Consider the following 72,089-nt stretch of genomic DNA (forward strand, 5'->3'; position numbering starts at 1 on the left):
ATGCAAAAGCCTTTCAAACTGTGTTTTCAAAAACAGAACATACATTTTTGCCTACAGTAGAACATGTAAATATAAGAATGAATTATCAGTGAAGTTAATTTATATTTTCTTATTGGCGAATATACCATATAAATTTGGGGCTGAATTCCCTTCAGGTACAATACCATAATTTATAAAGGAAATAATTGTAATTATATTAAATTAGGCCCAGCAGTGCTTCTGCTTACTGTCTGGTATTTTCCATAGTGGCAGAGAAAAGACCAGTCAATGGAGTCAAATACTTTATTGATACTTACACATACAAGAACCTGGCTCCCTACTAACAAGATGATACATCTGCATCAGATTTATGTTAGTCTTTCAGGTGCTTTGCTATTGAAGAAGTACTGATTAATACCGGATAATCTACCTAGATGTATCTTTGTGAATAAAAGCAGACTGATTATTGTAGTAATGATTTATCTAAACTCAAGCTTATTCAAGTCTAAGATGAAAGATATGTCATCAATATTTTCATACCCAGATTAAGAGATTTTAGGAAAATGTTCTCTATGACACTTCAGTAAAACTAGTTCATACTGGTTTTAAGAATATCTAAGTAAGTGTTGCTTGTATTGAACACGGGCCTAGAGCCTTTGATTGTTACATGACCTGAAGTGATTGTATAACTTGATACAGAATGGTAGGAATATTCATGATTATAAATTACCATTTAGCTTCATTATCATTGTAAGTAGAATATCACCTTCTTTTACAGTATCAAAATGTGTCTTACTTTTTGTGGATCCATATTTGGTTGAACCATCAGAAACTATTTGCACTTCTTGGGTTTTTTTTAAAAGTAATGGGAAAATGTCCTGGTTTTGTCTATCTATAAAGCCAGGGCCTTGGCTTTATACCATATTCTTCTATAATCAAGAGTCACCTCTTCTGCAGTCAAAATTAGGCCATTCTAATGGGTTACTGAAGCTAATTTTTACACATATATTTATTCACCTGAGTGTCCTGATTTAAAATTTTCTGAACATTAAGTAGACTATCTTTCTAAAGATACAACCTTAATTTTTCTGTTGTTTTGTAAAGACAGGTTTTTCTAACTTGCCATTAAAAGGTAGTTTAAAAGTTTTGAATAAGTTTCCATTCCTTGTTTGATAGTCCCATTTTTCTGAGATTAAATTATAGGGGATGTTCCTTTAGCAGCCTTCCATTTAATATCATGATGGTTTTGCTGAAAATCTCATTTGATTTGGTTCAGCAATACATTATTGAAGTGGAGCTTTTTAAAGAGTAAAGAGTACAGCACCGAAATCCTTCCTGTAGAATAAGAACATTTAGTTGACTTTTCATTATAATCCAAGAGAGCACAACCTCACCCTCCGCTTTCAGTACATATGGTTTTCTTTGAAAGTCTGTGAAAATGAAAAAGAACTCTACGCTGGAAAGCACAGGACCATTAAAGTAGAATAAGTGTAGTCTAGTTAAAGGGTTCATAAGGGAACTTCAAGATTCAACGCATGTACTGCATAAGTGTTTCATAGTCTTCTGAGTGGATGAAAGTAACGGAAGAACAATCTAGATCATGGTATACAAGAAAGTTCTCAAAATTAAAATACATTTAGCAATAATAAAAAATAATCCTTTGTAAGTGTTTAAAATTACTACTAAAAAAAATAATAACAAAAGGCATTATATGTTCTTAGCATTTAATTTGGTTCAAATATGGTTCCTGGGTTTATGTGAATTACTGTTAGTCCTAACATAGTCTGTAGTCAGTATTTAAGGAGCTAATAGCATGTCTTCTTTCAAAATTACAGTGAAATGTACATCTTAAAGCATAATTAAATATACAGCACACATCAGTATTCTGAAGATGAATTTGTATCATCTCGTTTTCCACAAAAGACGAACTGTCTTTGGGGGTCCTCTTGTGGTAAGACTTAATTATTGCACTTAAAATCTTCGTGGTGTTCAGACAATCTTTAAACTGATCTGTCTTCAAACATTATTTTCTGCAGTTTGTGAAGCTACAAAAAATGCAAGTTAATATTAAGTGATTTTTGAAACTCACAGGAAAAAAAGGAAAGGTAAAAGTATAGCTATGCCAAATATGTCCAGGATATAAACCTATGAATGGTATGTCAAAGGCTTTTTTTCAAACTAGTAAAGGATGAAATATTAGCTCTTGAGACAAAAATGTCGGCTATGTTAGCTGAAAAAAAAAATCAGAAAGCAGGACTAAAAGACTATTATTAGAGGCTGATTGCTTCCTTTGCTTTTTTTTCCCTCCACACTGTTCACCTATAAGATTACAGCGTTGTTTTCTATAAAAATTTAGTGGAAAAATACAAATCTTTTAAGTTATATATGCTTGTAATAGGAATTTAAATATCACAGTCTGTCAGGATTATGACATTTTATATAGTACTTCCATAGCACTCCCCATCAGGGTCAATACAAATAATGTTAAGGCCATATAAATGTACTGGCATATATAGCTTTTGAAATATAGACCTATTGCTACCTGACATCAGTGGAAATTCTGCTATGGACTGGGAAGAGTCATGTGATCTTTTCAGATTAATCTCAGCAAAAACTGCAGTATGTTCAAAAGAGGCAGTCATCAACCTTCATAAATCTCCAGTAGTGAAGCATCCTGCTCATACACACAACAAAATGAATGCGCTGCTAAAATCACTACCTTATGATTGTTCAATTGATCTACCATGGGTGCTAGAAAAACACGCTTGCATTCTGTGTTATAGAATTAGATGTGAAATAGTCTAGAAATGTGTATCTATTGTACAAATAACTTTATGTTCTAGATTGACTAGAAATGTAGACCCTATAAGCTCACGAGTTCCATCTTTGACATTGATGCTGATGAATGCTGCCCTTTAACAAATATATAGGAGCTGGCTGAAAACTCAACAAAGGCTCATAATGTAGAATTCATCTAACTAAGTGTAGATGTCTACAGTGTAGCTGTCTTCATCTGAATTGTTATCTAAGGTTCTGCTTATGGCCACTGAAATGTAGGGCTGTACTTGCCTCAGTCTCAAGATGGTCAAGTGAATCACAGCCATTTTGATGCCAGTAACTTTTGGATATGATTCTTAATTCTACGAACCAAAGCCATCCCTGCTGATTTTACTCCTAATGCACCAATTTTTTCTTTTCTAAATGGCAACATTAATGCCTATACTCATGAAGATCATAGAATATTAAGCTTTATAGCTTCCAGAGATACAAACTATTATTTAAGTGCTATAGTTCATACTAAAACTCACTTAACTGAAATGAGGACTACTATATGGATTATCATACAGTATTCATACATAGCCATCCAGCATGCATATTGTAGGGGAGCATCTGTATGTTTACGGTTATGAATGCTGTTCAACCACATGAAAAGAATAGAACATTTCTCTCGCATTGCATTCGAACCAGTTGTATTCCAAATTTTCTGTAATTTTTTTCTGGTTTAGTTCATTCATTTTCAAGACCCACCTAATTCAGGGAATCTTTTCACTTTCATCTCAGATGTAATTTGATCAATGATTAATTAAAAAAAATTAGCTGAATAAACTAACGTGCAGTTTTACACATGAATGAAAGCATCATCTATTAGCATGGACTGTTTACAATACCAATATACTTCTGCAGATGAAATAACATGCAGGCTTAATATACTAATAAATACATTTGTGGAGTTACAAGAGAAATGGATAGAAACTCATGAGTGGGAGATGAAACTCAATAATTAAGCAGCAAAATGCTACATGGTATGTCTTCAAATTCACTACTGATATTCAAAAAGAAAAAAGGAAATGTGTTACTGAGAGTTGTGGACCAACAACAGGATATACAGATACTGTTCTGGAAGAATGCAGAAATTACTGTTAATTTTAAATTACACCCATTATTCCAACAAATAACATAACATGGAGCAAATAAAAAAGACATTACGCACTGAGGCAATTATTTCACAGGTGAGTTGAATGACAATGACAGTTGTTTTTTGGATGACCAAACTGAGCTAGAGAGTTAGTACGTAGTATTATAAAAATATGTATTTTTAGAAGATTATATTTTTGTAAGTTATGAAGTTTAATAACCTTCTGAAGTTTAGATTCCAGTGTTTACTTCTTTAACTCTTCTCTGTGAAACTGGGAAGCTTCTGTACTGCAGGCGCAAAGTAGACTTAAATCCCTCAGGCTTCCTTCCATATTCAGGTCAGGAAGATACAGTATACTGTAGAAACTGAAAACCACTAGTGGAAACATTTATCTACACTAAAGTAGAATCTGTGACAAAATGAACCTTGTATGCCTATCTATTCCGATCTTACTATACAGAAAACTATACATTTGGAGGAGGAGAAGGTGGACTTATAAAAGAAACAAAGAAACAGTCAAGTTTAATTGAAGGTCAGCTTAAGTAATTATGATAGAAAATCAAAAGAGATTAGCTGGCTCTTCTCACTAATATATTTTTACAAGATCAAAGAAGATTACCCACCAGTCTAACACATGCAATGAAGGATTTTTGGTTTTAATCATTTTACAATATTCAGTTTTGTCTTTTTGTAATGGTTATACTTTCATTGCCCTTCCTTTGAGAGTATTTTATTGAGACTCCCAGAGAAAGTTCACATTAACTATTTAAAGAACCAAATGAACAGACATAGCATAATCTGATTTCTTGTACACACACAGTACCACTTGCAAACCTTCCCTAGTATAGTTCAGCTTCTCTTTACAAGTTCTGGGAATACTTGATGTTCTACACCCTGATTTGGATATATGTCATTTCTGGGTATCACTTTAGTCAAGGACAAGCTAATAAAACTGCAACACTTTGGTTATATTTAACCTTCAGCTATTATTGATTAATCATAAAGCAACTTTGTCTAAGAAGTTTTTCATCTTTGTATCTCTATTGATTGTAACTGCTTCTTCCAATTGCTGACCTGGTTATTACAACATCACCATTTCAGTTAGATTACTGAAAGGTACTTTACTGAGACTACACTGTAAACAAGAAAAGAGCATCTGACCACCTTTAAACTAGTGGGATAGTCTCCTGCCCTCCAAAAATTTTGGCTACAGCTATAATCAGATAAGACAACAGCCTGAACTGTTTGGTCTAATTGAAATAACTCAAAATCCTATGTATCTCAGACGAATGAAGTGTCTTCTTTTCTCAGTATGAAATACAGTGTCAGAAATAAGATACATATATTGCGAATACCAGGCTTAGATGGAAATACATAAGTCTAAATATCACCTGTATGACATGCTGAAAACCATGATGCAAGGGAAAAGAAGTCATTCACAAGAGGCTCCTGTCTGAAGTGATGCACAAGGAAAACCAGCAGATAAAAATTTGAAAGGTTGAATTAAAATCTCTATGAACCTCAGCAAGACTGAGCTGAAGCCCAAAATGGGTGTGTAAATAAGGAAAATTGTATAAAATTCCATTAAGAGACTTTGATAGTTAATCGGATTACCATCTTTTAAAACGAATGTTTCATGAGTAACTCTTATTTGTAGTTCCTGACCAAGCCTTAAGGTAAATAGCACAAGGTGGGAAAAATACTCCATTGTTCCTGCTACTCTTAACCCAGTGTCTTTCACAAATCAATTCATGAGCAATTCATGATGCTGGGAAAGGCTCTAATTGTTACTATTGTTCTGAAAGGCTGGTGTTGATGACTATGTCTTAAATGCTTAACTCCTTCAATGTACTGAATCAAAGCTAGCATTTCCTGGTGAAGATCAATAGAAAAAGAACTGGAATGCCTAAGATACAAATGCTAGGGAAATAGTATTAGCTAAACTGGTACCGATGATCAAGGATACAGGACTCTGATATGCCCTGAGGAGTGCCATTTACCTCAGCTCTCTGTCCTTCAACTTTCCTAAGAAGGACAAGGTGGGAGGAGACCTTTTGCTTATATTCTCTACAAATATTTAAGAAAGCATTTGAGTTAATCCAATAGTGAATAAAGGTCAAAGTTGTTTTTTGGTTTTTAAATTATTTTGATGATGAAAAGAGATAATCCAAATGCCAAGTGCCTGCAATACCTTCCAGTTAGCAGATCAGCCTCCAAACACTAAACAGTGTAGATCTGAGTAAGAAATAGAAGCACTGACCATCTGTAGGACCAAACCCAAGACTTGGAACAGGTGAGTTGAGATTGTTGGGGACTATGAAAAAATTCAGGGGTGTAGAGGGGTGGGGAATTTTGGTTGAATTATAATCCCACAGCCACTGCATAGTGTAATTGAACACTGGGATTATATATAAGAAGTCTAACATTTTAATGAAATAACATTTTACCTTTAATATTAAAAGACTTTAATGGAATTACTGAGATGTATTTTTATAGTGTCACTGCGTTTGAAATATAAACACATTTAAAAGGATCTAGTTTACGTCTACATAAGAACTAGTTACTTAATTTGTGAATATATTTCAGAAGGGATGGACAGTTCAGTCTGAAGATAGTTCAAAGTAAAATAGCAAAACCAGTAAGTCATTTGGAAAATAAGAGGAAAGGTTAAGAGTCGATCAGCAGAAAAACTAGATAGTGTACTCTGGAAATATGTAAATTCTCTCATTAAGTAGACAAGGATTAGAACATTCACCAGTCAGGACAAAAATAAAAAATGTTGAATTTAAGCAATGGCAAGGAAAATTTAAGTTAAGCATTAGGGAAGATTATACAGTACAGCAGCTTTTAGCTTAGGGAAAGTGGTGAAATCATCACTGGAAGTCAGAGCTAAATTAGACACCTTTATATTCTGTCTGCTCAGAGATAATCTGCCTGTGTCACAGCAACCTAACGAGAATAATTATGACAAATAATTAATGCAAAATAAACTTCAGCTAACTTGGTTTTAGAGCTGGGTATCATCTATCCCAGTAAATTGTTGAAAATTTGAGTTGAACCATTTATAAGGTTTCTAATTTTTTAAAAAGTATTTCTAACATAAGTAAGTCACAAGAGAGGTCTATTTTACCTGATTTTTCTTTATGGCAACTCTGTAAGATCTAATCTCTGATGTGTTTCTATTCATACACAAATCTCGTGCTCCTCGTCTTTAAATTTTTCCTCCTTCAGTCCTCTTGGACTCCTTGCCACCTCCAAGCAAGTCAGTCCTGTGACTGCCTGTTTAATGAGCACAGCAGGCTGTCAAACTAGATCATTAGATTGAACTGACCCTTCATCATACTCAAAAATTTGCTGAAAAGAGTATCCAAATCTGATGAAAACAGAATCAAACACCTTCCCTTCAAGGTACATTGCATAGCAATCATACTGTTAACTTTACTTCAGTACTGTGTATGCATACAATAAATGTCACAATAAGCAGGTGAACACATAGTATACAGACATTGCTACAGGCAACTCTCAGTCTCTTGCGCATTAAAAAACTAAACAGAAAGGAAAAGTTTTGGTGGTTAACAAGAAACACCATGCACCCTTTCATAGCCTAAATGTAAAATGCAGCATGCTGAGAAACACTAATTTGCAAGGTTTGAAACACAATAATGTAAAAAACAAGAGGAAAGATTAAATCATAGGCTTACTGATTTCAAGAGTTTTGAAAATTCATCAGTAGGTGCAGAAGTTCACCCCATGACTTATATAAGGAGAGAATCGCACACTTACTCCGAAAAATCACAGGCATGGTAATACATTGTGATTTTTGAGAGTAATGGTAGAACTATTTTTTTTCTTCTCTTATTCTTCGTAGTTACTAGGAAAAAAACCACACAGGAAGATCATGGTAATGTTTGTGCAGGTCTAACGAAAGCCTGAACAAGCAGTTTTTGTGCCAGTATACTTTCAGTTGTAAATGCTCATCATGGTACAGCTGCTCTTTGGGATATTCACCACCAGGTTCCACGGTGAACCGTATGCACAGTTATACTTTGCTGTCAGAAAAATTTAGGAGTTGGAAAGTCCATGAGTGTTTAAATGCAGCTAAAATAATAGTATGTGTTACATGGCAAACTTGTTAGTTTGTTGACGAAGCTTAATTCTCACATAGAGATGTAGAAGGACTAGTACATCAGCCTTCCAGGCCAACTGCTCTGTTCATCTTGCATTACACCCCTTAGAAGGTGTTCAGGTCTTCAGTGTAACCACAATAGCCAGACCATTCATTAGTGCAGAACCCGTTAAAAACTTACACAACAATTTACATTTTCTTGCTCGCTCTAGGCCATAACCAGGGAGGCAGAGACCACTGCATGGTTGAGCTTACTTCCCCCTGCCATGGCAGCATGTCTCCCAGCGTCCCTGAGGGACTTGAGCGAGGTCCCCACAGGCCCAGGCCTACTCCCTCCCCTACCCATCCCGGCAGCTCCCACACTCTCTTGGCCCCATCATTCCCATCGCCTCGCCCTGGGCTCCTGCAATATCGCTCCCAAGAGCCGTTACCCTGTCCCCTTTGTTCACCCAGGGGGACCCAGCGCTGCCCCCCCGGGCCCCCCTCAGCCCAGGTCTCCCCCCCACCGCGGGCAGGCCGGTGTAAAGACACGGACACCCCCAGCCCCGCCTTCGCCACAAGGGCCTGGCGGAGCAGGCCGCCCGCCCCGCCCCTCTGTGGTCAAAACACACGGTGCAGCGCGCAATCTGATTGGCCAGCGGGGCAGTCACTCAGGCGCGCGCCGGGAGGGGAGGCGGGCTCTCAGTCACAACTGCCGGGTTCGATTGCCTCTTGCCGGTGCGGCTGCGCGCGCGCGCGCGTGCGCGCGGGAGGGGCGCAGAGCGGCGCAGAGCGGCGCGCGGCCCGGCCGTTAGGCGGTGGGCGAGCGGCGCGCGCTGGCTGGGGCCCGCTCCCTGCCCCGCCCCCCCGCGACCCGTCACGTGACGCGGATTTAGCGTTTACATTCGAAACGGGCGCCCCCGCGGCCCCCCCCCCCTCCCGCGCGCGCCGCCCGGCGGTGACCGTTTCGCTTTCATTTCCGGGCGGCCGAGGGCGAGGAGCGGAGGCGCGGAGCGTCCCCGCAGTGCCCCCCCCACGTCCCGCGGCCCTCCCCTCCGCCCCTCGCGCGGCCCCACCCCCTCGGGCTCGGAGTGAACCGAGATTCCCCTTCCCCTCCCCCGCCCCGGCACACACACCCCTCCTCCTCTTCCCCCTCCTGCGCCGAGAGAGAGAAAGGGAAGGGAGGAGGCGCCGGGCCTGGGTCTCCCGCACCGAGCCGCCGCGGCACAACATGGAGGAGCTGGTGGTGGAGGTGCGGGGCTCCAACGGGGCCTTCTACAAGGTACCGGGTGCTCGCGGCTGGGTCGGGCTGGGCCTCAGGGGAGGGAGTGGGGCCTGGGACGGGAGGAGGAGGAGGCGGCGGCGGTGGCGGCTCCTCCTCCCCGCTCTGAGGGAAAGCGGGGGCCCCGGGGCAGGTAGGAGAGGAGGAGGAAGAGTGAGGCAGGGGTGGAGGCCTCGGCGGGTCCCTCTCGGTGTCTGGGGAGAGGGAGCCGGGCCTCTGGGGTAAGAGGAGCCGGGGGCCGCCGCCGCCCCAGGGCTGAGGGGACTCGAGGCCCGATGGGGAGAGAGAGGGGGAAGATGAGAGAGAGGGCCCCGGCGTCCGAGGAGGCCTTGGGCCTTCCCCCTATTGTGGGAAGGGGAGGCCCTCGCGCTGCCGGTGTGTGAGAGGAGGCGAGGAGAGCCCTGGGCCGCCGCCTCCTTGGCGCTGAAGCGAGGATCAGGGATGGGGATGGGGCATTAATTGCTAAATCCTCAGCTTTTGTCGCTACTTAAGGAAAGTCTTTCTCGCTCTCCAGGTTTCCAGGAGAGCTGCGCTGCTAGTGCACGGCGTTTAAGGCGCGGGAGGGGGGGGGCGCCTTGTTAAATACACGTTCATGATAAAATGCTGTAGTGGATTCCTGCTCTTAATGCTATGGCAGGGGACACTACCTACTGTTATTAAACAGAGCATTGCTTGACCAAATGTGTATGTGCTGAGTTGCTAAATACATTTAATTATCGAATGTGTTTCTTACTGAAGCTACTTAATGGCATTCCATGTTTGTTTCCAAGCCCTTGTGCTGGTGCTGAATAAAGCCATCACTGAGCCTTGAACATACATGCTGAGTACTCTAATTTTTTTACTACTGTGTAGTAATGCTGTGGCTTTGCATGAGTCGGGTTGTATTAATCAGCATATTAATAGGGTATAATTTGTGGCTTTACCCTATTCACAGAAAAATAAAATTTGGACAAGGTGGATTTGGGCCTACTATCATTGACATGTTATCAGCATACCAGAAACAGTCATGGATTGGTTTCTGCAAGTTTACCATCATTTAAATGTTCCTAGTACTTTAAAAATTGGGCCTAGTTATTGTGCAACATCCAATATTTATGTTAGCAATGAAGGAACAGGTAGAATTTCACACTCTGATGTTAGTGTGGTAGGGCAGGTTGGTATCCAAATGATACAGCTCCAACAGCTCTGAGTATTTCTAAGAAAAAAAGACTTCTTAAAAGCCCATTTTTAAAATATGTGTGATAATCTCTTATTCTGGAAATATTTTTTTTTAAAAAGTATGTATGTAGTTTTTAAATATGGCAAATAAGCATCCTGTGGGTTTGCAGTGTTGTAGCCAAAGTCCTAGATCTGTATGTTGCTCTCTGGAATTAAATTATTTAACACTTCCAAAAATCAGTTTTACATTTTTAAAGATACAGCATTCGCTCAGAAAGAAACAGACGTAAATATTTTGCGTAAGAGAACTTTTAATGAGGCTTTCATCAAATTATATGAGAGTATTTATACAATCATGCAAAATAAATGTTGATAAAAATGACATTATGCATTCTTCAGTGACAAATATTATGAAAGAAACCTGGGAGAATTGAAAGCTTTGTAACTTTTTTTGTTACATTCAATTTTGACATCATGGGGTCCTGTACCCCTTTCATCCATAACATACAGACATTTCTGGTTGTAGGTAGTTTAGGCTAAAATTTCATTTGAGCATATATTCATGGGGGCTTATTCGTTAAACATGACTTAGTGCATCCAAGTTATAACACAGACATTGCTTCCTCCAAGTTGCATATTATGTTTGCCTTTTAACTTTTAGAAATTTAAACATAGGAATTTTTTTGCCTCTTCTTAATCTCTGACCAAGAGGACTTGGTTAATTTATCTAAGGGGATAAACAGGGCACACAGATTTATTCGTCTTCACCTGTATTACCTGTCTAGATGGAGCATCACACTTAAAATAAATGCAGCAACTATTTTTTTTTAAACTAAAAGAAGGTTTTTAAAAAAAAAAAAACAAAACAAACATTTGTGCAATAATGTTCAATGTAAATCAGCAGTTTTTCTCTAGCCAGATTTACTTGAATTTTAGGTACAATTTTTTCTTTCATCATAATGTCCGAGTATCACTCTGTTATTAAGTAATTTATCTAAATGTTTTCTTGTGAGTTTTATGCCCATCTTGCAGATGGGGAATTTGATTATAAAATGAATTGGTTGACCCAGCATAACAAGAAGTATGATGATGTCAAGTGCGGACTTAATTGCAAGACAATTTTATTTTTTTCATTTAAAAAGTTTCTTTAAGCACCCTCTTGAGAAATGTTTTACAACAGTAATGCTGCAAACAAATCAAAAGCAAAACAATTCTTTTATTCAATCTCATGGTTTACTGATAACTTGTGATAATTTCTTTGGCTTTGAATCATTCTGAAGATCTTCATCAGAATATGTAAATGTTTTGGAAAAATACACCTCTATCTTGATATTAAGACATGGAGGGGAGGAATATGAGGCTTTTAGAGTCAGGAAGGGACTAAGTGGCCCAAGTAGGCACCTAATTGCCACTTCAGGTTTTCATATCCTCCTTGTAGCAATCTTTGAGGACTTTATAAATTCAAGCACTTAGTTTCATTTTTGAGTGTACCCAGCAGCATCTTGATCTCGACAGTACAAAATTGGTGCCTAATTGTCACCTAAGCCCGACTGAGAGTAATAAACCAGTCTTTGCTTGTATTACCTGTGGGACTTGATCCAGAACACATTCTGAGATACATTTAGAGGGATGGTGTTCCACACAAAACATAGGAGAAGGTTTGAGAATGCATTCATACTCAACTGGAAGATTTTAATTAAAATTTCATACTGGTCAGATGCACTACGTTTCACAGAGTATTGGAGTGTGTTGGTGTGATTGCTGTAGTAGAGACTAGTTCTTTCTGAATGGAATTAAAATACTGTTTGGTGAATGCTTTGTACTTTCATGAATTTTTTCTCCTTGGCTAAGAGGAATTACTCCATGGAAAGTGCAGTGCAATGAATGAGCATGATTCAGGGATAATTGACAATCTAGTACCTAGAGATGCTTAGTCATGATTTGGTGTGTTGCTGGCCCCAGAATCCTTGGAAAGAAAATAGTAGATTCCCTTATTTATTTTAAGAAGATTGGTCCAACAAGCCACCAGGACTGTGAATCCTAAGGGCAGGGAACTGCCTTTTTGCAGCTCACAGCCAAGTAACTAAATCTTGAACATGTGTGCTATTAGGGCATAGCTTTTAATGTCTTTTCTTATGTAGGTGTAGTAAATTGGGTTCTGAAGTTCTTATTTCATTCTCAGAGGACTAATAGGCAGTCCTTTGTCTCATCTTTCCAGGACTAACTTTAGATATTCTTTCCCTCTAAGAGGGGACATGCTGGATGCCTTTCCAGCATGGGATTGATTTTTGTTTTCCAGTTTGGGAGTGATTCTCTGTTGTATCCTCTGATAAAGGTGGAAAGCATCCTATTTATGAGACAGATAGTTTTGGAATGATGTTTGCTGTTAACATCTATCTATATGCTGTCTGTAACCAATTTTTACCACTTCTTGCTCTATAACCTTGTTAAAAATCTTCTTTTATCCCAGTAGCTTCAGCACATTGCCATTGTTTCCTGGGTTTTATAGATACTTCACATTTTTTGGTTGAAGCTACAATTGACAAAGTAATTCATCTTTCTTAGTACTTTATTACTTCAGGTCTCACTATTAACAACTGTTCCCTTGGCCTCCTGTTGCATTCCGTTTCAATTTTTTCTTTTCTTTCACTGTTCCACACAGAGATACCTTCAGCAAATACCTTCAGTCTCTTCGTACGTTCACAAGCCTGTCTAATCAGTCCTTCTGAGGATGATAGCCTGTACCCTTTTTCCTCTTTTGGTTACCATTTCTGTGACTATTCTTCTTTGCTTATTCTGTATTTTTGTGTGCCCAGTCTTTCTCAGATTTGATTAGCCATGGGAGTCCCCTCTTGAGTTTCTCCTTCCAACAGGTATGAAGTGTTACAGAACTGTTATGCAAACAGTAGATACACATTTGTATCAACATACCATTTTTTTAATCTTAAAAAGCATATTTTCCCTACTTTCACTCCTTACCGTTAATTATTCTCATTTATTAAAGTGGTTGACAATGCTCACATCTGATGATGTGAGCAGACTTTGGAAAAAAGCAACAAAACTTCACGGCAGCTGGAGCCTTTATTTGTTCCTTTGAAGTATCTGTCATTCCATTTAGCACAAAAATAACAAATATAGAGGTGTTTCCAATAATTCTTATTTAGTATCAAATAATCTGTAAAATTTAGACCATATCTTCAGCATATAACCCTTCCTAGAATGTGAATGCTCATGTGTTTGAGAAATGCCATGACATGTCAGTGTTGGATTGTAAACTTAATTATCTCTAAGGCATGGAGAGAAACATTAATGGTTTATGTGACTGAAAGTCAAATTTGGTGTAGAAAATGTAACACATTTTGTTTTTTCCCACATGAGAGAAGAGGAATCAACCTTAGCCATTGTAAAATGTACTTCTGTTCACAGATGTAAGAGCAAACCTTTTTCATGGATTCTAGTTTCTTTTTGTGGACTCTTATTTGGTATCGCTATTAGTGATAGTGAAACTAGACGAAAGTAAAATGAGGGAACAGGACAGTGAAAGGCTACAACAGCTGGGATATTGCAATGTTTTTAATGCTTTTCATCTGTGTTCACATTCATCATAGCCAGTGTTCTGTCCCATCTTGGGTGTGCATTTCAAACTCGCATATATGCACCTTTATGTTTGGATTTCCATGCCCAACTTACACTCTTTATTTCAAAAAAAGACTGATGAATGCTTATTGTACTTTTCATAATACTTCGTATGAAATCAGTACCTCTTTTCTGCCTTTATTGATACCTGAGGCTGGCTTTTCCTGTGTCTGTGAATTTGACTTACAGTGTTAAAGGTGTCATTTCTTTTTAGCACTGTATATAATTTTACGCATATCACAGAATAAAGAAAACCAAACAGTTCTGATAAGCTTTAATTTTGGTTTTCCAAAGGCATTAATGGTTAGTATTTTTATTTTTTACAAAAACTTAGAAATGTTTCAACACATTTCTATTTGTACTTAGAAGTGTACAAATACATAGCACTGTAGAGTCCAAATACATTTTACTTACTACAGATCTGTTTAAATATTCATACCAGAGGAAAATTGACATAATGCTGTGATACAGACTATGAAAAACTGATGTGATCAAGTATCTCTGACATTCTTCTGCGTCACAAGAAACTGAAGAACAAGGAAAAACACCTTTCTGTGCATAGATGGGATTAGACAACCAAATACTTAGGCTATTAATATATTTTGTCTGGTTCATTGTTTTTAAACATAAATCTCACATGGAGGTAGGTAGAAGTGTTGTATAAATTGCGTATTTGAAATTAGGTATTTGGTAAGGCATCATTCACTTTGTAATTAATTAAATATTCCTTACAATGAATTTTTGTACTTTTGCAAGGCTGGAAGTTAAAAGGCAAACAACAGTGTTACGACATCAACATTTTTGGCCAGGCTGGAGTAAAATCCAGGTATTCCATCTGTTTCTGTGGTTGAGTCTTCTGAACTTAGTATAAACTAAAAAATTATGTCAGCTCTATAATTTTCACTAGCGATGTTTGTATTGATGTTATCTGTATATGGGCAACAGTTATCCTTAATGTTCCTGGTTCAGGTTCCTTCAGGTTTCTGCTTTGTGACCAAAGCAATGTTGAAGACCTGTTTAAGGAGAGCTTTTGTAGTAACTGGAAAGCAACAAGACCCTGAAGTAATTAATTGACTTGAAAACCTTGCACATTGTTGGAATCCTCTTCAGCCTAATGAAGTTCATCACTCTTTTTATGGTGACAGACACAGTAACAATGATGAGAGCGTTCTATCCCCTGTACTAGATCTTCAGTCTTTAAATTAGACGTGATGCAAATTGAAGACAATAATTGCCCATAGTTCAATACTCTTTCAACTAGCTATGTGTCCCAAGTTTTATTTTTTCCTGATAACAGAAGTACTAGACTGTTTAAAGGTCTTAGGCTAGTCTTCAACTTGATAACTTACATTTATTTGTGTTGCCATCTGGTTTACTTACTAATGGTAGGTTTTAGCATTATTGCCACTAGTTAGGTATATTGCTGTAGTCACTAGGATTCTACTCAAGATGACTTGGATGTTATGAGCTATCAGATCTGAATGAGATGTAGTCTTGCTCTTTGCTGATGTGCTTGCGTATTTTTCTGTGATTTCCTGTATTTTTATGGAATGTTATTTAGAGCATCTTTTGGTGTTTTGGTCACCATAGAGGGGAGAAATTCTCCAAAAGTGTCTTTCATAGCAGGAGAACTGATTGTTTTGCTATTTTATGAACATGAGAAAACTAAGTATCAACAGATTCTTTCTCAGGGCATTGTCTTGTGTTACTCTTAGATGTTTTCCTCAAGGTTATAAAGTGGTTTTGGTGCCATTTCTGTTGGATTTGATTTATAAAATAATCTCTGCTTTTGCATACTTAAGTGTTACTAATAATACTAAGTCCTATCCTTTTCCAGTCTGTGGTGTGAAGGAGTCATACCAAATACTTGATAGCGATGACAGTATTTTTCAGGTGTTAAAGGCGTCCATTTCTGCTACATCTATAAGAGTAGGTGCTTCAGAGCTGCACATGACAAACATTGGAAGAAATGTGGGTGGAGCCTTTGAAGATGATGTGTGTAATGTTGCGAAATGAGTCAGGACTACCATAGTATTTTTCAAGTGCATATCCAGTTCTGAGATTTTCTTACCGAAGACACAGCAATAGGAAACATTAGATGAATGTTCAGTATCAGTAATGGATCAACTGGGAGTTCTGTTGCCTCTCTATGTAAATAGCATTTCTGTACTACCATCAACATGATCCTGAGATGTGGTCTTAAATAATGTCATTAAAAAATATGAACTATGCTTGTAATCCCCTTGGAAGGAATAGCTTGGAATTTTGACATATGTAATTATGTAAATACTATTAGAGACTGTTTTAAATCTCCTTTAGATGCTAGCAATAAAACTTTCCAGTAACCTTATTCTTACAGTATTGAGAGGTGAGCAAGGTATAAAACCGTTTTTTGCTGTTGTCACTGTGGCTTTGCTTTGACACTTCAAGGTGGCATTAGTTTTCAGACTAACTAGCATTGCACTTCTTTCATGTACTGAATGTCTCTGAGTAATGACACTTGTGCACATGTACTGCTTAATTTTAGTATAACTGGTTCTTGGAGCTCTGTATCAGTTATCAGATACTGCTCTTGTTTGATACCGAGATACTGCTGCAACTCAGGAAATACTTTGGAATTCTTTATAATGGAAAAATATCAGAAGACTTTTTAAAAACCATTTAGATTCCCAATGAGAAAGAAATTCTTACCTTCTTGTAAGAGATAAGAGCTGTTCTTGTCTTGGAAACTTGAAAAGCGAGGAGAATAAAATGTTCCACAGTTTATTAACTAACTCTTCTTCAGAAGCAGTAGTTACTGCTAAATTATTTTCAATTTACTGAGAATTTTTCTATCTACTAAGATGGATCTCCATTGGTAGAACAAACTTTTATACTCAGTCTTGCTCATGGGCTTTTCTCTACCTACCTTGCAGGGATATGCTATATATGGACAAATATTAGTGGAATACTCAGTGCTTCACCAATGTTTGTATGTTTCAGAAGTTCATAGAGATATTTTTAAAAAGAAACAAACAAACAAAAAAAAATCTTCCCTGGTTGCCCCGTGACCTCCATCATTTGAGGCTATGAAAAATACTTTCATTGGTAAATCCCAAAATTCTTTGAGTATTGATCTTGCTGTTCTGTAGATGGGGGGGGGAAAGTTCAGGCTTAAAGCTGAAAATTGATGAAAGGTCAGTCAGTTGAGTAGCATGAGTCAGGAAAAGCCCTCTTGGTGTTGAATCTTAGTTCTGTACTCTGCTCTGTGCTTGCATGGGAGACAGCACAACTGCTATCCATCCCCAGAAGAAAACTGAAGGAAGGCTGCAGGGCATTTATCTTAAGTTTGTATACATGGAAGTGTGATGAAGTAAATAAGGGGAAAACTGTGCTGAAATGGTTATAGATGAGTTTTGCTAGTGCAATATTCAAACTTACCTTGAGGTAAAAGAGAGAAGAGACAGGTTTGGTTTTTTTAAGGAGTACTGACGTGGTTTAATTTGTACACCTGCCAAAATACACAAAATGTGATTATAAAATCAAACATTTTAAACTTTAGTTATAAAACTATTCAGAATGATCTTGTCATTTGTTAGTAACCTTTCCCATTACTTCTAAAAAGCAGGAATAATGCATGTATAGCTTGGGCGTTCTGTCTGTGTGTCAGTCATCTGACAGTCGTGAACCCAAGGAGGTTATCAGCTTTCAGTATGCGTTTTATGTAAGTCTATTGCAAAATTAAAAAGGCTGACTTGAAAGCATACCTAAATTTTGAGTTTCATCAATATCTGTGAAAGGAAGGCATTGTATGAGTTTAAAATTAGTTTTTAAAATATCCATAAGCAGACCATAATTATACCTTTTTTCTTCACAGGCGTTTGTAAAGGATGTGCATGAAGATTCTATAACAGTTGCATTTGAAAACAAGTAAGTATATTGCTGATGTTATATCTATAAATGATGCAGAGTATCAATCTTGCATTTCATTAACCTAATGAAATGCAACTTAATAATGTAGCGTGTTCTAGATACTCTTAAGCTTGCTGCTAGCATGTTTTAGAATTATGTTTGATATTTACTATGTTGTGACATTTCTGTATAAATGCTTTTAATTGTTTAAATCTTTTTAAGTACAAAACTGTAGTAACGTGGGTTTTGTTGGGACGATAAGCATGTTGTACTGAATTTACATGGTGACAACCCATGTTTGAATAAGTCAGCAGTGGTACCATGACTGCCTCTTTCTCATGTGAATGTCTTTTTAGATTTAGCAGATTACATTATTACAAAATCTGGGTTTTAGTTAAGTGATAAGTACCAGTTTTCTAAGCTAGAAATGAAATTATGTTCCTTTCCCATCATTTAAGGGCATAAAAAGTTAACCTTCCATTATACCATTAGTTCAGGATTCACTTCCTTCAGGAAGGAAATAACACACTGCTATATACTTTTTCCTGTGCATCTTTGTTATGGCATCATCTGTTGTGTTTTGGAAATTGTTTTCTAGTTTCTTTTAAAATAATCTTCTCTTGTCATGCTCATTTTATCCAGCCTCTGTTAAAGAAACTGAAAATTAAAACTGATCAAGTTTTCATAATCTGTAGTAGAACCAAAGAAAAAGAAGAAACAGGCTTGTTTCGAAGGAAGTGTCCAAATGCGTAATGTTTTTTAACCTGTGCTTCTAATGTTGAGGTTAAAACCTATAACTGTAAATAGAATAAAAACTGCTGCTGGGAGGTTTCAAAACAGTGCAGGTAGCATCAGGGATTCATTTAAGATGTTTAATGGTCATTTAGGTGTGTTTCTTATATATACGTTGGATCACATTACCTTTAATACAAATATGTACAAAAGCGCCACAAAATTTAAAAATGCAAAATTAATGGATTGAAAATTTTTCTGATTTCCGTTTACAAAGAAGGAGAAAAAGTTTAGGACATTCACTGTATTTTTATTTCTAGCTGGCAACCAGAGAGACAAATACCATTCCATGATGTGAGGTTTCCACCACCTGCAGGCTATAATAAAGATATAAATGAAAGTGATGAAGTAGAGGTATGTATGCTCCATTAACAACATTTGTTGTGAGAAATGAGAGAACTCGGGTGAAAAACATCAGCCAAGGCAGTGGAAGACTTGCTCCCATGCTATATGCTGTCAACTTTTTTGACTCCAAACACTACATGAAACACAATGTCAAGCATGTCATCAAAAAGAGATTTTGAGAATTGTACACCGTACAGCTATTTTGGAATTCCATGTACTGTGACTTCCATGCTGATTTAAAAACATGATCAGCGTTTCTTTGATTACAGATCAGTTCTTTATCAGAACTGAATTAATCTAGAAATCGATGCTGGACTGTAGTTCTTCAGCTGTAAGTTAATAATGTCTATATTGCCAAAACTTCAAGCTGAATGAGATAATTTGCATTATATGTCTGTGTACATAAAATATAAAAATACACGTGTATATGTGGGAGAGACTGTCTTTAATATAACACATTGCTAAAACGTCCTTATTTTATAAAATTATAGAATTGATTTTTATAATTACTTTCAAAAAAGAGAACTTTCAAGATTTACGTTTTGCTTGCTTGCTATTTAAGTTTATTTTGATTTAAAGATAAGAAAATGACACAACTTCTTTTGGTGTGGATGTCGCCAATATCATATGTGTGCTAAAGAAGTGTAGATACATGTCCTCTCCCGCCCACTGGTAGGACCTCATCAGACCTACACACAATTAGAAATATTGTTGATTAAATATTAATAGATGTAAAAGGCTGAATTATCTCTCTTCTGACTGTATGCAAGACTGAAGCAACTCATGCCAGTAGATTGGGTACAACATTATTTATCTGTACAATCTTATATACATAATTGTATATGCTACCTGTATTTGAAGTAGACATTGCAGCTGTTTCATGCTTGCTACGTAGTGCTTAGATTAGAGACTTTGTGTACCAATGTATTTTGCTGGATTTTGTTCCTATAGCAGAGTTCCTGATCATACTAGTTAGTGTCAGCTCCTGCGATATCTTAAGAATGCTACAGATGTATAATGTATGTATTTTCTTTAGGTTTATTCCAGGGCAAATGAAAAAGAACCCTGCTGTTGGTGGTTGGCTAAAGTGAGAATGATAAAGGGTGAGGTAGGAATATGCATATATACATATATATATATTTATATTTATTTATACTTTATTTTGCTTATGTTGTTTTTTTATATTGATGTGCACCATGTTTTTAAATTGTCCCTCTTCATTTTCAAAAATGTTTCTTGATTAGGACTGTTGCAATTACCATTAACCTCAGCCTGAAAATTTCAAATTTGACTTGGACAGTTAACAAAAGTGCCTTTCACTTAGTAGTATAATGCTTACTCTTGTCATAAAATGTGTGGCTTGGATGATTTTATTATTTTTATATCAGTTCTACGTAATAGAATATGCAGCCTGTGATGCTACATACAACGAAATTGTCACAATTGAGCGTTTGAGATCTGTGAACCCCAATAAACCTGCAACAAAAGATACTTTTCATAAAATCAAACTGGCAGTTCCAGAAGATTTAAGGCAAATGTAAGTACAAGCATTTCTTTGTAACTTGTTTCAAAATGTGGGTAACTTGAGCCTGAGGCAAGAAGGAATAAAAATGCTTTTTAGCGCTCTAAATTAACTTCTAAAATTTTCATGTAAGAGTGTAGAAAATATAAATGTGAACAGTAGAAAATACAAATGTGAACATGCTCATACTTCAGAAACAGAAAAGATGATTTTTGAAATGCAGTTTAGTCCTGGAGGAGGAGATACTTTCTTCAAGGTTTTAAGGTTTTTGTGCAGTATAAGATTTTTATTCTTACAGCTGTTCAGTGATGTGCACAGATTAATCTGAATCCCTTCTGTGGACAACTTTACTGATAATTTTGAAGTTGGTATTTAATGATGAAAGAAAACGCTGCCTTATATTGTAGGGCATAAGGTGTTTTGATGATGGCTGTGGGAATAGTTGTGCAATAATCAAACTTCCCATGCTATGATACAGAAACAGCTAGTTTTCTCCTAGAACACAGACATGTCGTTCTCATGTAAATATAGCTCTAAAACTTAGATTAATACTGACTCCCCTTTTTTAGCTTCAGGTCACTCTGCTTTTTTGAGATACATGTTATTGCCTCAATGTGGAATAAGCTATAAATTCAGGTTAAACTAAATTTCTGAAGTTAATGTTATAGTTCATAAGTTCACTAAGTAGCAGGTGGACAGAAGAAGCTTGGAGAAGCAAAATACATCATGCGATGAACATAAGGTCATTAGAATGCTGCAGTGGTTACAGTGAAGTCACACATCATCCTGGTTCCTGGTGTGTTAGAAATTTTGGACTTGCTGATTGTAATTATTATGGCTTTTTAATGTAGCTTTACTTAACTGGTTTGTCATTTCATAGATGTACATACAGAAAATCTATGAAATATTTGTAATCCTATTCATGTGAAAACAAATGAAAGAAAAATGAGTAAAATAAATTACGATAACAGAATAAAATAACACCTGCATTAAAAGGGAGAACTTGGATATATTTATTTAGATTCTTTGTATGAAGAAATTAATCTTTATGGCTGTGAACCATAAATGCAGTAGTTATTATTTTTAACTTTGTAGCGTTTTTATTCCTAGGTGTGCCAAAGAATCTGCACATAAGGACTTCAAAAAGGCAGTTGGAGCTTTTTCTGTAACATATGATTCTGAAAGCCACCAGCTTATTATTTTGGTAAGTACAAATGTCTAACCATACCATTGGTGGTGATTTGTTTCAAAAATTCGTGTGTAAACCACTGTGTTTTCTTTTGTTAATAATTTAGTCAATCAATGATGTAACAACAAAGCGGGCAAATATGCTGATTGATATGCACTTTCGAAGTCTTCGTACCAAGTTATCCCTGATACTGAGAAATGAAGAAGCTAGCAAACAGCTGGAGGTATGTTGTTTGTTTTCCCTGAAGAAATTTGAGTTAAAAAAAAAAAAACCAACAAAAAAAACCTTTTGCTTTTGTTAGCTGGTAGGACTTGCATTGGGGTGAAAGTAATGATTATGTACTGATACTGTTCTTGGTATTAAAGAGGCAGCTGGAGATGTAACCCAACAAAGAAGTTTACGGTTAAAGGGCCTGTTCTTGCAAAGACTCGGTTTTTTTTATCCAATCCCATTTTATTCAGCAGGATTTTGTGTGGGATTAAATACAAAAATATATATATATGCACACACACACACGTATTTCTTCCATGGTTTGAAGCATGAAGTAATTAGCTATTGTTGCACGAATAGTGCCACATATTTGATAGCTCTGAATTACTGTTTTTAAAAATAGATGGGAGTGAATGTGGCATGATACTGAGATGGACTAGAACTGGATCTTGCAAAACAACACAGTGAAAATGAGAGATGGAACGGGTGAGACTGATGTTGGTAGGATGTATGAAGGGATGGGTTTGTCTATAGATAAAATGTTAAGAAATCATCTTACAGAAGATACAGCTTCTGATGTTCCTGTGACTGGAGAGTGGGTGTTGACTGGCAAGAAGCTTGACTCATACTTGTCCATGGGAGAAAAAAAAAAAGAAAGAGTAGGCTAGGAAATAAGGGGATCTTTATACAGTAGAATTAACATTTCTTCATGGTTTTTCTCCTGTCTACAAATCAGAAAAAATAGCAACATTTTTGAAAACTTCTTTTTAGATTCACTGTCAAGAACTAGAAGTACCACTTGAACTATTGTAATTGTTTTACATGGATGTATACCAGCTCTGTTACTTTAGAGCCAGGTTTCATTCCCTACCACCCCAAAGGTTACATCTGTTTGGTTTTAGCTTGAAGTGGGATGTGCTGTAGTAGTTCAGGCCTGTTGTATCCAGTAGGTGTACTCACTGTTACAAGAAGTTCTCTCTTCTGTTGTTCTCTTCTTAGTCTCTTGATTGCTATATTTCAGAGCTGTAATCCAAGTTTGTTTGGGTAGATTTTTTTTTTTTCCTCAAGACCAGGAAAGGACCAGTTTCTTCTCATTGGTGTTCATTCTTGAGCACCCCGCTGTAGCTCTTCAGTAATCCATTCTTTATCTTCCTCCAGAACTGACAATTGTGTGGGCAGTTTACCTCTTGAAGTGCAAAGTATTATTTTGGAGGTGGGAAGAACAACAGCCTCTTTAGAGCTAATTCTCTTTATATGCCCCCACAAATGCATGCACCAACACCTGTTGTCATTGACTCCTTTCCCAAACTAATCTTGGATTCTTGATGTCATTGTAAGGCTGAACCTTTTTGCTGCTGTGAAGAACTTGAGAACTTGATTTGGTTCTCACTAGAAAACCATTATTTGGTTCTCACTAGAAAACCATTATTGGACTTTGGTTTCTACCTGAGCAGTACTTCAGTGAAGGTTGTTGTGAGATAAATATATATGTTTATAATTTGCATGACAAAAGTTGGCTGGTATTTTTCATGTTGGCATTTGTGCTTCCTCTACTTAAAATAAATACAAAACCAGTTTCAACCAAACCTGAAAATAAAAGCTTCAGATAGTAAAAATCATACTCATGATTTCTGTTGAGACAGACATACAAATAGACCACACATCTGCTGAGGAAATATTTAGTGAACACTTTGGGCTTTACTGCGTTATTATTAATAGTTCATTGTTTCCATCAAATAAACTGTTCTGTGCCTTATACTCTGTGAACTTTAAATGTCTGCCACTTTTTTCTTCTAGCAGTTTTATCTTTCCTGCTTTCTGAGCCAGAATCACTAGACCAGCTTATTTTTTGTTTGTTTTCTTTCCATTTGTTGTGTCTTGTACCTTCTTTCTTGTCTGCATCTTAGCTTCCTGACTTGCATTGTTCTACTTCTCAAACATGGCTTTTAGAGCATCAAGTAAAATGACCAATTATTTTTTGTTTGCGTTCTTTCCCAGCAGGTGTGGCTTAGTTGTTATTTTGACATACCAAAAATCCTGAATTTACAAGTGTACTTTTGCATTCTGGTTTGTATTTTATTCTGTCTAAATGCAATTCAGTCATGGCCTCTAAGTAGGTATTAATACATTATTTGCATAGTTGTTTCTTACTAATTTATTGGAAGGAAGTAGAATACAGGATTGTATTTAAATAAAATATATCTTGTAAGGCATAATTTACAGAAAAGCTAATGATATTTTAGTGCGAGCAATATAACTACAGTTTGACTGTCATAGCCAAGGTCCCCAGTGATGATGTAGCTTCACCTTTTCTACATATTGTAGATAGTTGTGTTAAAAACTGATCATGGACTTGATCATCCTGGTTTCCACTCTCATGTGGTGGTCTATAACAGATGTCAACTAGTAAATCAGCATTTGGATTATCTGTTAGAATGTAGATCTGTAAGCATTTAAAATTATACTTGCTTTCTGAGTTGTCTGTAATCTAGTTAATAAAATGCTTGCTAGAGCTCCATGAGTATATGAAGTATTTCATGACACTTGGGTACTCATACCACTATCTACTGTAGCCAATTGTCTGTGACAGTGATTTAGCACAGGGTATTTATCAACAGCTTTAAGCAGGAGCAGGTCAGATAACAGTAGCTGTTTAGCTGGGACAGAGTAGTGCTTACTGTGGGCACTTTCTTGGTGTTTTCTCAACCTCTGTCTCATGTTGCTGAGGTTAAACTGCTAATTTAATGTGTGCTTGTGTATGTCTTCACAGTAGTTACAGCTTTGATTGCGATGCAGAAACATGTATAGGATTATGTATCTTGGCTCTGGAAAGAGAATATACAGCTTTATCTTTACTTCTTTCTTGCAAAACACTCTTTCCATTTTACTTCGAGAATTTCCAACTATGGTAATCTATTATCTTCTCTCGATGCATTAAACTATTGTTACTTTCCTGTGTTCTGTTATGCTCAGACACTTGTGGACAGTGTCCACATTTTTATGTAGGAATTTTACTTGCTATGGTAAATAATGACTTCTTTACACATTTTATATTTGCTCTTTGTAGATTTAAGTACTATAACTTCCTTTAAATGTATGAAAACTTCATTCTCATAAAAAATATATATTTTTTTCTGTATGTTTATCTTGCTGATTTCTCTCTGTATGTTTCTTTTAGTTCTCAGGGTGACCAGACTTAGTGATCTTCCTGTTTCATATAGCACAAGCATCCTATAAGAAAACTGTCTTCAGCAGCCTCTTCATACTTTCAAAACTTATCAGTTACTGTCTTAGTCTTTTTAAACGTGTGGGTTTGTTTTTGAAAAAAATGTGTCCACTTATCGTTTTTTCCCCACTTGCTTGACAGGTTCTGAACTGCATGCAATTCAGCATTTCCCAGGTGTTTTTTCCTTGCACTCAAGAGGTCTGTTCATGCTAATAATCTGAGCCACTTGGGATTGACAGAGGCTGTTCATATCAATGCAGGATTGTATGGGTGTTGATGAAATCTAGGTTTCCTGCACGTTTGAGTATTTTCAGCAACATCCACAGTGTGCTACAAGATGTTTCTCAAAAGCTTCCCTCTGTTCCCAGCTCTCTTCTGCATGCTTGCTGTGTGGTGGAAGCTTTATACAATTAAGAAAACATTGAAACTATATTTTACGTATGGGCTTGTATATGCATACTTGTGCATCAAATCAGAGCTCGCTAACATAGTTCTCTTGGAAGCTCAGGACTGCTTTAGGAAATTGTTTACTCATTGGAGTTATAGTTTGTTTCGGGTTTTCCCTGTTTTGTACGTTTTTTGCAAGTTTTATCCAGGTTTCTAGTGATACTTCTTCAGTTATTTTGAAAACTCTCTTCCAGATCCAAAAGCTGGTTAGTTTTTTGTTGGTTTTTCTTGGTATCTTATTTCATACGGGAGATCCTCATTAAGATTCTGCAAGCCATTTTGTATTGTTTGGCTATACCAAAGCAGTTGTATGCAAAAGTGATGAGAGTTGCAAAACAGTAACCAGGTGTTTAATTCGAGAGTGACTGAGCCTCAAACATGTGATTGAAAGTCGTTTCAATAGTATAGTCTTTAGTCATTGTTACTGCCCTGTTGAAGCAAGGAATTTTGTCTTGATAGCATGTAACAGTCTCAAGTTCTCAGACTGACCCTTCTGTCTTGGTAGAAATGTGATTCCTGGATGAAATTGTTAACATACTTCTCTGAATTCAGACGATATATTGTAGTTATACCTTAATTTTGTGTTGTCTTGCATAGGCATGGATTCTTCATTTTATTTTAAGTGCAGTAGATACATAAAAACCAGAGTAACTGGATAATTTTTTTTCTCCGGTGACTGAGTTCTTGCGAAATGGGTGCATGTTTTTTCTCAGAGATCATAGGGTTTGCTTTAACAATCAACACAGCTCCTATTTCACTAACCTACGCAATTCCTGTCTTACCTAGTAATACTTGATAGCTGTAGATACTCTGTGGTAATTCAAAATATAGAGGTGTCAACACAACTAGAGGCTAGACTTATGTTAACATTTAAAAGGCAATATTAGGACTTCTGAAGAAGACTCTTCAGTGTTTTTGAAGTGAAAATAAGTGCATTAAAAGGATTGATTAAAATAAAAAGCAGGCTAAGTACCTGATTAAAGAATTGACTCTAAACTTATGTTGATTTCTTTCTCCGGTGTACTAAAAATCAAAGTAAGCTAACATTATATCTCTCTTCAGAGTTCTAGACAACTTGCATCACGATTTCATGAACAGTTCGTTGTACGTGAAGACCTAATGGGTTTGGCCATTGGCACTCATGGTGCTAATATTCAGCAAGCCAGAAAAGTCCCTGGAGTGACTGCTATTGATCTTGATGAAGATACTTGCACATTCCATATTTATGGAGAGGTAAGTTCCCTTCTTTAGCCTTTCCAAAAAAACCCCAAACAAACAAACAAAAAAAAAACAACCAAAAAAAAACCCCAAACCAAACTTGTGAAAATGGAACTCGTTTCTCTCATACATCTATTTTAGGATCAAGATGCAGTGAAAAAGGCAAGAAGTTACCTTGAATTTGCTGAAGATGTCATACAAGTCCCAAGAAATTTAGTAGGTATGTCAATTCTGGAGGCTGATGGTGTGATAGTAACGAAAAATGCCTTCTGAGAACAGTTTTTTACTTTTAGAAGGGTGGCAGGGTAAAAGCTGGAAGAAGTTCCCTTTGTGAAAGGGTTCTAGGTGGTACAAAGTTTTGGGGTTTGGGGCTTTTTTGTCTTGTTTTCCAGCTCCATGCAGAATTTTTATGGAGACATTTAGCTTCAGTACATTGTAAGAAATTAGCTCCTGGTTTGCAGTTCAGGGATGTCTTAAACTAGCAGCAGTATGCTGATGTTTAAATACAAAGTAGAATACCTTCTGAACTGAGCCAAAGAATTAAATGACTTCCTCCAAAGATGTCCAGAGATTAGTTCAGCTATACAACAGATGAATCTACAGTCTCATATTTTCCTTCTATATTTTGAATCATTTCTTTGACTTGTATTTGTCTTTTTTTCCTGTCCTTTTACATCTGAAATACAGTTTGTTTAGAAGCAGCCCTGTGGGATGAACTGAACGCCTAGTTAAGGTACCCAATGATCAAGAAAATACCCCGAGATGACAATAGATATCCATTATGAAGCACCCTAAAAAAAGTCCTCAAGAATGCATGCAGCCCTTGTGTGTGGGGGGAAATCTTTTAATGAGCTTTTGATGCTACAAAGCAACATAAAAATACATGACTTAATTTAGTATATAAGAGAAGAACAGGGAAGATACTATACGGTATAACATAACTTCTGAAAGCAAAATACTTTAATAGGTTGTCAAGCAGTGTATGAAAGTTGGTGTTGAAGCAGTATGAAATTCTGCAATGGGACACGTACTTAGAAATTTGGCACCTCAGCTCTGGAATTGATTTAAATACAGTAGTTTTCCCTTCCTCACTCCCTCCTGATTCTACTGGTGATAAGTAAAAATTATAAGCTGCCATCATTATTTTAACTTGAGGTTTTAATTTCTTTGTTTCTGTTTTCTTTTTAGAACTTTGCAATTATTTCTATTTTGGCAGTTTTTCATTTCTACTCTGCTGCTTGGCCTGGATCCTTTAGAATATAAAATTGGCTGAACCATATGTTATATCCAAAATAAGCTATGTTTGATAATTTGCTTTTTTGAATTTCTAATAATTTGCCAGAAAACTAAATAATTAGCTTTAAAAAGGCAGAAAGCTTTTTTGCTTTTACTACATTATTGATATGCTGATTTTTTTATTTACAGAAAATGCAAATATCTGGCTTTTTCTACTTAATTATCCTTTAAAAAATTTCAAACAGAACAAAAACAAAACAACAACAAAAAAAACACCCAGGTAGATGCTTTTTTAAAGGCTGTATGGATATTTATAACCTGAAACATAGGTTAAAAATATATTCATACAGCCCTTAATTATTTTTCAAGATTTTTATGTATGTTTCTGGATTCTAACTGAAACCAAATATTTAAAAATATGTATTTCTTTTATTGGCACAACCAATGTAAGGTTCTTTCTTTTATTTTTTCTTTTTCTTTTTGTTTGGTTTACTTGACTTTTTTAAATGACTACCAAGGCTTTTTTACATTTATTAGTAAGCTGCTGTTACATTTGCCAGTGATGTGTAATGGAAAAAAGTACTCAAAAGTTTTTGACTCCCAAAGCAGCCTTTGTCATCAAGGAAGAACTTACTGGCCATCTTTTTGTCATGTTTTCTACAAATATGTAGGATTTGAAAATTCATGGTAGAAAAATTGAAACACAAAAATGAAAATTTATTTAGCTTTGAACAATAGCAACAATGTCCCATGGGATTAAAAGTGGGGTTTAATTTGCTCTTATGGATTAATTGTATCAGCAAAACAATACCTGTCATGTGCTCAGTATTTTTTCCCTTTATTTCAGTGATGTGCCTGTGAAAAAGGTTATGTTGCAAGTTTTCCAGCAGTTTTGTTAAAAAAATAAATCTTTATTTCTGTTACATGCAGAAAACATTTTTTACATCACTCTTTTAAGCTTTTCTTTAATGCTGTGATTGAAGGATAGGGCCTTTCCTTATTACCTCCCAAGCAGCTCAGTTTTCCTGTCAGTTTTCAGCAAGTTATTTTGCTTAGGTTGGAGAGAACTAAAGTTTTCATTTTCACTGCCTCAAATGAGAGTGTTTGGTTCCTAAGGTAAATATATGCATTACTGGCATTAGAGTGTAATTTATTTCCATTTTTATCTTTTGACTTTTTAATTAATTATAAACTGTTTTCAGATATCTCTAAAAAAAACTCAGTTTCAGAGAAGAGAATTTTACATCTGGCTCAAACAGTATCTTTGGTAGCATCAGAAAACTTTATCAGCTAAAATTTTTTGTGAAGGAACTAAGAGTTTTGCTTTGTTCTCTACCCAAAAGGTAGTTACAGCAACTGTTAGGGCATTCCAAAAGGGTGTTTTGTTTTGTGGTGGGTTGTTTTTTTGAATGCAACCAGTGATGTTTATTTGTAAATCACTGAAGTTATTTTAAACCTACCAAGGCAAAGCCAAATAAGCATGCAAGGCACTGAATATTTCTGTAATCGAGATGTGTAATTTCAAATAATTCTATACAAAGGTAAGGCATTTGTGATTGAATTTCCTTTGTTCTCTTATAGGAGCTTTGAAAAAGAAGGAAGGTACACTCAGTAACAAACTTTCATAATAAAGTACCTCTCTTCCCGTATGCTGCAGTGGTTGCTTTGGAACATTATCAAAGTTAACGCCCCAAGCTTACTTAGACATTTTAGTTCATGGCTTGTTAACTGAATCGTTGTTGTGGAGTATTAAGTCATTTTTTACAAGTTCTTGCACTGGTACTAAATACTCTTGTTTAATTAGAGTATAGTAATACTCTCAGGTTTGAGAGAAAACCCTAAAGGTGGAATGTTCTGTATGTTCTTTTTGTAGGAAAAGTAATAGGAAAAAATGGAAAACTGATTCAGGAGATAGTGGACAAATCTGGTGTTGTAAGAGTGAGAATTGAGGCTGAAAATGATAAAAATATTCCACAAGAAGAGGTATGTTTTCAGTTAATGTGATTTCTGTATGTGTTAATTGGTGGTTATTCTACACAGTGATAAAATAAATTCTTCCTTGTATCTTCATAGTGGTAAGATACAGTTTTGATTAATGTGTTTTTCCGATGGAATCTGTATTTCCCTATTAATGCTGAGGAGCATTTTTATATAAATTTGTTTTGTTATCTGTGTTTGAAAAATACTTTGTGGAATTTCTTGGTGATGCACCTTCTTAGAGATTTCGGTTTATTCCTGTTAAAAGCAGTGATGCTGTTTCCCAGCACTTGCTAAGCCGTAAATCAGTATATGTGAAACTTACTGTTTTCATTCATTAATTTGCTTTGAGTTTGATCTCTTAGGGTTTTACCTGGTTTAAATTTTTATTAGTAATTTCTTATATTTTATTGTAAAGCTTGTGCTTTATGTGTAAACCTCTCTTTTTAAAAAAAAAAAAATCTAAATTCACAATAGCCTGTAAATTGTATCCTAAAGAACAAACAAGCATGAACAATGTGATACTCCAGGTTTGCCCAGGAAGGCTATCAGCCTTGTAAAGGGCCTTAATGAAGTCTTGAACTTTGTAATTTGAGGTGCTCTTCTTTGGGGCTGTGTTGAGGGGAAGGGTTGCAGGTTTGCAAGGAAAGCTTCAGGCATGAAGCTTTTAACATCTCAATGCAAAAAGATTCCCTGCAATTTCAATGTGAAATGTGTTTAAAGAAAACTGACCTGTCTTTAATCTACCTGGAAATCTAAATATGTACCAGGTAAGAAACTTTGAATAAGACATGAAATACATTTCTGGAACCCTTACATTCTTGCTTGAGTAGTTATTTCATCTTCTGTATTATCACTGTAAAACTATTACTGAAGACCCACAATCCGATTTACCTCTTTCTGTAAATGGTGGCTAGGCAATTAAGTAAGGGGGGTTTTTTATTACTTCAGTAGTTTCACATCTATCTGAAAAGGTAAAATAGTCAATGTTTAAATTTAAAGGATTCAGTTCTCTGTCATATTTCATTTCTAATGGTAAATTCTTGCAGCATAAAATTCTTGAACTAGCTTAATAAGCAAGAGGGTGCTATTATTGCTGCAGGCTAAAACTGTCAACATTTTTAATGTGTCAGCCTACAGAATAATAGAAGGGTAAAAGAGCAAGTAGTCGTGGCTGCAAATGGTATGTCAAGTTTTCTTTTTTCTTCTGGCTTGAAAAAGCTTATATGTTGATGTTCTCCAATCCAAAATGTAGCTTTTAAAGATCACCTTGAAAGCTTTTTTTACCTGCCAAGCTCTGCATTCATACTTCTGTTTTACCTGTTAATGACATTGCTAACACTGGCATTGCTTACACTGCTTCACGTGTTAGTTGTGTCGTACCAGGAGCAACACAGAAACCTGAGATCAAATCTTGGCGGGTAAGAGTTAGTTCTTGTAAGTTTATCGGTATTTCATATTTGAAATAAATATGCATTAATCTTCCCATGTGTGAACTTGGATATTGCAGCCCTTCTTTTTGTAATGAACAGTAGTTCAGTTTTAAATTTTAATGCAGCATTGGGTTCTTTTTCTTATGACTGAGGTGTTAGAATGCTGCCCATAAATTTTAGGTGCAATTTCATAACTCCCATAATTTTATAACAGGATCCTTCAGGCTTTTTCATCTTTTTAAAATGAGACAGGTACTGTTTGTTATAGTAGTATATATTATTTTTATCTCTAAATTTCTTATGCACGTAAGGTCTGCTCAGTTTTTACTAGTGAAACTAAGTTGAAGATCGGTACTTTTGCTTTGAAGACAGAAATAAGGTTCGATAAATAAGCACTTTGATGCTTTTGTATGGCTAAAATTGCTTGACATTGTTACCAGCTCATATTCTTAATAGCTATATCTTATATCCACTGCTAAAAGCAACAACAAGCTGTTTCCTTAAATGCCTTTTTAAGTCAGTTGTCTTGTGATCTTTTAATAATTGATACTATGTGCTAGTTAATGCCAGTTTAGTAGAAATTTCATTGTTCTTTATAAGGTTGTATTAAATATTTATGAAACTTAAAATACCACAGATAATAAAACATTTCAGTCAACGATGCCTGTGGCTAAAGGATTGCTAATGCTCGTGAAAGTTAGTGTTAGTATTGAGGTTTTCTAGGATTACAGGATTATGTAAATTTTTTCCTTGCTATTTAATGTGAATGTGTAAGATCTAAGAAAAGTTGTTTGTATGTAAAAGGAAAAAAAAAAAAACACCAGACAAACCCAAAAGCAGAGACAAATTATAGACTTGCCACCCTTAGGGAACCTCAGAATACTGTGCATGTATTAAGACATTTGTGTCTCAAATCACTTCACTTTTGCAAAAAAACACCCCTGGTTGGAATGCAGTCCTGTAAAGCTTATGTGTACAGTGAAAATTAAAGGTGTCTTTAGAGGTCATGATGAGATAACAAAATTTAAATTAATTCAGTAGGTGTAGCCAAGCTCTGGGTCTGCAATGGCATGGGTTTCAGCAGCTGAGTGTTTGAGACTTTCAGCTTGACTTCTGCAGTCCACAGTGAAGCTTATACTGCCATGGTGAGGCTGCAGCTGGTACAAGAGTCAAGTTGTTTAAAGCTAGCTCATTGGGTCTGCGTGGGTTGCAATCACACCTCTGAAATGCTGCATAGACCTACTTTAGTGTCAGGAGTTTTGGTGTGGGAATCATCCTTGTATCTGCTAAAGTTAAGTTGTTTTCAGCACTCTGGGGGGGGCTTCTAGGTAGATTTCTTAGCCTGCTTTGGCTGCATAAGTTAGTCTTTAGATATTTTATCTCTAAATGTCGTAATTTCAGGCATTGGAATTTCCAGCTTTACATTTTCCAGGTATTTGTTGAATCACTTAAAATGCTTGAAAGGTAAAAGAAATGTAAGTTAGCAATTGTTACCTGAAGTACTAACTCTATTTCTTGAATATTTTTTTGTTTGTCTTTTACAAATTGAGAGATCCTCAAGAAGGATCGAGTATTGTTTTATGACACACTGTTAATTCGGTTAACTTTTTTAAAAGATCAAAGGTTTCTCCACTGACAGGTAGCCTAAAAGAACTTGGTGTGAGAGAATAAACTTGGTCAGCAAAGGTGGTATTAATTTTGAAGGGAGGAAACCTGAAGTGTTTTGAACTGACTCTTTATTTTTTTCAGAAAAAGTAAAAAAATGTTGGCATTGTGATGCATGCGATCTAAATTTTCTTATTAAAAAAAAAAAGCTCTTTGCATAAAGGGAATTAGTGTACATGATCTAGTCAACATCAAAATTCAGATATACTATTGTCTTATTTTTTTAATTTATGCTTGTCAAGTGTTTTAAAAATTGTTTTCAAGTTTTACAGCAATGTGTTTGGTTCTCTTCAGTGTTTGATGCCTAATCAATAACCACAGGATTACTGTTACTGTGTTTTAGGGAATGGTACCATTTGTGTTTGTGGGAACCAAGGATAGCATCACTAATGCAACTGTTCTTCTGGATTATCACCTTAATTATTTAAAGGTGAGGATAATGATGCTGCTTTATCACTGAAATTTTTCTATCAATACTTACGATGGTAACAATAAGATGATGATCAAAATCTATTCGGGCCCCAAAGGCCAGTTGCTAATAGTAGGGACTACTTTGATTTCCTTTAATTAAATATATTCTTGCATCTCTCTTGAAACCTCCAGACCATTCATGATTTGATACATGTCCAGTCTGTGCAGTAGCTGTCATTGAATCTTCTAGAATGCTAAAATTTCTGTACATAGCTAAAAGAAACTTCACAATACAGGTATCAGAGGAATTAGAAGAAGAAACTACTTTTGTTCCCTTACTTACCTACTCAATAACGGTACTTTTTAATCCTGCTTGAGGAGCACTTGGATTTATCAGTGTTTTGGAGCAGAGGTACAGTGGCTCTGCAGCTATCAGGTAGTAGAGGCAGAGAAGGAAAACACAAAAACTAGTACTAAAAATCAACCTCCTTTCTTGCATGCTCACTATAATTTCAGAAGATATTTCTGGTTTTACAGCTTTGGCTGCCTTAAATGGGACTGACATGTGAGTTGAATGTGCTTAAGAGCCCAGCAATTTTTTTAGATTTTTCAGTTCATTGTCAATTAGGGTCACTTTCTCTTAGTACTGCCCTTCTGACCTTTCTGAACAGAAGGACACACAACAGTGTTCATCAGTCTGTATAACAACAAGAGGATATATTCTTACCTTGGAGGTTTTGATCTCTGCCTTCTCATCCCATTTAACATACATGCGCGTGCGCACACACACAGAAAATTATCATCTTGGTGGCCTGTTGCCTTGTGGTTCAGTTTCAGAATATGTCCTCCAGTTCACTGACAAGAAGTGGAGCTGACTTGTTCCTTTATTTTCTGTGTTTCTATGCCTCCAGGCAAAGTTTATTAAGGAAACTTTTACAAAAAGTTACATGATAGGTCATCAACATCAAATGTACTTTATGAACTCAAAGTAGTGAATTTTTCTATAAAAGGAGGAAGCAGACTTGGCTGGAATGACTGTTATGTAGTGAGGTTTCAAGATCCCGAGAGGAAAGACTAAATCACGGCCCCAGACTTCAGGAGAGTGGACTTTGGCCTGTTCAGGCATCTGCTTGGAAGAATCCAATGGGATGCATTCCTGGAAAGAAAACAGATCCAGGAGAGCTGACTGATATTTAAAGAACCACCTTCTCCAAGCTCAAGAATCTTGATATACAGGCAGTCACACAAAATTAACAGGAGGCCTGCATGGATGAACAAGGAGCTTCTGGCAAAATTCAAATGTAAAAAGGAAGCATACAAGGGGTGGAAGTAAGGACAGGTGACCCAGGAGGAATATAAAGACACAGTCTGAGTGTGCAGGGGTGAGTTTGGGAAAGCCAAAGTCCATCTGGAGTTGAATATGGCAAGGGATGTGAAGGGCAACAAGAAGGGCTTCCACAGGTATACTGGCAGCAAAGGGAACACTACAGAAATTGTAGGCCTGCTGCTGAATGGAGTAGGGAACTTGGTCACAAAGGAAAAGGATGAGATGCTGAATGTTATCTTCACTTTGTTTTTTGTTTTTTTTATTGGTAAGATTTGTCCTAAGGAATGACAGGCCCCTGAAACCAATGGGAGAGTCTGGAGTGATGAAGACTTACCCTTCCTAAAGGAAAATTGAGTTAGGGAACATCTCTGGTGTGGGGGAGGGGCGGCGTGGTGGAACAGGGAAAGGATATACAGAAGTCAGCAGGACCTTATGGGATGCATCCCTGAGTGCCAAGGGATCTTGCCACAGTCCTAGCTGGACTAGGGGATCTCCAGAGGTTCCTTCCAATATCACACTGAAACTTTCACAAATAGCTTTCTCCTTAATTTTAAAAAAAAAAAAAAGGTGGTTGCCACTTTTTGATGTTCGCTAGACAACATCTCAAACTGACAAAAGTACTCTCTCAATATGGGTTGCTGTAGATAATTGTTTGTGTTTATCTCTTTTAGTAGTTATGTGTGGTAAGAATTCTGTGCGCTGGCTGTCTTTCTGTGCCAGAGTTACAGCACTTTGCTCTCTATGCTTTTATGCTTCTTCACTTCCCTGGTATTATTCATGATAATTAAGTAGAATTTAACAGCAGTGTAACCTCTAGCCCTTTTTATGAAACAATACTATTACGTCATAATTGTTTAATAACTTTAATATTTGTTATGTGCAACACTGTAAGAAGCTTGTGTTGGAATCTAAAAAGTTTAAATTATGCCATTGTTGGAATGCTATAAATGGATGATATTACTGTATTTAAAAATAAAGGAATGTTAATTTCTTTGTTTAAAGAATGTTTGACTTCCTTAAGGGTAAAGATCTCATAAATTTAATACTGAAGTATAGTTAATTGTATCTCCTGAAAAGAGTTGATCTGAGTGGTTTTCCTTGATACACCTATTTTAAACGAACCTAAAATTTCCAACTGTGCCACAGGGAGAATTGTATTGGTAACAGATTTGAACATTTGAAAGTTTTTTGGTAAACAAATTATTTTCAAAGCTGAGTTACTATTTAAGTATTAAATAGATTATTAGTTGCAATACTTGAGTGCTCTTTCTGAGAACTGCATGTCTGTGCATTCAGTTGATTAAATAGTGGTTACATATGACTTGCTATGCTTGTGTTTGTGTAGGAAGTGGACCAGCTGCGTTTAGAAAGATTGCAAATTGATGAGCAGCTTCGACAGATTGGAGCTACTTCTAGGCCACCACCAAATCGTACGGATAAGGAAAAAGGTTATATGACTGATGATGGTCCAGGACTTGGACGCGGTAGTCGACCTTACAGAAACAGAGGGCATAGCAGACGTGGTCCAGGCTATGCTTCAGGTAGGTAACTAGAAGTACACTTACAGTTTTAAGAGTGGCCTGTTGGTCTTTTGATTTCTTGAAAAAGACTGGACTTGGAAACAGAGCTGTTAAAACAGAAATTCAGTTAGTATTGATTATTAATAATTGAAGATTATATAGAGCTTTACACTGTAGAAAATATTCTTAAGTAAAATGTAGTGCTTATATAATTTAAACTATTTCCGTGCAGTTCCTGTCTCTTACAGCATGCTTATGTCTTCTACATTATGAACTCTTTAGGGCAAGTATTGTTATTTTATCTATATTTTGAACAATTCCTAATAATAAAGCCTCAGTTTTCATTTGATCTTGTAAGAGGCTATCTTAATATAAATATTTGAGCTACACAGTATTTTCAGTTAATTCACAAGAAAAGCTATTGAACTTTTATGTTTTTACTAGAATAGCATACTCACGAAAACAGTGTTCCTCTTTAAAACCTTGTGTAATTCATTAATGAATAATTTTCAGGATTGTGCTTTTTCAGAGGAATTATTACTTCATTATCCATAACATAGGTCAGGTGGTGTTTGTTGTGACTGCAAGGCCTGTAGTATGAGCTTGATAAAGACAGTCTTACCTTATGTTCTACGTAATACAAAATTAATGTTTTTGTACTGAGGCCCTTTTACTATTTTAGAAGATGTGAGGCTCACTGGGCTAATAACAGGGTTATAGGAAGAAAAGAACCAGCTTTTATCAGTGAAGGTGATCTGTTAACCGAAAAAATTGTAATGGCCAGTTATTTTGGATTTGATACATTTCTAGCCTTCTAACTTTGTTCTCTGCTTTTGTAGTGTGTGTTACAGGCTGTTTCATGATGGAAATTTTTTGTTTTCATAGAGGAGTTGCGGTGGTGAGGGAAGACAGGACAGGTTATATTCAGAACTTTCAGTTTTAGAAATATGAAAGGAAGTCTAGCCTGTTAGACTTCTTACGTTTTACTAGACTTACTACCTTTGCATAGTATATTCAATATTATATTGATAGGCCGATAACACCAAGTAACTATAGACATGTGGTACACTTAATTATTTAACCTTAAATACACTTTTAACTTTTTTATTTATGTTTGTCTTGACTTTTTAAAGAAGTCATGTATATTACACATTTCTGCATTATGTATGTTATAGATGTTGGGAGGCAAAAAATCCCAGAATTGTTTATTAAGAGAGAAAAAAAAAATTTTTTTAAATATATACTTTTTTCATTCCACTATAGTATTTTCATGCTAAGCTACACTGGCATGTTTGGAATTTTTTTTTATCCTCTTGATAGGAACTAATTCTGAAGCATCAAATGCTTCTGAAACAGAATCTGATCACAGAGATGAACTTAGCGATTGGTCAGCAGCCCCAGCAGAAGAGGAGCGAGACAACTACCTTCGTAGAGGAGATGGGCGAAGACGTGGAGGTGGTGCCAGAGGGCAAGGAGGGAGGGGTCGTGGAGGATTCAAAGGTAAATGTAGGCTTAATTTTGAAAGAGGTCTGTGCTGGAATCCTTAAGCATACTCACTTCTGTCAGCCTCTTGTTCTGTCAACCTGCTCCAGCCTCCTAGCCATCCTGGTGGCCCTTTCCTGAATTCTCTCCACTTTGTCAGTCTTTTAAATTGAATATTTTATTTCAGATGTGTTGAGGAGAGGGGAATAATCCCTTCTTTTGACCTGCTGGCCACACTCCTACTAACACTACCCATTATTCAGTCAGCTGTCACTGTTGCAAGAGCACACACATTCAAGTTGTCCATCAGGACAGTTCCTTTTGTGTGGAGCTGCTGCGTACACAGTTCACAGCGTGTGCTATTGCATGGGGTCATTCTGTTGAAGCTGTGATACTTGGAATTCATCTTTAAAGCTAATGAGTTTTCTATCAGCCCATTCCTTCAGGTTGTTGAGGTCCTTGTGCTTAGCAGCCCTGACCTCCAGTGTATCAAACCACTTCCCGCAGTTTGGTGTGATCTGCAGAATTGCTGAGGAGGCATTCCATCCCAGTGTCTCTTCATACATTATATAAAGCCTCTCTTCTGTGTATAAATTGGGATAGCATTCTAAATCATTGGCTTTCCTAATACACATCTTGACTCAAGTTTGTAGGCTGTGCCATCACACATGGAGGTCAAGGAATCAAGTTCTAGTTTGCCAATGGATATAGAAAAATCTTTTATATTCTGTCCTACTCATTTAACTATGCATATTCCCATCTTCTTGTATTTGATTTTCAAGCAACGGGATTATATAAGGTTGTAATTTATGTGTTCAGTGGAAAGGACCAGGCAAAAGTAAGATGGGAGAAACTAAGTAAGTTAAATACATATATTTTTTAATGTGGTATTTCATTATATTTATTTGTTTAAGTATTTTTGTCTACAACTCTGCTTATTTCTTGAAAAATTTTTTTCAGAATATGGGTATTGCTTAATTTAATAAGATTTTTTTTAAAAAAAGGTTGAGTGGAACTTAGCTCATAAGCCATTAGAAAAAAATGTGAACATCTTAAACCTTACTAAAGTTGACTGTACTTTTCTACTGTGATTAATCATTTTGAGAGGTGTTTTTTCTTCAGTCAGTAGGCAGTCTCTTTTAAATTGTGGTGCTTTTAAACACTGTGGTTTTGTCCACTGTAATATCTGAGAACATTTTCTTTAGTGATTCTTGGCCCATAGTTCAAGAACTGTTGTTATGTGTTATTAAGAATATTTGTTTAATATTCTTGAGCATGCAAATTTTGAGGTAGTTTCCTATTATGCTTCCATAAATTTTAAGTAAAAAAGATCATATGTCCTTGTCAAACAACTTAGTTGATTAATTCTTCTTACAGGAAATGATGAACAGTCACGAACAGATAACCGTCAACGTAACTCAAGAGATGCAAAAGGGAGAACAGCAGATGGATCTCTTGAGGTAATTTTTCTCTTATTGGAACTCTGCACTGTTTTTAAAATTGCATAAGTGTCATACACTATTAGAGTCTTCAAAGCCCCAAGCAACACAGTAGCCTTGTGGTTTCTTATTCCGTAATCAGATCTACAACAGTTCTGTGTCATTTTGTAACATATATGCAAGAATCTCAATATATCAAGTTGTGTAAAGATGCAACTTCGTAATGTTACCTTAGCTCTTCCTTTGGTTAGAACTCTGATCGTGAGTCCCGAGGATTTACTAACCGGCTTGATGTCAGTCTTTGTTCTTACTAGCTTTTTGTTTTTAGCTTTTCTTTCTTGCTGCGTTGTGTATTGTTGTCTGTCGCCTATATACCTGAGGGAGGAGAATCCTTAACGCTTTATATAAAGAGAGAGTGTCTTGTAGCCAGAATCTTCAGAGTAAGAAAGATTAAACTTCAGAAACTACCTTCACTACTAAATGCAGAAACATTTGCAATTGAAGGCTATGCAATCTAGAAAGTAAGTTAAAAATGCACATCAAGAAACTGTTCAAGTCATATCGAAATATTTTATAACCTTAAATATTTTATAGCCTTTTATAAAGATACTTCTACAGGCTTTTTCAAATATGTTTTGTTGCATAAAGTTATTCAGGCTGATATTTTATGTATATATGTTAAGTTTCCCCACATAGAAACTGTTCTTGCTTCAAACAACATGCAAACCTTCTACCATCTCTTACCACGTAGGATGAGTTATGTTGGGAGAAAGAAATAGTGAGCAGCTGTAAGCTGCCGCCTTCCGTGTGGCGTTACCAGGAGTCATGGTTGCAATGGGAGGTTGAGATGACTCTTGGTTTGGTTTTAGAAAGCCTGTTTAAGAAAAGCAGGTGAAAAAAGTGGAACAAGTGACCAAATGCTTAGCTTTCCCAAGTGGGAGTGCTAAACTTGAAGGTGTAGTACCTGAATATGCATCTGAAATGCAAACAATTAACATGCCAAGTAAAATTTTTTATAGCCACGCAACTTTATAGGTTAATTACGAATTTTGCTTTCAAAATGCTTTCTTGAAATTTTTATGACAACTTAAAAATGCCGCAGAAGTCTTTGGTGGATTAAATGAAACTTTTTTCAGATTCAAAAGGTGACTGAGTAGATTTTTTTTTTGAGTGTTTAGTATCAGTTCATGGCAGCTTTTCTATGTTCATTTTTTTCCAGAATATGTTTGCATACAACAAGTAGAAAGTTGAATTATTGAAAGTGAAATGATGTTTCAAAGTTCCATCTGCTATTAGTTCTTCAACTTTCTCTTGCACAAATTCACTGGGAAAAAATTTTTTTCGCTTCCAGTGCTAGGTAGATGGGAGGTTTTTTGGTTTTGTTTTTTTTTTAGGTCACAATTATATGGCATTTTTGAACAGAAAAGAGTTCACACACTCTCCATTTCAGCTGGATACATTTAACAAAGCCATGAGGGTGTGGTACTATTTGTGTATTCTGACTGTTTTTTAAATAGTGCTCCTCCCAGGCTGCTAAGGTAGCAAATGCGTAAGGGGTGGATGAAAGGAAGAGAATGCTTTATATAACTCTGACTTGTTCCAGATCAGAATTGACTGCAATAATGAAAGGAGTGTCCACACTAAAACATTACAGAATACCTCCAATGAAGGTAGTCGGCTGCGCACGGGTAAAGAACGTAATCAGAAGAAAGAGAAAACGGACAGCGCAGATGGTCAACAGCCGCTGGTGAATGGAGTACCCTAAACTGCATAACTTTAAAGTCATATTTCCTATACTGTTTCAGTAATTCCTATTCCATGTTAGAGAAACTTGTTAGGCCAAAGACAAATAGTAGGCAAGATGGCGCAGGGCATGAAATGAACATATGTTCTCTGTTAGCCTTTTTTAACATCAACAGTATGCAGTTGTTTTCAGAATAAGAAGTTATTCAAATATTTGCATAAAAATATCTGAATTTCTGAAAATCGCTTTCAAGTACATATTGCAGTTCAAACAATGAAAGATTCTCTTTTGTTTGTTTTAAAAATACTGAGCTGTGCATTGGTAAACTTTCTGTTCAGTTGTACCATTTTAACACATCGGGTCAAATTCACTGCTCAATTTCAATTTTCAGAATAAATAGTGTTTGCAGTAATCAAATTGGCTTCTGTTTTCAATCTAACTTACAAGTTCTTCATGAAATGCTATGTCGTTTTATGTCCTGTGTCAGTTCACATTCTGGTCCACCTTTTTCAATATTTTAGTGGACCCTGAAATATGTGTGATGTAACAATTGTCATTTTCATTAGCAAAAAAGTTGTATGATCTGTGCCTTTTTTATATCTTGGCAGGTAGGAATATTATATTTGGATGCAGAAATCAGGGAAGATGAGTTGGTAACACTAAATGTAAAATATATGTAGCAATCCTTGTCAGACGTTAGTACTTTATAGACAAGTGCATGCTTTCCATAATTTTTTCCTTACATAAACATTGAGTTAGGCAGTTATAAGAATAGGAAATTTATTTTGCACTGAAGATTTGGCAAATAGTGTTATTGAAAAAGGGGTGTAATTTTTTTTCTTTGTAGGCAGTACAGAAGCTTTTTTTTTAAAAAAGAAAAATTTAAAAAAAAAACTTTCCATTGTGGAAAACTAAAAAACTCATTGTTACTGAGGGAACAAGTGTAATGTGTTCACAAACTAGTAATGTGTGCCTGCTATTTGGCCAGATGACCAGTTTAAAGCACTGATGTTTTTCATCCTCCCAAATTTTTTGAATTCCTTATTTTAATTCGGGGACTATCTCAGGAGAGGTAGGAAGAAAATCACCACATGTAAAGCCCTGGAAAATACAGCTATAGTAGTCAGAGATATTGGAGGTAAAACAAAAATTCATCATATTTTGAGGTACAAAGTCTGAATTACCAGCCAATTTGAAGGTGTCACAGAACTTGATCCAAAGTGCAGTCGTACACCAGGGAAGGGTGGGAAGTGGTGGGAGGAGCTGTGCTTTCTTTTATTTCTGATCACACATTAAACTTATTGGTCAAAACTGTAGAAGGACCTTCATTTTAATCCATTTTTATTCAGATTACTCCAGAAGGAGAGCCACTGTTTATGTACAGAATTGTACAAACTTGACCTTGCCTCTGATGTATCTTGTGAGTTTTGTTTCTTTTGCTTTTTTCATTCTTTTTTTTTCTTGCATACAGGTGAGCATACTAAAAATGGCAATGAACTGCACATGATTTAACAAATATAAAAATGTCTTAAAAAGTATTGCCAAACATTAATGTTGATTTCTAGTTATTTATTTTGGGAATGTATAGTATTTGAAAACAGAAATTGGTACCTTGCACACATCATCTGTAAGCTGTTTGGTTTAAAATACTGTAGATAATTAACCAAGGTAGACTGACCTTGTAATGTAACTGCTCTTGGGCAATATTCTCTGTACATATTAGCTACAACAGATTGGATTTTATGTTGACATTTGTTTGGTTATAGTGCAATATATTTTGTATGCAAGCAGTTTCAATAAAGTTTGATCTTCCTCTGCTAACTGATGTTGATGCAATCCTTATAAATGATTGCTTTTAAAAATCTCAAAAGTAGAGAGAAAGTATTTCTTTGTTTAGACTTCAACTGTAGCCATTGTTTATTTACACATTTTAGAAGACTTCTAAAATATTACCAGTTTTCAAAAATATGGCACATAATGCTCAAGAAAATTATGAAATGGTACGGTACCTGTTGAGTGGTCACGCTACATGCACTATATTTCTGAAATTCAGTGGTTGAGTTCACTAAGGTGCTAACTAGGTTAAATGTGAAATTACTAAACTACAGTCTAATTAGCTGCATTATATTTTCAAGTGCATTTTGGGGTTATGACCTTTTTCAGTATTTGTGTGCTTAATTGTATCCCTTTCAATTCAAATTCCAGTGTTTTTAAATGTTATTAAATTTCAACAAATTAAACTGTGAATCTAAATGTACAATTTTATTTTGAAAAGTCATGTTGTTACAAAACTTAAAAGTGCAACAAATGTCTGATGCTTGAGTTCAGGTCCATCCTATTGGTAACTTATAAAATATGGTCTAATGAATTAAAATTATTTTTAAAATAAAGTTCTTTAAAAAGAGTGAGAGGTATTTGTGAATTATGCCAAAGTCTAAATTCAGTAGGGTTAAGCTCAAAGCCTATGATTAACAACTGCTTATGAAAATAGAAAGTTTGTGTTTCCTTTCTTTACTAAATGCATTTTTATTAATGGTTGTGGGAAGCTAAGATTTTCAGAGTTGGTATAAAACTGTATCAAGGAAAAAAGATCTTTTTATACAGCTTTTTTGAAACAGATAAAAATCTCTTCTTCATGAGCATTCATGAGTTCAAGAAGCAAATGGGTATGGTTTCTTGAATACAGAAATTATTTAAATTACTTATTTATAGATGAGCTTTTTCAGCCCTTTGTGTCTCTAATATCAAATATTATGTACCATGATTTCCTTCAACAAGCCAGAAATGAAATTAAGTACTGCAAGTACGATACCGAGTGTAGACTCTGCATTCTTTGTAGGAGCACTTATTGTGAAAGATAACTTATATTCCTGAACTGCAGTATGTGTCTCTGCAAAACTGTTCAGTATTGAATATTAAAAGGGAATAGATTAATTAGCTTCCAGTGAGTATTCCTCAGTCACTTCAGGAACCCTGCTGTGTGGTTCTGGTAAGTGGCATTCTGTATTAATCTGCAAGAAGAAAGGTGGGTCTTAATTTTTTTAGTCTGTGTATTGTTAAAGGTTTTGTCTATTTTCAGAAACAGTAAGACTTGTAGTAGAATACCTATATTGAGGGGTGGGAGGAGATGGTGATACTGGTTCTGGTGGCTACTTTAAAGAATTTTTTAAAAAGTGACAAGGCTTCGCTTGATGTAATTTCTGCAGTAGCGTGTAAAAGCTTGTTCGTCGTCCGCTTGAACTTAACAGTACTTAAATTTTCATCCTAAAAGACACTAGTCAAAGAATGTTTTCTAGCCACATTCACATCCATGAAAATCAGGGTGACTAGAAGAACTTTTAATACCTTAACAGTGTAAGACAGCTTTATATATGCTATGAAAGTTGGGGTTGGTTCTTCTGACTTAAGTGTTCTGAATAGATTCCAGTTTGATCTGTAAGGTTCTCCATGCCAGAGTGTCACTAGGCTCAAGTGCAGTGTAGCTTTCACGTCACATTTTATGCTGTTTTCATCACTGAAGGGGTTAGATTTACTACAACAGCTCTTTACTCTTCAGCAGTATGAGTCTCTCACAGCAGCCTGTGGATCTTTTGCCTTCCATCAGGGGATGAATCTTTTTTTTTTTTTTTCCTCCTGGTAATTTAGATGTATCCCACATCTGTCACCCCTGCTTTTATGGTTATGAAGATCACCCATCTTGAGCAATTCATGATGGAGATAAATAGTTGCTACTAAACCATGAATATGAATTAGTTGCCACTGTTACTTTTTTATGTTGTTTAAAAATTTCTTTACAATAGGCTTCAAAGCAGTAATTTTTGTGTGCTTTGAGTGCTGTATGGAAGTGGATAATAAAAAAGCAACAATCATAGATGATTGTTCTGTGTTTCTCTGAGAGTTCAATAGGACAAGACTTTTTCTTACATTTTTGCACTGAATATAAGAAACTGTTTTCCATTAAAAGCAATTCATTTAAAGAAAAAAAAATCTTATGGATGTAGTCTGAATAAATGACTAGGAACTTGACTGTTGCAGAAGTGGTGTAACAAAGAATTGTTGGGGGTATTGGATGTGCTTTTTTGGCTAGTGGACTCAGGTTGAGCCTTAGGTATTAGGCTGCAGTTACAGCAAGGAGAGTCAACAGTCCCAAATTTAATAAAATAATTTAGTGGTCAGCATAAAATGTGGGGGCAGTTTTCTCGGATTCTCAGCAGTCTGAAAAGTCAGATATTTGTGCATCAGAAGTGCATCACACTATGTGCAGTGTTCTCTGAGAGTCATCAATGTGGAAAATATTAATTGCATTTGAAATCATATGCTTCAGAAAATGAAGAACGGTTGTTCTGTATTAGACATTTCTAAGTATCTCCTCACTGGTACTATTGAGAGTGGCTGTGCCTAGTCTGTGTCTAGAATGAAACAATGAAATTGAGGATATTGTATATTGTTGCTTATATTAACAAGCTAATGCTGCATACAAATTAGGTTAAAAAGAGTCACTCTTTAAACTCATTACTCAGCTAACTGAAATGAAAAAACCCCACAACATTTGCATGTGAATATAAACTTTTTTCAAGATCACTTATCTGTTCAGATGGCTGTTGTAGCATATGTTTTTTTCTAAAACAACAAACTGCTTTGGGCAGCTCAACTGTTTGGAGAACTATTGATTTTGGGGCATCTGCATTTACTTTAGGTTTCTATAGTTTTTAAAATACTGTTCCTAGTCTATTCAAAGAGCCTTTCGTTAATAAAAAGAATGGAAATGTCTAAGAAAGATGTGTGTCAGACTGTGCTTTTGCTTAAAGTATGCAGATATCTGGTGAACCTATGGGATGATCCTGTTACATAATTAATTGACATTTAATGGATTATTGGGAAGGTCTAACTTAAGCACTTTGACCAAACTTCGTCTGTTCTGAGAGGAGTGTATTTTGATGTCCTGAGGTATCTGTTACCTGGTCTGCATAATTAGGTGGTGTTTCTGTGTTGCACACTGACTGTGATTGGTAATTGCATAAACTTGGTTTTAACTTAGTGAATTAGCAGACTAAGAGGCTTTGTAACAGCCGGGGCGGGGGGGGGGGCTGACTCTTTTCAAACTGCGTGTGCAGCTTTTTTCTGGCCCCTCTGATGCATTTATCACATCTGTACTGTTCATTCCGAGCTGCGTCATAGTAACAGGGACCCCATTGTGATGAGCTTTGATTCCACTTCATCGTGCGTAGCAAGTCTGTAGTTGCTGTACTCTGGATAGCTGTTATCTTCCTGTTCCAAGAGTAGCAGAGAAAATGGCAAAAATAGTATGTAATGGGGAAAACCGGAATTGGCTCTTTATCTCCCTTGTTTTCCTTCTCCCAGGAAGTGTTTTCCCAATTTGTCCTGCGTAGCATTAGATTTTAATAGGTATCTTGGAAAACCCAATTCCTGTCCTCTTAAGAAACAATTTCAGATTTAACTGCCAAAGCAAAGTTTCTCTGTGGGACAGAATGTGTTTGTAATTACTCGACAGAACGGGTATATTCTAATAGCAGGAAATCTTCCCTCATTTAGCAGCAGGAGCACAGAGAGAACAGATCCTTCAAAGGCCAATACCTGTGTAAAATGCAACCTTTCTTTTCTGTGTTACAGCACTTCAGATAATGGGGTTCTCTTCCCTTACCAATGCTAACAAAATAATCTCTAGGTTTAAGCTGTCTTAACAACTAAATATGTGTGGTAATGAAAAAGACCTTTTTAGGCTAACAACAGGAGCAGCAGGCAAAGTGAAATATAGCATCTTGCAACGCAATCTTCAGGAGTTGGTTGGAGGTAAAAAAACCCAGCTTAAACCTGCTATTAAATTACTATGAATGACTTGGGAATTTCTGAAAGTATTTTTATCCATAATATCATTTTGAACCACTTTTTAAAAATGTTTTTGTCCAAAGCATCTCGTATACTCTGATTTTGAAAAGACTGACAAATTCAATGAGCTTGTTGTAAGGTTCCAACAATTTTTAGCTCTACAGTCCTGATCCTGTTTGTTAAACCTGGATTAAAATTTTTAGCTAAAAGTGATCTTTTTAAGGTGTCAGGTGTCCAGATCTGGGACATCTAGAGATCATTTTTTGGCTAGTCTCTGTTAACAAGATGCCTCCCTTCAAGCTCTCTCTACGTAAGTAATTTCTTCCAAAAAAACTTAACTGCAAAAAGACTTTTTACTGGGTTTGGCTGCCTCCTTATTGCAAAACAAGGCAGTCCTGGTCTGTGCAGCAATCTGCCGTCATGTTTGTTCTAATCCATAAATGCGAAGTTAATATTTTTTAATGCATAACCAAATACCTATTATTACTGTTGGTTTTATTACAGTAATGCTGCTAATTGGCACCCATCTAGCATGGAACTATGTGGTACTGATACTGCTTTATAGCGTCAATTCAAGTGAGTATTGCAAGGAGAAAAGCAATTTCATAGAAGAAGCAAGTACTTCTACTAGCAAGAAGTTAAGTTTACAATTTTGTTGTCTGGGTAATGATGGAAAAATACTGTTAAAAATGTTACGAACAGTTAATTGTTCCAGATGGGGTTGATCAGTCCTGACACTTAAATATAGCAAATATGCGGGGGTTTCTCCTAATTATAGTTCCCATTTCCATCTTTGTGCATCTGTATGAGAAGCACGTGCTGCTTGTTTCATCCCTGGCAGTGTATCTTGCTTTTATTTTACCTCTATTCTTCTATTTTTCGTCATTTTGACCTTTTTTTTTTTCCAGTGTACAGTTAAAGGTGTTTCTATAATCTGTTGTGATTTGATGTATTTGCTTACTACAGCAGGTGGCTGAAAATAGCTAGGAAGGATTTTTGGCTGGTAACTTGCACTCGCATCAGAAGTTAAATCTGTGTAAAGGATCAACCCACACATTAAGCTTGCATTTGATCCTTTATGTGTTGAGAAACCAGACTTCAGAGACTACCTTTTCAGATCTATGTGAAGGTCTGTCAGTTGCCGCGTCATTGTAAAATGCTTTGGCAGTATCTAGATGACGAAGTCGTTCTGTTAAAAAAAAAAAGACTTTTTTCCAGGGTGCGTATGCGTGTGAACTCTAACGTAGATATAAATGTGATTCGTAAGTATGTGATGCAGCTTATTGATTGGCAGTGCCTATTAAACCTATGTATATGGCTTGTGTCTCGTTGGACTCTTACATGAGAGAGTAATGTGTAGGACAACCATGGTCTTATTTTCAGATAATTCTTACCAAACTGATAGTCGGATACCTCATCTCATGAACTTCCTGTGAAATCATTACAAAATCTTTAAAATTTTCTGTTCTTCTGTCTTGATCACTGGTGGGGAAGGGGACCATGTTGTAACTGTTAGCGTGAGCTTTGCTGGTCACATTTCTGTTATACGTTAGTTTCAGATTATCTGTTTTGACATACGTTCAATTCTCCCTACTCCACTTCTTTTTCCAAAGGGAGTTTTGTATGGCACAGAAGAGGCAAATTGTGCCTGAGGGCACATATTGAATTTATACACCTGGGGCTCCTGATGTTGCTAGCTGAAGAATCATCCAAAAGACTGACATTGTTCAATACCTTAGTTTTTGGTTAGGCCATGATCTCACCTCTGTTCACAAGGAACTAGAAAACCATGAAATGGCTTTCAATAAACTCCATCACTGAAAGCTATTAAGGCTGTCGTGGTGTAAATTTCTCTCATGGATAGAAAAAAGGCAAGCAAATAGGAATACTGGGTTTCTTTTTTTTCCTTATTATGGAGTCGTTGATTGCCAGTGGAGTCCCACTGTGATTTGCACTTTCGGTTTAATGAAGAGATGTAGTGAGGCAACAAGGTTTACTGATGCCACATTTTTTGGAGCAGTGTAAATGAAAGGTGATCGAGAAGTTCTAGAGCCACAAATCGCTAGGGTTTGGGAAAATACCCCAGTACTTCTGTATTCAGGGATGTTTTGCTCTTTTCTACACAACTTCTGTAGGTCAGTGTCTGAAATAAGATGGGATAGATGCATGGTTGGTTGTATCTGATAAAGCTGCCTTTCACCACATTTCTGTGTTTCGGTTGGGGTCTGATCTTTATCTAAAATAAAGGCCAAAAGTTCTGCTTGCATACATAAAAGAAATACATCTATAGATATAACACAGAGTTTTCATGTAACCTCCACCTTATAGGTGAATGGTAGGGCTTTTTGTCTTGGCAATTTCCGCCTGAATGGATTCTTCAATTTAAATTTCACAGCTTTAGTTCTTTACTCATTGTGGTTCATGAAGCAATTTGAAGTAATATAATTGAATACAACAGAAAGACATCTATGCTTAACCTTGCTAGCCATCAGTAGTCACAATTCATAATGACTATAAATGCCTTCATAATGAAAGATAATCAGTATGAAAATGTCATTGCATTTAATTAATTATGGATATTTTGGTGGTAATGAGCTAATCATTATGAGCTTTCAGGTTTTGCACCACAAACTCAGCATGTTTTAGAAAAAAGTGAAGTGGCATCCAGCAAACTTAACATGAAACTGAGAAATGCATATGAATCTCTCTTAAACTTCTTCAGGCCAGTGAGTAAGTGTCACTTCATCACTGCAGCATTGTTTCTTTCTTCCCTTGTCCCCTTCTCCTGCCTCACTTCCAGTCCACCCTCCCACCCCTACCTGTCAGCATTTAGTGTTTTTAAAACCCTCAGTCTGATACTGTAAAGCTCACCAGAGCTCTTCAAAATGCTATTGTTAAATGCCCCTTCGGAACAATCACAAACTTGCTTCCACTGCGTTACTACCCTCCTACAAAACCTGTCATCGTCAGTGATGTGATTGTGTTAGAAATGCTGAACAGTTGGGCACAGCATTCACCTTGCCTAGCATTGTTGTATCTGATCTGAATTTGGTTTCTAATCTTCCCATGTACGCATAGGAAGAAAAGAGCGATTTGGCACATCCTAAGATAGAGAAGGATTTTGCCCCACAGTGGTGTCTCTCCCACTGGCTAAGGAAGGCTCCAGGGCCATTAGCTCAGATTGAACCACTCATCCTTTGGACTGCTGAAGTTAAACGACCAGAACTACCTTATTTCATAAAATTACTGAGAAGGAAACAGCAATGCTAATTTGCTAATATCGATAAGAAAGATAATATCTATGAATACAGAAAGGGCTTGGCATGTACAAAAATTGCAAGCCTGGTTCCATAATTGGATCACAGACAAAGAGAAAGGAGGAGCAGGAATACCACTTTTCACTTAGTATGTTTCTGCATTCCCCCACTGCTATTACTACCACCTAGCCCTGAGTAAACACAGAGGTCTCGAAGTGCCTGATCCCCCCATTTAATAAACTGAATTTGGCTACAAGTAATGTCTGATAAACATGACACTGACAATGCAGCCAATCTTGGGAGTGTTGTCGGAACCAAATGATGCTTTGCAGCTGCTGTGAAAGTGTCACTTAAGGGATGTGATACCAAGCTTTACAGGAATTAAATTATATATAGGAGACATCTGCTGTTTATAACTATTTTATACATTTAAGCCCTTCCTATGGAGGATCTCACGATTATCAATAAATCTGTTATTAAATAGCAAATTTTAAAAATTGCTTAAATGTTGTGTTCAGTAACTGGATTTTGGATATCTTGGGGCTTTGTTCCTATCAGCTGACTTTCAACTGCTTGTAGAAAGATGCATGTTAGTGCCAAACAGAGAGATGGTTAGTTGCAATATATTCTATGCTGGGCCCTTCAGAAAAAAAAAAAAAGAATTGTCTTAAATTTCTGTTTTCTTTTATTAATTAGAAACAGTCCAGTCAGAAAATTTAGTTTGTCTGTCTTACTTACTTTACAAACCTAAGGACAAAAAGGTGGCACAATGGTGTTTAGATCCAGTTTTGTAAATGTTTCTTACTGAAATAAAGCAAATAAGATTCTGTATGACATGATTTTAGCTTTTCTGCTAATTTTAATATAAAGATTGATTAGTTTTGGGGAAAGAATATACATGAAAGTCAGCGTTACTGTTTCCTGGCAGACTTATCCTATCAAAACATACTAGGGACACCAACATGATAACTTCCCTCTACTTGAGCATTGTTCCTAGAATAGAGATCTTACATATTATTTCTTTTTTTAAAGCATGCCGTCACAAAGGCGAACAAACCTTAATTCCTTGTGATGTAGGAGAGGGCCTTAACACAACTGAATGCTTGGAAAATAAGTGTTGTCCGTCCAAAACCAGCCATGAACTGAAATGTTACAAGCCATTTAAAGACAGTAAGTATACTGTAGATTACTGCCTCATGGCCAAATGCTGCTCTGGTCAGACAATGCGATTTTCATTTCTGTTTCTTTCTTTAGTTTTTCAGGTCAGCCCTCTTCTCAAAGTAAGTGTAAGCTTGCATTTATTTCTGCATATATACGTTAATACAGAAAACAATTCAGTGATAACAGAATTGTCTGGATATCTTGTCAACCCCAGCACAACCAAAGAACAAGTGATGTCATACAAATAAACGTAGTCACGTATGTTAGTACAAAGAACGCAGTGAAGGCTTTATTTGTGGAAAAAGGGTGTTTAATCCAAAGTAGTAGTGACTCTGTGAAAGTGCTATGAAGAAAAGGTGAAGAAACTGGATGTATTTAATCTGGTGAAGAGGAGGCTGACTCGTTATTTAATGGCTGCTGAAGCCTGTTTAGAAGGACAGTTACTAAGATGAGGGAGCCACAAATTCTTGGTAGAACCAGGTGATATAACAAGTGGGAATTGCCACTAATTGATGCTTGGGAAATTTAGCTCAGATGTTAGAGGAAAAAAATTCATTAGGCAAGCAGTTAAACTCTAGGACAAGTCATCAGAAAGGTGGTGGAGTCACCATCCTTGGAGGTTTTCAAGACTTGGCTAGACAAAGACACAACTTACTTGACCTCATGTTGGTGGTAGCCTTGCTTCAGGAAAAAGGTTGGTCTACATGATGTGCAGAAGTCTCTTATGACCAAAATTTCTGTGGTTCTGTGTTCTCAAATTCTAGCCTTAATGTAATATTTTTTACCTTCCTTTTTTTTTTTACTTTGAGCATAGGCTCGGTGTGAATGATTTTTTTTTTCTCTCTCATATGAAAGAATGCAGCAAACTACTTCTGTACATCCTGCCTTTGCTCATAACTCCACGGTAATCTCTGCTTTATTGAAAGGGTTGAATCAAATTTTAATTTTTGTCATACCTTTTTTCCTGTTCGTACAGCTTTGTAGAAACAGTTGTTGCTTTTCACGGTGAAGTTGCTTCAACAAACTGAAAAACGCAAAAAAGTTAGAGGCTTTTTATTAGCCACAGAATTACTGGGTTTGGAAGGGACCTCTCATGAACGTATAGTCCAATTCTCCCTGCTCAAGGAGGGTCAGCTACAACAGGTTTCCCAGGGCTGTGTCCAGTCAAGTTTGGAATATGTCCGAGAACAGAGAGTTCACAACCTCTCCGGGCATCCTGTTCCAGTGTTTACTGTTTGAACTCTCACAGTTTAAAAAAAAACAAAAAACAAAAAACAAACAAACAAAAAAAAAAACCCCCAAAAAAAAAACCCCAAAAAACACCCAACTTATGTTCCAAAGGAATTTTGTATCTTAATTTGTGTCCTTTGCCTCATGCCCTGATACTAGACATGTGTATCGTGGTTTTCTGTCAAGAACAATGTTAAGATATTAGAGTGATATTTGGAGATTCATCATAGACTTAAATAGAAACAGAGCTGAGTATTACCATGTTTATTCTAACACAGCAATTCCTGTTACGTTGTATATTTCTTTACCAACAACTAAGCAGGAAGAGTTTTCAGACACAGGCAATCTTGTCAGCCATGGATGTTAAGTTAGTAAGAAGAAACCATCGTCTAGAACTTAATGGTTTAGGTTTTCCTGATATAATTCAGCATGCCTCCATTGATTTCAGAGATGATACCCAATTATCAGGAAGAGCTGAGTTAATACAGATATGAAAGCCCAAGGGTATTACTTGTAAGCTAACATGAATTCACTTTCTCCTTGTTTATGCTTGCTCAGAAGCAAGCAGAGGTCAGGATCAAACTTTGAAATTTTTCTTGTAGTTGAGCAGCTCCACATTCCAGTGCTAGAGCGGTTGTAATTACTACTAGCTAGATAACTTTTGATAGAAGAAAGTACCACTCAGGTGAGGCCGTCAGAATCTGTTTGTTAGTTAGGGGCATGCTGCAGAAATAAAATGTTTTAATAATATTCATTCCCCACTTGCGCCTTTATATTATGTATAAAAGACACTTCACTATAGCAAGAAAAGCTGTGCGTTGAAAATTATAGCTCTTCTGCTCATTTTTAGGGCACATACTCAAGCAAATGTTAAAATTAAATACGCCTATTGAGCTGTGACTGCTTGATTCCTCATTCCAGTTAAGCTTTTATTGTTTGGACATAAATATCAAGGGCTGACTATTTTACAGAATTATTTGTTCATAGATTAATTAGCTACTTTAATGCTCCTGGATGTACAACATATGTCCAAAGAAAATACAAACACTTACTGCCCTGGGAGCACATGCTGTTTGCCTCATAGCAATCTGTTGACAAAATAGAAGCACTTAGCAGATATTAGACTCGTGGCACTTGAGTTTCTGTAAGATGCAGGCTGCATACTTGAATGGCTCTTATCTGGGAGTTCTGTCTTGAATTTCACTAGGAATAAAACAAGGCTTTAAGAAAATGCTGCAAAAGTTATGATCTGAAATAGATAAATAGCATTCATTTGCATGATTTTGTCTCCATTCTTAAGGGAGTTTCTAAAGAACTTTGATTTTCATCATCTTTTTTTTTTTTTGTCATGCACTAGGCTCTCCCAAACCCCAGTTGCTTCTGAGACTAAGCAAACACTTGGGCTATTCAAACTCAGGTCAAATTTGAGACTTGACCTTTCTCACCTGAGCTCATTTCTAACACCTACTTTTTTTCCATTGTGTTGCTGGCTGAGATACGTGTCTGTCTTAGGCTAATCTCTGTCATCTGTACCTCAACATATATCTTGGAATGATTCATAACTAATGCATACTTTTGCTGACTCTACAGATATGCAACTGACATTTCGATTGCTTGTGCTTGTGGCAGGAGGATTTTTGATTTTGGGATGTCTACCATTCTGTTGCTTTGCCTGTTTGCGGAGAAGGTAAGCATTAGAGCACAACCAGACCACGTTTCTGATGTACTGCTTCTAAACATAGAAAATACGGACAACTGACATGTTTGCAGTCAGTGAGGGGAGAAAAGACTGGGGAAAAAAGGCAAGAAACCAATGTGGAAACATAAAAAATGAGTCCTTCTATTTTGAAGCTACATGAAACAGAGAGTCAATTTGGCTTAGGGGGAAAAAAGTTTGTTAATGCCTCAGTACTCTTTCTAAAGACCCAGTTATAAAGGACTTGGACTTAATCTGACTTCCCTTGCTTGGGAAGTTGCGTGTAAAACATGAAGGCACACTGCCTGCAGGTTAGAACAGAAGTCTGCACATAAAGCCCTGAATGGAGCTTGAGCAGTGGTGCCTGAACTTGAGTTCAGCTCCGCAGGAGGCGGATCCTCTCCTGGGCTGATACGCTGAGGTATGGAAGACCAGGCTTTTGCTGCCTTGACTCTCTGGTTATCTCCCCCACTTTCTGCCCCTGCTCCCCACCAAAGGCTAGTATATCCATATATGTTAAAGGAACTTGGTTTCCATTCTTCTCTTTGGCAGGAAGGCAACACCAACAACTGCCAGTTGTGAGCAAAAAAGGTGGTAAATAAGACTTAAGAGCAAACAAAGCTACCAGGCAGCCTGCAACACTGCACACAGCCATCCTGTTCAACCCCGGATAGGTTTTTAGGACAGTGTCCTGTGTGCAAAGAAAACCCAGCACATCTAAAAAAGAAAAGGAAAGTTTTGAGGAAAAGTTAATTTCACTTTGTAACAGAAGTTTAAACAGAAGCAAGTGAGAAAATTTCCTACTACTTGCCTTAGCTATCAAAAATCACAGGGAGAAGGGAGACAAAAATGGTTCTTTTACCACTGCCTTCGAAGGCACTTCTACAAAAGAGTGATGCTGCCTATAGTAAACAATTGACTGCTGCACAGGAAATGGCATGTGCAAGCAGGAATGAATTATCTGAAAGATAATAGGGAAGAAATGAATGAGAAAAAGTAGTTTGTAAAGAACAACAAGTAGAAATGTGTCTGTGTGGGATAGAGCTAGAGTTATGCAGTAAGACGCAGAAGGAAAGAACATAGTAGTAGGTCTGAATAAAGAAAAATGGGCTTGGAGTGTGCTTGGGAGAAAAGCAAATTAATTACCTCTAATGCTTCTAATGTGCAGTGTGGTTTTTAATGTATAGGGCACATTACAGCCCCTGAGTGCTGTCCAAGCAGTTTAGTGTTTGATATTATGAAGAGTTTTGACCTGTGTATATCTTCTTCTGATAATGGGAAAATGTAAGCTCCACAACATCAAAATCATTAAACTAAGATGGAATGTATTAACATAACTGTGCTTTATTTTTCTAAGGTGGTAGTTCGTATTGAATAGCTAATGCTATAGCTTGGTTAATATGACAGAATTGTCTTTTTGGGTGAAGATTTTTTCCCCAAAGTGTTAAACTTTTGCTTTGCTAAGATATTAGTAGTCTGTATGGGATCATACACGTGCACGTACACACACACATAGACTTTACTAATGCGTCTGCTTAGCAGATGGCTATTTACTATGGAGTTCCACATTTAGACAAAACCTGCTGTGAAAATCTCCACATTACATCTTAGACTGTGCTGAACAGCTGATGTTCAGCATACAGATAGCTGCACTGAGTCATCAGTGACTCTGAAAAGAGGAGGCAAAGAATTAACATGAAATTATCATAAATTTTCTGGAAAATGAAGTAATATGTGTTCATTTTGAGAGACTTCACATTAATGTTTAAATGATCATTTCTGTGTTTTTTCATAGCCAGTGAAACTAGGAACATTGCTGTTCTGCTATGACTTGTTTCTTGCTTTGTTTTTTAATGCAGTGATTAACCAGATGCTAAATGGTTTTAATTTCCAACATCATATATTTGAGTTCTAGGAAAGGAGCAATCCTATAACATTGTAACTTTGAGGTTTACGAGTTCTAGAGACAGTTGATAGAGGATATGGCTTTGAAAAGCATTCCTTTAATGAGCCTAAAACCTTTTCTCTGGATGAAAATTCTTTTTTTTTCCAATGTTGTATGGTCATTGTTGAGAGAGTCCTACATACAATGCCAAAACTGTACTGCAATGGACATGCACAAAAGTAAAAATTGTTCTCTAGAGTTATCAAAAAATAAGAGGGCTTTTGCTGATGAAATTTGGGATAATTGATTAGTTCCACTGTGCCTCTTCTAGAGTGAATTCCAAGGTTTCCCATAGGAGTCTGTATTTATGTGAGGAAAAAAAAATTTAAAAAAAGAAAAGAAAAAAGAAAAAGAGACACACCAAACCTGGGCAACTAGCCCTGGAAAGCTTTGTGCTATGTAGCTGGGGGTGGCTGTTTGTCAAGAGATGCCCAGGACTAGGACAGCAGAGGTAATTCCATAATGTGGCCAGACCAAGAACATGTAGGAACATGTAATTCCTGTAAAATTGATAGAAGGATCTGAGTACTCCTCCCCTTGCCACACTTGATCAGCACTAGTAATTTCCCAAGTCAGTCAGGCTTTGTTACTTCTGCATCCCCTGAGATGAACTGTGTATTTGCCTCCTTCCAATGGTATTTTTCATGCAGGAAGCAGAATCTACACGTGCCTGTTCCCTGGTAATTGACAGTTTCTCTCGTGTGCTATCAACATAATATCTCGTTTCTTGAGCTGTGTTCTCTGATGCTTTTGCTATGTCCACAACTGTGCTATCCTATCTTATTTCTCTCAGTTTTGTTAGTCTCCATTAACAACCATATGCAATGATGTGTAGGTTAAAACACTAAAGGTTAGGAAAATGCAGGTGCACTTAACTAGTGCTATATTTGAATAATGCTGTGTAGATTTTAAAAATAGAGTAAGAATTAGACAAGTCCTCATTTCCTTCTGCTGAGTTCCTAGTACAGCTGTGGGAAGCAGGCCATAGAATTTGATTGACTAGTTACTGGGGAAATTTCTGGTCATGGTTGCATTATATGAATCAGAATGTGAGCTGAAATTCATGAAGAAAATATAAGCGATGGGAAAAGCTTATTGAAATGCTTTTCCTAGCCTTAACCTGGCTGTGTTCTAGCAATGAAATCTTGTGATGGCCCCTGAAATCAACCGTAGCTTTGCAGGTGTTTTTTCACTGGAGCTAGGATTTCACGGCTAAAGTCTAGCTGATCTTCTCTAAATTCCTTCTTTAGAAGTCAACCAATATCAGCTGTTGTTTTAATATGTTGCAGTCAATGTGTCAATCCTTTACGAAGGGCAAACAACGAAGTAGAGCAAGTTGTGTGGAAGAAAAGAGCACATAGTGAAGATGTTTATGGCCCTTTACTGGATTGACTTAAGAAAGACTAAGGACCATAAGAACAACAAAAAAAGGTAAACTAACCTTGGAGTATTCTTTTGTTCTTTCAGTTTAGGACTGTTATCTTATATCAATTCTGTATAGAATACTAAACATATGCAGTACTAAATGCCTGTTGCTTCGCAGTCCAGTAGACTTTGTCAAAAGGCACTGTTTGTCAGGGTTCACCTTCCGTTTCTGTTGTGGGAGAAGTAATGAGTGTGCAAGAATTTGATTGCTGTCCTGGGATGCTAAATGACAGCAGACCAAGCCATGGACAATATTACAGTCCCAAGTTTAAGCTTTCTGTGCCATTTCAGTGTTTCTTATCCCATGCACAAACTGTGTTGCATGGAAAAGTGGAAAAGCAAAGTAAGGTTTTGTTGCTTTCAGGAGATGTGGATCCATTTACAGGTACTGAGGAATTTGTCCTTCCGTATGGATAGGGGTGTTTTACAGCTGACACATTCACATAGCTCTGCGTCTTGGCATTCTTCCTCAATGCTGAAGAGCAGTTGACTACTGAAATAAAAGTAATCTGAGAGTGAAATGCTATTTACTCCACATAAGCATGCCAAACGATAGCCTATGAAAGGTGACAATGAAATAAAAAAGTGTCAGTGAGGTCATTAGACAATACAGAAGTATTTCAGGGAGAGTGTTGCTTTGGCAAAAATGTAAAGATGTCCCTAATTCTATTTATACTCCTGTATTTTTTTTTCCCCTTGGTGTAGAGGAACATGCACCTGATCTTGAAGACCTCGAGCAGAAGGACACCAGAATTACTTGAGTATGCCTGAGAAAATAAGATGTTTTGTTTTAGTATTAAAGTAATACAATGTTGTCAACCCTGGATGATGCTATTGATTTTGCAATAGAAAGTCTTCGTTTCTGGTTTTTCATGCTCATTTCATACCTCCTGTACAAAAACGGTGGTAACACTGAAAGGCAAAACTGCTTGTGGCAACCCCTGAATAATAAAGCCAGTCTTCTCTTATTAATATAGCATCTCTGTGGAGGGATATAAGAAACCAGTTAAGTGCCTGTCTCAGTTTAGAGGCCAGTCTTAGAATATTATCTGGATTAAGAAGAGAGTGTTGTCATTCATTAAATTGGTAGCGAGTGGCAAGCTTACTCTGTTTCAGTATTGGATGGCATCATAGCACAATAGTGTTACTCTTACTGAGGAGGATGGCTAATTCCTTACCAGGCTACAGAGGATTTGAGAAATCTGTTGTTGGGCAGTTGCTTTAAAGATATGCTTGGCAAAAATGCTAAGTACTGAAGGATAGTGAGGTAGTGTTTTCTCTGGCATTGTTTCTCTCCACGGTATATCGCTGCACCACAGAACTTTCTTTGATCTTTGGATGACCTGTCTCCCAAGGTAGGTGATTTCAAAATGCAATTTCTTTTGGTTTTCCTGTAGTGTAACAAAAATAAAAGAAACAAATGTGTAACAGTTTTCAGCAGCTGAGTGCAAAGTAAAAGTGAGCACCTAAAAGAATGTCAGTAGAAATCAGTATCACCCATAATAATGCAATGACTGGTCATTTTTCTTTGGGTCTGTGAAGTCCGTGTAGCAGAATTTCCAAGAGCTACAGCTGGGAGGAATGGAGATTTGTTCCTAAGCTGGAGAGAGAATAAACACTGTAAGTGATTCTTAGAAACTCTGTATACTTTCAGGATTCCCCCTTTAATAAATTTGTCTTAATTTCATCAGTGCTAAGAAAGGCATCACATAATATCCAAGTGTAATAGGGGTGGAATATGCATACAGGCAATCTCATGAAATTGTTGGATTACTTACTGATGATCAGACATAACTATATGCAGGAGCTTTAAAGCCTAATATTGCAACCATTGCCGGTAACATTGTATTACAGATGATTTGGTTATAATTTTGTAAGCAAAAGTATTATGATGTTTTTGATGTGGAGCAGCAGAATGATGGAGACTGAATAGGGCTCTGTTTGCCTTCCAAATCTGATGGGTATTTGCTGTTTCTTGATATTATGTTTATGAATGATGAAGTATGTATATAGGCATTTTGACAAAGGTAAAAACAGTTTCCTGGTACATGAATTTAGGGGCACTGTCACAGCTGAAATGTGCGTGTGACAAACAGTATGGATCCTTGTGGCTCATGGTGATTATGGAGAGAAGGCTGTGCTCTGGAGAAAGTTAGGCTTTCATATGGTGCTTCATGATTTTGATGTGAAGGGTAATAAATTCCTTCTGTTTCCATGTCATTGACAGCACAACTGCTTTCAATGTCACATAACATTGTGACAAAGGGACACATATTGATAAAACAACTGTATTTAAAAGTAAGCAATCAGTGCATCTGCAGTAGCTGTATCTGGCAGCACCAGAACAAGATGAGCATAAGCAAAATATATGCACTGTAAGAGGAGGAGGTGAGATGAAAAAGACACCGCAAGGGTTATATTCCCCCTAGTGGGACAGTAGTCAAGAGCACAGGGCATGGATCTGGGACCTGTCCCTTTTCCAGGTAGCAGCTTCATTCTGAAGAGGTTCTAAAAAGCTGGAAGTTTTGCTTTTCAGTTGGAGAAGACAAAGCTGTGATTTTAAATTTTAATTTCTATAGTAGCGTAACAGTTCACTGAATCAGTAACTGTCAAGCATGGGTATTGTATAAATAACTGCTATCTGTGCTTAAAATGTCATAATAACTATTTCATTGTTATTGAAGGTCAAGATTATCACCTTAGGGTCAAATCACAGATACTCATTCACAGGCCTGTGTGTGATGCTAACTGTACTGACATTGTCACATAAACACGGATGTTTTGATCAGCTGATCGGCTGCTTACTTCCACTAGTAAATATTCAGATCCCTTTGATAATTCTTTGTTCATTTTTGTACTCCTGGACCTTAGCATACTACAGAACAATTCCCATATGGGCTTACTCCAGATCTACCTGGAACATGTCTTTTCCCCAGTGCCTGAACTGCTGGTGTGTATCTTGTATATCAAGCCGCATGTTGCTGAGCCAAACTCAATTTTCCTTTGTCCTTTCTATCCCTTCAAAGATCTCAGTGAGAACCCAGGTCAGCTAGAAGAAGGCACAAGCATTCTTACAAGGCTCCTCATAGTGCCTTTGTGGCTAGCGAAAGAAGCTGCTCAGGGCTGGGTGGGGTTCCCAAGTCTGCAGAGCAGACCTTCCACCTTCCAGGCCCAGGGAGAGGGAGAGGCACCTTCAGTACTAAAATCAGGGACCACAAGATGGTGCTGCAGGAAAAGATTTTTCCCTCAGTGGTTTTGGTTTCTGGAGAACTTTATTGATTTCTACCTTTTACAGTGTGGTTCATCAAGTCACAAAAAGGCAGATAGTGTACAAAAGAGCAATGGTCACTCAGTAAAAAAGACAACATAATACAGCATATGATGACAAGGCTTTAGAAGACTTACAAGATATACAAACCATTGCTTGTGGCTTTAGATCTGCTTTCTCTCCTATTGAACTGATACGGAGTGAAACAAAAGAGCTCTCAGTGGAACATCCCTCTTTATCTTCACGAAGATTAAATAAATACAAGGCTAAACAACCTGCCCCAATGCACAATAGCTGTGTCCAACAGTGGATGCTGCTACCGTAGAGACAGGAACTATGATAGGGCTTCAGCAGCAGTACAGCTCTTTCATCACATCACCCAGAGCCTGCACGATGTCTAACGGCAAAGGGTTTGTCTCACTTTGTTCCCTCTGAAACCTAACCCGCACCCTTAACCACATTCTGTAAGATGAAGAGAAAGAGTTGAGATGATTTTTGGAAAGCTTTAAAGCAATATGAAATGACTGCACTACTCTGCAGGCAATTGTGGCAATATCTGGTACTTCTCTCCATCTGACCTTTAGAAAGCTTTCAAAGTCATGAGAATTGAACTTAAAAAATAAATACAATAGAATGAAACCCAAGCTTCTCAGAGTTACAGTGAGAGAACAGATTTGAACCCTAAAGCTCAAAAATCCAAAGCCAAATACAAATTTGTATTTAAGCAAAATCCCTGTGATTGGGGAACTCATATTTTTGAAGGCTTGAGGTTCAGTTCTGAGGCCTATTTTACCCAGCTGAGATTCATGCAATGCCAGGTAGTGCAGATATAGCAGGAGAATATACTTCCTTGCTCAACAAATATTTTCCCAGCTTGTCTCCATGTAAGAGATGCAATTTTGCAATGTTATGGTTCTTCTGATCCTTTGCCAACCTAGGCTTGGATGCACAGCTAAAATGAAGTGCAAAGGTCTCCCTGGAAGAAGTGTTTCATGTTCTCCTGCAAGGTCCCAGTGGAGCAACTGGCTCTGTCCAACTCAGTTTTGCTTCTGATCTTTGTGCTCCAAAACTTTTTTGTTCTCACAAAACGCTGGAAAAAATAAAAAATGCTTTCTGCCAGATGAAAGTGAAAAACTGTCCACAGCTGTGCTATTCTAGCCTTCTAAGTTTCATTGTACTGCTTCCAAGTCCCTTCACAAAAGGCATGTTTCTTGCTGCACTGCTTCCTCGCAGAATCCACTATTCTACATATATCTCCTATCCAAGGGGATAAATCTTTGAGTGTGTGTGTTCTATTCTGTGTGCAGGTAAGTGGAATAGAGCTTCACTCTGCAACAGCTGTTCCTCTGTAGTATCAACCACCATCGCTATCTGGGTAGCTTTGCATGTTTCGTAGTGTCAGCTGGCATTCAGGCAATGTGGGAAAGATGATGGCAATTCTACAAAGAGCTGCCCTCTAAAAGGAAGCATGGCTACAGATGTTATAGACCTGCTGCATCCTATCTCCCTGATTTTCAAGTAAGTGATTTTTCAGTCTGTAAGGCTAGAGCTGTTCAACAGTCCACCTAGTGTAGATCATCGGCTCAGTTGAAGTGAAATGATTAAAATAACTTTCCTTTAGAAAAGGAGTTTTCTGATGCATCTGCTTGGCCTGCCGTTTAGCACTGCACTCTTGCCCAGGCTCCTGTTAAGATTTTTACTGACTCCCCAAGCTTTTACCATTTTCTTATTCAAGGTACTTGATCCACCACTAACATGCATGATCTAAATGTGGGATGGAGGCATTAAGCCAACTAAAAGGACAGATAACATCCTGTGGTTAGGACTTACTGCACAGCTAGGAGATCTGGGGAGATAATGCACAGATATAAAATGCTCTTGCATACATTTCCTAATAGGAAAGCCCTACTTCAGTTAAATGCACCAGGTAGGTAGCAGCATTACTGAAAAGCAATTTCTCCAATTAAACATGGCCTTATGAATTGCAGTAGCTAAGCATGAGAATTGTGCTTGGCTGCGTGATGCATCTTTTCCCATCATTTTCAAGGAAGGGCAGGAAAAAGTTCATTCCCATTCCTAACATTGGGTGCAATGTTAGCTGATATTTCAAGTTAGATTTCTCAGATACCAAACTGATAACTTTAAAGAATGGCAGAGCTCAGTTTGAAGGAGAGGGAGCTCTTATGGTCTGTATGAACAACTATCAGAAGGAAGGAAACCTGAGAGCCTGGGGAAAAACAGTTACTGGGATGGTGTTGACCAGTTATTTTTGATGACACAGTAGGTGATGGAGATCTAGCTTTTGAATAGCGGATAAGCGTGGCAAATTACTGTTATAGTCCTCTTCATTCATAACAGTCCTAGAATGCTATAAAATGACTATGGTTAAACCGTGAAACATCTGGGGCTGGGGCACATCAACTAAAGAGCAGGCTGTGCAAACTGGAAAGGAAGAGAAGGAAGATCATGGGAAAAATGACCTTGTGAAAAATGACATGGAACATTTTACCAGAATGCAACAGAATCTTATTCCCATTTAGCTTTTGCAATTTATTTTTGTTAGTGTGGTCACATATAAAAGTCTGTCACAGCAACTGCTACAAGCATTTGTCTTATTTTTTATCGATAAACTATTTTTTTAAAAAAGCATAACTACAATGAATCACAACTCATCAGTGCAGCTAGCTAGGAAGCAAAAGGTTAACAGCAAATTTTGTTTTACTGGTTAAAGATGCTACTATAGCAGCATTTGCTCAAATGGTTGTTTTACACATGCGGTGGCGTCATCCAGTTTAAATCCTGCTGTGTTTCTTTGCCAACAACTGCTAGTGAACATTTGCCCACCTTCCCTGCTGCTGAGTAGTATCAGGATTAGATGCAGGGAGGCGAGCAGGCTTACAACTTCATCTGTTGGCACCACAGGAATGCAGGAGCAGAACAGCATGGCAATAGGGAAAACTTTCAAAATCATCAATTTTAAGGTCTTGCTTCAAAATGGCTATTTCCTGGTTGGGGGGAAGGGTATCTTTCCCCAAATGTGCAAGGAAAAAGAAAAAAGCAGCAAGAAGAAAATCTTTCTCAAATAAAGACATGATGGGCATTTATTTGGTACCTAACCTAGCAGGCAGGTGGATCTCTGCAACACTGTCCTGGGAAGTAGATTTTGACGTGGGAGGAGTGCCTGTCAAGAAAACACTGGTCTTATCTGGCTCTGTTGGGAATAAAAATTTAGGGAGCTTTAGTACATCTTAGACTTTTTTAAGATGATGGATAGCTTGCAGCAACACGCATTTTCCTCCCTCACCAAAGGAAGCCACTTTTCCCTCAGTACTTAGCAAAAGTCTCTTTGAATGACATGATTATAGAGACTCACATTCTGAGCAAAGAGACTGGTAGAAACAGACAGCTGGGTTTTCTGAACATTTATGTTAGCTTTTGCCTGCACTTAAGAACAGCTGGAATCTACTTCCTGAACTCCATGTATTTCTTACCTGCAAAGTTATGCACCTATATCTGACCTCAACCACTTTTCTGTACTTACAGGGCAGAGGGGAGGGAATGTAATGGGCCAAAGGGCCAAAAGACGGGAAAAGAAAAAGCTGGCATCACTCTTTCCCCTGAGTTCCTGTGCTGGAGCTCTCAATACGCTGGCTAGATCCAAACTTGTTGCTACAGTGGGTGAGCTGGGCTGCACCCCCTTTCCCAGCAGAGCTTTCTCACCTGGCTGGCAGCAGACAGTTGAGCTGGGAAGTGGGGGTAGCAAGCAGATATTGCTTTTAACTATAAATGTAGCATTAATGGTTCCTCCTGGGTTTTTAAATTAGCTGAGTACAGAGTTAAACAGGGAAATAATCTGTCTCCCATCCTATCTTTTCTCATTGTTTGTCCTCTGTAAACACATGGCAAACGTCTCTGTTATTAACTTTGAATTTGAGTCCTCTGTGATTTGTCTGATGATAGTGATGGCTGTTCTTCACAGTTGCTTTAGTATTTCACCTCTCCTGCTCAAACAATGCTCAACTATGGCACCAAACAATCAGCTTAAATTGCGCGTTGGCAACTACAAAGTAATTGAGACTTTTTTCAGATTAAAACAGATTGTGACAAACTAGGCTGACAGCTCTAAAGCAGCTGTTACAGTCTACAGTAACAATGGCATGCATTAAATAGCTCTTGACCACATATTTATGCAATAGACCTAATAGCTCTAAATGAGTTGTTATGATCTATCAATTAAGAAATATATACTGTTCAGAATGCAAGGATAAACCCAAAGGAATTATTGTTATCTACTGCAGCAATTTTCATATTCTTATACTTCAACAAACTTCTTTTTCTTAGTACAATTGCTTTTCTATTTGCTTAATGCCATTAATAAGAAGCATACCGCCAACACTGAATGACATGCTTAGAATTTGCGAAGACTGCACAAAATACTACGGTAAGTTTAAAACATCTGTAGCTCATCTTGACAGGTTAGAGTTGTTATAACATGAATCTCACATTTATGCATTTATTTGGAATAGCAGCAAGAGACATAACAAGTAACTGAATTTTCCTTGTTTTGTGGTCATGTCTTTACCATCCAGAGGATTGTTCGCTTTACTGTGATCTCCACATGGGCTGATGTTCATGGCAGGATGTTCGGGTCCTAGCACTGGTTTTGTGCGTAGAATACCTACTCTAACACTTAGCTGCTCCAGCTGTTTTGCTGTTTCAGCACTATTTCTAGTTTTAGAGTTGACCTGGTGCTACATGCAAGACCAGTCCTGTGGGTTTCCAAATGTTTCGGTTATGTGCCCCTACTATTAAAATATTTTTGAGCATGTACCCCTACTACTGTACTAATATATTATGTACCCTATAAAACATACCCAAAAATAAAAATTAAAAAAGGATGAGATAAAGATGGAATAAACACTGTTTTTAATTCTTTTTCATTTTATTAATGGTATGCAAAATATTTTCTTCCTTCTAATGGATTGTCTTGTGTACCTCCTTGAATGCATGTACCCCACTTAGGAGACCACTGCTTTAGTGTAGTGCAAGGACAAACCTCATTTCCCCCCTTCTTCAAATATCATCTCTGTGCTTTAATTATCTTTCAATTACTCGACTCTCCCCACATAGACATCCTAGTCATATAGGAAACAATGCCCAATGAGACAGGTATATGACTTTTTCTTTCCTGTTCACTCTTCACCTGGTTATTAAGCCTGTTACAGATCTAGCAACTTAATGACTACTATGAATAAGATGGGTAGATCATAATTATTCTTAGTACGTTATGTGGTCAGCCTGCTTCAGTAAGCCCTTATAATCTGTAATAAAATTTGGTTTTACTCATCATTACAGGGTAGGGAAGGTGTTCTCTAGTCCTGGCCTGAAGTTACATATGCAGTCAGCTGCAGTCTCGTAGTTTGCTCTTCCACTTCTTTATTTTAAGGAGAATTTTGTCATGCTTCCCAGTGTAATGGGAATGGCACTTGCTTGAACCAGGTAGCACGCTGGCAGGCATCATACATCCCTCCAACCAGTGCCTTTCACATCTGCACCTAGCTGTTAATTGTCTTCTTATGCATGAGCTAGTTCATCTGCACAGATGATCACCGAACATTAGCCTCCTCCTAGCTGTGACCTTCCTGAGCTCAATGACTGCAGTTAAATGAAAATGCTCAGGCACTTGAGAGACCGGTGGTTCATGTCACAGGCTAAAGTGAAGAGAGGTAGAGCTTCATCTACAGCCAAGGCTCCTAAAGTGGAAAAGCTACTCAGACCTGTTTTACTCATATTTACTTCTGCTGAGCAAGGGGAGAATTCTGCCTATCTGTCTGAGTTCAGCCTCAGAGGAAAGAATAATTATTTCTTGATTCATTCAGACAACTAGCTGAAAAGGGTTTTGTCTCCTTTCAGATTTGATTGTCTCCTTACAAATGCTGTAGACCTGTTGACAGCAGTGTAGGCAAACCTGCTATTAATACATTTCTCTGGGTTTGTGATAGCCTCCTCCTTTTATCCCAGTCATGGTTTGATAGATTGGAAGAGTACAGTTTGAAACTCAGTGATGCTTTGGAGGAAAAGAAACTAAATGCCAGCTCCAGAAAAGGCCAGTATTGAATTAAGGCTTTATGGAATTTTGTGGAATTTCTGGATACTACGTATACTCTTGGGTTCCTCAATATATTCTCCCTTTTTGCATTCTGTTTGAATATAACAGGCTGTGGGTTTTCTGTATTAATCCTTGCTACCTTGTCTTTGAAGGTATATTGATTATGTAAAAGTATTCTTCAAAGAAGAGGTTTTAAGAAATAGCTTGGAGGAAGAGATTGAGATCGCTGCATGGAAAACATTTGCCAGCAGCCATTTACCATTTAGTGGCTGATCCAGGTAAAGATGATGAACCTGATGATTAGGCTACTGCACCTGAGTGAAAAGAAGCTAAAGAACAAGATACGAGAGCAGAAACAGTATGGATTGTGCAGACCTGGTAAGGAAGACAAGTAATATAAAGTGATGGTCAAGGTAAGGGGAGCAAAAGAAATTGATCTAGGGAGCTGATAGCAGTATGTTCTTCTGTATCTCCTAAAGTTTGAAACATATGTTTAGGAGTGGCTAAAGCATAGCTGATGAAGAGGGGAGACAACAGGGCTGTTTCTTCTGCTTGGTGATTAGACTATGAGGAGGAGGAGAGTAAACTGCATGAGCTTATATTGCCTAGTTTAGCCATGTGCTTCCCTATAGTCTCTTCATTCTTTGTGGTGTAGCTTGTTACTTGCTTTATCCCCTTCACCATTTCACAAAGAGAGAAGGGCAGCTTGGTTAGTATTAGCTAGTTTGTGTGGCTGGCCTCCTTGACAGAGCAAGTAACAGTGGGAAGAGAATTAACCCTTGGTGGGAAGAGTGAGAGAATCCCCCGTGCTGGAGGATGTGGCCAGGAAAGAGGTGTACCAGGGAATACAGAGGACAGACTGTTGTGGTGTTGGCTTCTGTGTGGGGTAGACCTCTGGGAGAAGACATCTCTTGGCTCACTGGAGTGGAAAGTTGGAGTGTTAGGTCTATGTTACAGAGATTTCTTTCTCATGGGTAAAAGGGGAATGTTGCTTGTGTATCTAGAGAACAATGAGCAGATTTGGGGGTGCTTGGAGTTCTGCTTTTGGTTCCCTTGAGTCAGTTAGTGAGCTCTATGGTGTAACACAAAGCAGTTTGTGACTACAGCAAACAGGGGTTGGGAAAGTCAGCTGTTGTCATCTGTGATTCAGGATTTCTTACCATTTCTCTAAGTGGCCTTCCAAGATACCTGATACTTCCTGGATTGTGAATATAACTCTGAGACTAAAATCAATTAAGGGGGAATCTGAGAAGGTATTATATGAGGAGGGATAGAAGTATTTGCATTTCTATCATAATCTAAGCAAAAATAGTAGACCGTAGGTAAAGGTTTATGAATATTTGTTTCTGCTGTTAGTCATTACCATCAGTCCCTTTGTTTAAAAAGATGGGATCTTGGCTCTGAGACTGCAAGAGTCTGTGTTCAAACCATGTGAACAACTTGACCAGTATCATCCTCAAGTATTAAATTCTGCAACAACATATGTCATTCATCTAACTGGGAGAGGGTTTCGTAAAGACTATTCTTGCATGTGATTCCACAGAAAAAAATATAAATGTAGACCATCAAAGCTGTTGCAATTAGGGTTTGGCTCTAGATCCAAAATATTTATGAATTGACACTGATGTTGTAAGTCTCTTATGAAACATTCATTCACAAGTTTGATTACTAAAGAAATGTCATTTACAGAAGAAATAAGTTATGAAGGAATCAAATTTCATATAAGAAACCCTGGAAAACAAGACCACAAATGACAAAACATACTATTTAGAGCCCAGATGGCTGCATAAAATAAATAGCCGTTTCCTCAGTGGAAGCATAGGCAATTTGGCTGTGTGAAGCTACAATTCCAGCAGAGATCCTTGAAACAGATGTTAATATTGCTTGTGCATGGAAACTTTAGTAAAAAGCAAGATGTTCAGGTAACATGAATATAATGACTGACAACATCAGATTTCTTTGTCTGTAGGAGATATGAACTTAAAACCATAATGTGTTGTAGAACCTGGAACATAAATATCTGTATGCATGTTATGAGCTAACACATGCGGCTGCCTAGGATGTTTGAGACATTTTGGTAATTTTCCTTTTGCTGTAACTGGTAGTCCAGTGAAATATTTTTAAACCAATGTACTGGGTTTGCGTGGCAAGGTTTTGGTAGCCAGGGGGCTACGGGAGTCGCTTCTGTGAAAAGCTGCTAGAAGCTTCCCCTGTGTCCAATAGAGCCAATGCCAGACAGCTCCAAGATGGACCCGCCGCTGACCAAGGCCGAGCCCATCAGTGACGGTGGTAGAGCCTCTGTGATAACATATTTAAGAAGGGGGAAAAACTGCTGTGCAACAGCAGCTGGAGAAGAGAGGAGTGAGAATATGTGAGAGAAAGAACTCTGAAGACCCCAAGGTCAATGAAGAAGGAGGGGGAGGAGGTGCTCCCGGCGCCGGAGCAGAGGTTCCCCTGCAGCCCCTGGTGAAGACCATGGTGAGGCAGGCTGTGCTCCTGCAGCCATGGAGATCCACGGTAGAGCAGATATCCACCTGCAGCCCGTGGAGGACCCCACACCAGAGCAGGTGGATGCACCCTAAGGAGACGGTGACCCCACGGGAAGCCCACACTGGAGCAGGCTCCTGGCAGGACCTGTGGCCCCTTGGAGAGCGAAGCCAATGCTGGAGCAGGTTTGCTGGCAGGACTTGTGACCCTGTGGGGGACTCACGCTGAAGCAGTCTGTTCCTGAAGGACTGCAGCCTGTGGAAAGGACTCACATTGGAGAAGTTTGTGGAGAACTGTCTCCTGTGGGAGGGACCCCACGCTGGAGCAGGGGAAGAGTGTGAGGAGGAAGGAGCAGCAAAAACAACGTGATGGACTGACTGCAACCCCCATTCCCCATCCCCCTGTGATGCTTGTGGGGAGGAGGTAGAGAAAATCGGGAGTGAAGTTGAGCCTGTGAAGAAGGGAGGGGTGGGAGGAAGGTGGTTTTTTAAGATTTGGTTTTACTTCTCATTATCCTACTCTGATTTTGATTGGTAATAAATTAAACTAATTTCCCCAAGTCGAGTCTGTGTTGGCCATGATGGTAATTGCTGAGTGATCTCCCTGTCCTCATCCTGACCCATGAGCCTTTCATTACATTTCCTCTCCCCTGTCCAGCGGAGGAGGGGATTGATAGAGTGGTTTTGGTGGGCACCTGGGGTCCAGCCAGGGTCAACCCACCACAACCAAGAAGAAAAATTCAAGCTGAACCTAAATATAGGTAGATAGGGATATGTAGATATAGGCATAGATAGATATAAAGGTATAATGTCTTTACCTGTGTAGAGCAGAAACAAGAAATTAATCACTTTTTCATGCCAGTTTAACTTAAAAATTGTCCTTGTCTATCTTTAACGAGTCTGTATTATCGTTTCTGATGTACCTGGTCAGGCTAAGTAACCCCCTAATTTTAGCAGGAGCAGCCCTACTCATCTTTTCCTTGGATGGTTACATTCTTGACTCAAGCTTATCCTAAGAAATGTGAATGACAGAAGTACATATTCTGAAGGCAATTCTAAGATTTTTCTCAGTGGAATGTGTTTTCTCCATATAGTAAGAAAGAAGAGTGGCAATTTCGCAAAAACTGTGCTTCCAGTTCTTCTTCAAAAGTTCTCATGATTTCTGTTTAGGAAGTGTGGCACAATAATCTCCCAATTGACAGTAGCAAGGCACATCTCTTATGGTTTGCACTTGTGTAACATTGAATCCTATTCCATGGAGACCCTAAATACAGAACCTGCGCAATGGCTTAGTGTGTCCTTGAGTGGCTAATGGGAGTGCTGTCATTAGCTCTAGTGCATACAAGATCAGGTGGCAAGGTCCTTGTTTTGAAGCAGTAATGAGCTGCAGAGCTTACAGCACCTACTGCACAAGCAAAAACTTATCATGGCTACATTAATAGTGCTGGTACTAAGGGAAAGACTGCCATTTATTCCATAAATCTAGGGTGAGCTCTTTGGAGACCACTGGGTAGTGGTGAAGTCTGACAACAGGTAGTTTTTCCCCTTCCCCTGTTTGAAAACACATCCAGAAGGAGAGGCCCTGAGGACAGGGCTTTACACAACAGCCAGCGGTCAGAGCACTTACCTAGACTATGAGAGATTTGCATTCAGTTTCTTGCTCAGCCTGAGGTGATTCAAGTCCCAGCAGGCTATTCTGAAACATGGGCGTTCTGGGGAAATCCATCATCTGCACAGCTGTGTTCACAATTTCATGAGGAGACACTAGAGTTCATTGCAGTAGGGTGAGCAGTCATGCTGGTTGTTAAAATGCAGCCTACTCCAAGGTTTAGTCAGTAAGAATTTAGTGTTCTTGGATGTGTATTTACGCAGGAAGCCATGGTATCCATGTCAGTAGCTCAGTATGTTCATTGTCATGGGTGTCTGAGGCTTTCTGTTAACCTCCCAAGATTTGGGCTGATCTCAAGAGGTCCCTGAGGCAAAGCAAATGAAAAGCATTTAGCAGTTGTCTGGGTAAGACAGGAGATTCCATGCTGCTTCTCCCCTCAAAAAGAAGACTATGAAATTCTAAATCCAAATTTTGATTCGCTTGTACTGGTACAATTTCAGTAGAAGATAATTTTGTCTTTACTATGTGGTTCAGAGCAGCAGATTTGTTACTCGAGTGTGTTTACTGACTTCAAGATACCCTAGTAATCTCCCACATCAGATTAAGTTAACTTATAAAAAGGCAAAAGAGAAAATACTCTATTAATCTCTCTTCAACTATCAAGGTCTTTTCACCCTTAATCTTTACAGAGTATGTAAGCCATTGCAAGGGATTTGATAACGTGTATGGCAGAGAGCTACTGTTATCTCTGCTGGATGGCGTTGGAACTGCTCAACCCGAAACCATATCCTCTGTTTGTGCTGAGCAGCCTCTCCCCTGAACAAGCAGTAGACATACGCTCTCTTGATAAAGTAGGTTCTGGAATCTCTCCCCAGCCTTACAGCCTGGTTCTGAGTCACCTTGTTC

General features: G+C 37.5%; 2 protein-coding genes across 4 annotated transcripts; both read left to right on the forward strand.

Moving 5' to 3' along the window:
• Positions 1-9,135: 9,135 nt before the first annotated feature.
• Positions 9,136-42,408, forward strand: FMR1 (fragile X messenger ribonucleoprotein 1). 3 transcript variants are annotated; one of them, XM_059824631.1, is made up of 15 exons: positions 9,136-9,282; positions 17,933-17,985; positions 19,020-19,113; positions 20,141-20,212; positions 20,493-20,641; positions 21,737-21,830; positions 21,922-22,038; positions 26,761-26,931; positions 27,058-27,136; positions 30,026-30,135; positions 33,571-33,657; positions 36,311-36,506; positions 37,806-37,985; positions 39,345-39,427; positions 41,010-42,408. In XM_059824631.1, exons 1-15 carry the CDS (start codon positions 9,232-9,234, stop codon positions 41,169-41,171), a joined length of 1,698 nt encoding a protein of 565 aa, XP_059680614.1. In that variant the 5' UTR covers positions 9,136-9,231; the 3' UTR covers positions 41,172-42,408. The 3 variants fall into 3 exon arrangements, with proteins under 3 accessions (XP_059680614.1, XP_059680612.1, XP_059680613.1); XM_059824629.1 differs by having other exon boundaries at positions 9,192-9,282; positions 41,061-42,408; XM_059824630.1 differs by having other exon boundaries at positions 9,192-9,282; positions 37,881-37,985.
• A 5,095-nt stretch (positions 42,409-47,503) lies between these two features.
• Positions 47,504-57,678, forward strand: FMR1NB (FMR1 neighbor). The gene is made up of 5 exons (XM_059824575.1): positions 47,504-47,573; positions 49,614-49,727; positions 51,287-51,424; positions 54,236-54,332; positions 57,576-57,678. The coding sequence occupies exons 1-5, from the start codon at positions 47,504-47,506 to the stop codon at positions 57,676-57,678; spliced, it is 522 nt and encodes a 173-aa protein (XP_059680558.1).
• The last annotated feature ends 14,411 nt before the right edge of the window (positions 57,679-72,089 follow it).

This window comes from Gavia stellata, chromosome 14 (genome assembly GCF_030936135.1).
Source record: "Gavia stellata isolate bGavSte3 chromosome 14, bGavSte3.hap2, whole genome shotgun sequence".
Lineage (NCBI taxonomy): Eukaryota > Metazoa > Chordata > Aves > Gaviiformes > Gaviidae > Gavia > Gavia stellata.

Coding starts and splice junctions, on each gene's coding strand:
- FMR1 (XM_059824631.1), top strand. CDS start 9,232: ATGGAGGAGCTGGTGGTGGAGGTGCGGGGCTCCAACGGGGCCTTCTAC. Junction 33,658..36,310: donor ATCACCTTAATTATTTAAAG/GTGAGGATAATG, acceptor GTGTTTGTGTAG/GAAGTGGACCAGCTGCGTTT. Junction 39,428..41,009: donor CAGCAGATGGATCTCTTGAG/GTAATTTTTCTC, acceptor GACTTGTTCCAG/ATCAGAATTGACTGCAATAA.
- FMR1NB (XM_059824575.1), top strand. CDS start 47,504: ATGCTGCTAATTGGCACCCATCTAGCATGGAACTATGTGGTACTGATA. Junction 49,728..51,286: donor AAACTTCTTCAGGCCAGTGA/GTAAGTGTCACT, acceptor CTTTTTTTAAAG/CATGCCGTCACAAAGGCGAA. Junction 51,425..54,235: donor TTACAAGCCATTTAAAGACA/GTAAGTATACTG, acceptor CTGACTCTACAG/ATATGCAACTGACATTTCGA.